Raw genomic sequence first — 72089 nt, forward strand, 5'->3', positions numbered from 1 at the left:
TTCCATCCCCAGTACCACCAAAAAAAAAAAAAAAAGCCACATAAATTTAATTTTATACTATCATTACAACATTTTGGTAGGTACATTTTAATGTCACATTTCTAAGAAATTCTTCACTTAAATTGACACTCAAGTCGAGATTACCAAATTGAAATTGAAATTTTCTGCTTCGTATTTGCTATTAATTTTTACATAGGCCATTTTGAAAAGTTGATCTTTTCCCCTTTTCTCCAGGCATTATGAAAAACTTCCATTTCAGAGCTATTGCTGTAGTTATAGGTCTTTACTTTACTGGAACAACGACAAGCCCATCAAGGAACCGCAGTATGGTACTCAACTCTGAGTACCAATGGAATGAATTTCTTCCGACAAATGGCTCTAGTGGAAAGCATGAGATACCTGTGGACTCTCTGCAGACAGCTGCCACCGTGGACGTAAGCTTTAGTGTCTATGGATTTCTCTTGCAGTCTCACACGGACAAAGAATGGAGAATAAGACACCTGGACCTCAGTAATGGTCTCCTATGGAAAATGACCTTAAGCCCTCTCACCTGTCCCCAGGCTTTGGCAATCCTAAATCTGAGCAACTACGCCATCCGCTCCATCTCGTTGGATCTGCCGAGTCCTCCCTTCGCGCGGGTGAAACACCACAGGCACAGTTTCAGAAGTGGACTTTCATTTGTAAAGGTGTTAATTCTCCAAAGAAATACACTCAGTGACACTCCCAAAGGTGAGTATGATTTTAAAAGGGGGACTAACCAGAGAAACAGTATGTGGAGAATTAATGTTTTCTGTCAATAAGGATCTGTATGTTTTCAGTTTCAAGGGAACAGGTGAAAGTAAAGCAATTTGATCAGAGCAAGTACAATAAAAGGAGCTCCTTAGTAACGGCATTGGAAGTTATGTGGAATTTAGTCGATGCAACTTAATCTCCGATTAGTATAACATATTAATGTTTTATTAAGATTTGTCAAGAGACACTAGAGAGTGTTAGCATCCTAAATAGTAATGTATGATTTTAAGCTACCTATTTGTTTTTATCAGGTATTTGTTAATATGGAAAGGCATTGAGAAAGAACTAGTTCAGAGTTTTAAATATGTTAACACAATTCAAATTAAATACCTTGCCTTATTTATATACTTTTCTCCTTAAGATACATTTTGCATCATCTACTCTAGTTGTTCTACAAATGTAAACCAGAAATATGCCAGTATTTCATATTATTATGTGAGCTTTCTGCTTATCAAATCAAAATCAGAATTTCTTATTCTAGTTTCTAATATGATACTTCACGTATCTCCCTATTATAATGAATTTGCAGATGACATTCAGTAGTCTATATATTAGAATTCCTTCACCAAGTGTATTTTAAAATATATTAGTTGATCAGACAAAACATTTTTGCCCTTTTTATATTCTCTAGGGGTAGACAGTTTTCTTCATTTGTTCCTAGTCTTGTTCACCATTTGATAAGCACCTGCTTTGTATATGATACTTATGCTTTTTTAAAAAAAGAATATTGTCTATTTTCTCTATTCCAAATCATATTCAGCCTTTCTCATTTTTCAGCTCTTACATTTCACATTTTTACTATTTTTTCTCTTTCCAGCTTCTGGCCTTGTTTCAAGTATCATTTTGGCAGTGATAGATTTGCAAGTAAAGGCAGGATTATTTCAGTCGCCTTGTACACAGAATTGTGTGAGAAGGGTGACAGTCTTCTCTCTTTGACCTTCTCCATAAAAACAGTGTCATATTTTCAGGCAAATGTAAACTAATTGTATTTTGGTTTTTTATTACAAAAGGAATACCTGTTATTTATAGACTACTTAGAAATTGAAAAAATTAAGAGAAAATTTAAAGTCATTTATGTAATATGTAGTCTTCAAGATTATTTTTATGTCTATATATACATTTTTCCTCCCCCGAACTGAATAATACTAGCTGTAACATCTCATAACTTGTATATCTATATCACAGAATATTTAGACATAGTTACATAACTAAGAAATCTTATAAATATTTTAATAGTTGAACCATTTTCATGTTTAACTGGTTTAATGAAATGACATGAAGGTTATTTCTATTTTGGTGTTTTCGAATATGACAGAACATGTATGGTAGATGTCAATCGCTCTCTACAAATTCCAGTGTCCTAGAGACACAATCTTCCACTGCCTGTAACAATATAGTTTCTGGCTCTGAGCCCCCATGATGGCAGTTGTTGGGGCGCAGAAGCATCCACCTGCGGCTGGCTTTCCTCTGCCCTTTCCCTGGTTTCTACCACAGCTGTAGAGTCTTATGCCTTTACAAGACACCAGGGTGTGAGCAGAGAGAGAGAGAGAGAGAGACCGTGTGTGTGTGTGTGTGTGTGTGTGTGTGTGTGTGTGTGTGTGTCCTTTACTCCCTGCTACCAAGAAAAATATTTCTTTTCAGTCCATTCAGTTTGGAGAAAATTTTTCCCTTGTGTTTCCTCAAAGCCCTCTATGTCTAGAAAGTCTTTTTTTCTAAAAGTTTAACACTTGTACATTCCTCTGCCTTCTGCCTTTCCTGGGACAATGAGTACAGAGACTACTCTGTCTGAATGGAGAGAAAGGAAAGAGGAAACCATAGGGAGTTAAAACATTAGTATGTCAAGGGACTCTTCCTTACAGAGTAAGCAGAGAAGGGCTACGCCTCTCCCATAGGGGAAAGGCAGGCGCCAGGTTAGTCAGTGTCGGGGCGAATATGACTCCCACTGCAGCGCCAGACGTCCCTAGTAATGCAGTTACGGATCATCCTCCTCCTTTTAGTTAAACTTCTGCTTCTCAAAATATCAGGGGTAAAAATGTTGAGCTTGCAAAGAAAAAAAAAAGAATTAAAGTGAACAAATCCTGTATCTGAAATTTGATTAGAATTCTGACAAAAGAAACCATAGAGAGGTGAAAAAAGTAGGTACTGGAAGTCCAATGTAAGCCATAAATCCAGTTGGGTCTAATCCAGAGCCCTTTTACCCAAGGCATATGGAGACTTGAATTATTTTCTTGTAATTATGATAAACTTTTACTTTTTTCTCGGTTGAATCCCCTGTAATTTCCACTTTATGGTTCTGTGAATAAGGCCAAGTAACTGACTTTGAAATTCAAGTTTGGAAAGAAATAGCTGGTGAGAGAGATGCTGCCTGGGGCACCACTCAATTTCTGGTCTTTCCTTTGCTCTTTTTCATTTATTTTACGGTAAGTCTGATTTGGGGAGTTGGTGTTTTCTTTTGTTTTGATTTGGTACTGGAGACTGAGCTGAGGGTAATTCTACCTTCAAACTACATCCCCGGCTCTCACTAAGTCTCACAATGTTGCTGAGAGTTTCACCTAATTTGCAAAGGCTGGCCTCAAAACTGCAATCATCCTGTCTCAGCCTCCCAAGTACTAGGATAACAGATGTGTGCCACCACACCTGGCTGTTTTCTGTTTTTTATGATGCTGGGGGTCAAACTCCAAACCTTGTACACACTAGACAAGTGCTCTACCACCAAGCTATATCCCCAGCTCTCTGTTTAAAGGTAACATCTAAATAACATGAATACTCCTCAATTTATGATGTGGCTACATCTCCATAAATTCATTGTTTATTCCCATTGTTTACAAATGCCATAAATTGTTGAGCGTGGTGGCTCATGCTTGTAATCCCACTATTCAGGAGGCTGAAACCACAGGATTGAGGTTCACGAACAGCCTCAGCTACTTAGTGAGGCCCTCCGCAACTTAGTGAGATCCTGTTTCAAAATAAAGAATGAAAAATAGGGCAGGGGTGTAGCTCAGAAATTGAATGTCCCCGCAAAAATAAATATAGAAAAAAAAAAGACCAAAAAAATAAGAGCTGGGGATGTAACTCAGAGGTAAAATGCCCCTGGGTTCCACCTCCAGTACCTAAAAAAAATGCCATAAATAAAAATGCATTTAAACCTGGGTACAGTGACACACACCTGCAATACCAGTACTTGGGAGACTGACACAGAAGGATCCTGAGTTCAAGATCAGTGCATTGTAACTTAGTGAGACCCTGTTTCAAAATTAAATAATTTTAGAGGGCTGTGGATGTAGTTCAGTGGTAGAATGCTCCAAGGTTCAATCTCTAGTAACACACACACACACACACACACACACACTCAATATACTTAATCTACCAAACATCATAGACTAGCCTTCCTTAGATATACTCAGAAGACATTAGCCTAAAGTTGGGAAAAAGCATGTAACAAAAAGTCAGTTTTATAATAAAATGTTGAATATCTTATGTAATTTATTGAATACTATACAAAAAGGTAAAAAGAATGGCATGCTTTTGTACCATTGTAAAGTCAAGAAATCATAAGTTGGGGACCATTTCTGTAATATTCATTAATATTATTATTTATTTGCAGAATAGTGAAAATAGTGAATATTAAATGAAAAATATATCTCAAGAACCTAATTTACTTCAATATCTAACATAAAAAATGATAGCAATTAAATGGTGTGAAAAGTATTTTCTAAACTTATGTAAAGTGCTTTGCAAATATTAGCTTTTTATTACCCTCTTGGCATAGATTGAGAATAACTGTATGCTTAGAAACAATTAGTTTTTCTCTAAGTCTCAAGTTATCTTTTAGAATGTAAAATAACTATTTCTATGGATGAGATTTGTAGCCCACTATAACTCATAAGGAGAGAACCATCTGTGTCTATTTATAATATATGTGCTTGTACTCCTTTATAATAATAATAAACTAGAGATGGCCCAGAAGACAGTAAGCAACCATATTTTTATAACCATGTCTCATGTGTTTTTCAATGGTGACTATTTATAGAACACTCAAAAAAAAACCCTCATTTTTGCAAGGATAAAACATCACTAACCACTGTCAGGTAATCTCCTGTGTTCAGAGTCCATCTGTGAGGTCACCACTCAGCTTTGTGTTAGGAAAACACCCTGGTGAGGTACTGGCCAATGCAACTTATAAAACAGAAGCCAGCCATGAATTTAACCTTAGTGATGGTCCCACCTTCCTCCTGGAATTTTGGAGGGCAACATTAATAACTTATAAAACAGAAACCAGCCATGAATTTAACCTTAGTGATGGTCCCACCTTCCTCCTGGAATTTTTGAGGATAACATTAATAACTGAAAAATCAGTGTGTTTTTCAGCTTTCTGCTACTGTAACAATATACCGAGATAATATAATTTAAAAGATGAAGGGTTTATTTTGGCATATAGTTTGGGTAGTCAGTCCGTGTCAGGTGATCTTGCTTTGGGGCCTGTGTTGACGCAGAGTATGTGGCAGAGGAAGCTACCTAGCTGCTCACATCATGGCAGCCAGGAAATGAAAGGAGAGAGAGCAAGAGACCAGCATCACATAATCCCCTTTGAAAGCAAGTGCCCAGTGACCTTTTAAAGGTACCCACCACTTCTCAATAACACTAAGATGGGGACTAAGCTTGTGTGTGTGTGTGTGTGTGTGTGTGTGTGTGTGTGTACTTTTATTGGTGCATTATAGCCTCACATCATAATGCAATTCATAGTAGTAGTGACAGAGGCACTCAGCAGAGACTAACCTTTTTATCACATGGTTTGGGCAACACTTACCAAATTCACTCAATATATTTTTAATTTTAAGAATGTGGAAGCTGGGCATGGTGGCGTATGTTGTAATACCAGCACTTGGGAGACTGAGACAGGAGGATCATATATTCGCAGCCAGCCTCAGCTACTTAGTGAGGCCCTCTGCAACTTAGTGAGACCCTGTTTCAAAATAAAGAATAAAAAATGGGGCTGGGGGGGTGTAGCTCAGAAGGAGGATGCCTCTGGATTCAATCCCCAGTTCTACAAAAAAATAAAAATAAAAAAGAGTGTGGGATCAGTCTCTAATTAAACTGTCCTACGTCCATCAAAAGTATTTTCAGAGTATCTATAGAGTACCAGAAAATATATTAGAATCAACATCTTACTGAGATTTTAGTTAGGTTATTAACTAGATGTGGCGTCCTCAAATTAACCTCCAAAGTCCCAGATAAATTTGTTAGAAGTTAGATTAAATAGCCAGGCACGGTGGGAAACTGAAACAGAAGGATCACAGGTTCAAGGCCAGCCTTAGCAATTTAGTGAGACCCTCAGAAACCTATCAAGATCCTGTTTCAAATTTTAAGAAAAGTTACAAAAGGGCTTGGATTATAGCCTAAAGATAGAGTGCTTTTGGATTCAATTCCTAGTACAGAAAGAAAAGAAAGAAAGGAAGGAACGAGGGAAGGAAGAAATTGTATTTCAGTGGCCAGGTGTAGTCAGCTATTAGCTAATAGCTGACATTTGAAGCTAGTGGAGTTTCTTTTAAAATGAAAAGGGAACCTGTATATTGAAAGAAAAAGTTTATTGTATTCTTTTATTCATAGAGAATTAAATATTTCATTCTGATTATTATTGGATTATAGAGATGCAAATAACCAAAACCAGTTCTCAAAACCAGTTCAGGTCCTAAGGAAACAGAGTATAAAATTAAGATAAGAGGCAAGGCTTTGACTCACCAGTGTAATTTGACTGCAAGAAGGGCTGACCTTATGAATAAAATATCTTATCAAGGCCATTCTTGACTCTATTCCAATTCTGAATACTCTGAACTAGAAGTAATAATCCAAAGTATCCTTGTTTTATGTTATTAGGTTATTACACTTGGGTAAGCATGTAAGAAGTTCATAGTCCAAAGGGAGTATTTACTAAGGTGTAACGTATGGGAATCCTCTCTGCCCTTTCTTTTTTTAATTAACCCTGAGATAATTTCTTGGAAAGACTATGGCCACTGAAATACAAAAGATAGTCAAATTCCTGTCTTCCGTGGCCCATATAATCATCAGAAAACATTCAATAAATCATTCTATTTCCACAAGTTACTTCAATATTTTCCTCCAAACATTCAACTCCCCTCTCTTGAAACATGGAATCTATCCTGATATCCAAGCTCCAGCCATTAATGCACTTCACACTGGAATATCATCATTGACTCACCAATTTTTTTTTTTTTTTTGGTACTGGGGATGGAACCCAGGGGCATTCTATCTCTGAGCTACACCCCAGCCCTATTTTTATTTTTTATTTTGAAACAGGGTCTCACTGAGTTGCAAAGGGCCTTAGTAAGTGGGAGCTGAGACTGTCCTTGAACTGCGATCCTCCTGTCTCAGCCTCCCAAATGCTGGGATTACAAGCATACACCACAACACCCGGCTTGACGAGTAAGTTTTGCAAAACAAAATTTCACACACACACACACAAAAAAAAAAAAAAACACCACTTTTCCCCATTCAGAAATGCAGCCAAGAATCGTGGAAGAGTTTACCCAAATTTCCCTATTCCATCCTCTCTGAGAGTCCATGAACAATCAAGATCATTTGCAAGAACCACACAATTTCATTCTCTAAAATAAGAAGAAAATTTTTCAAGGAGGAGAGATCATTGAACTTCATGGTTTTAGTTCCCATTTCCAAAAGAAGCTTACCTTATTCTTGGGTAATCTCAGCTTGATAATATGAGAGGAGATGAATAAAATGATTTCATTATCATTCTCTGTCCAGAACCACCATTCTCCTTCCATGTTTGGGCATGTTCTGGTCTCATTCTTCTCATTTACTCTTACTCTTCTTAGATTATTGCTGTATTTTCTTATTTATTGATTTTAAACATGTTGCTTAGCCTAAAAAGGCCTCCTGGTCCTTATCTTTAATCAAAGATAGTTGTATACACAAGGTTGATGTGAGAGTTAATGTATATAAAGACCGTGGTGCTGCACACTTGTAATCCCAACATTCAGGAGGCTGAGACCGGAGGATCACCATTCGCAGACAGCCTCAGCTACTTAGGCCCTCGGCAACTACTGAAGACCCTGTTTCAAAAATAAAGAATAAAAAATAGGGCAGGGGATGTAGCTTGGAGGTTGAACGACCCTGGGTTCCATCCCCAAACCTGCAATAAACAAATAAATAAATAAATAAATAAATAAAACATTTCTCATATTGCTGGTACATACCAGATTCTCAAAAGCTATATGCCCCTCTTTAGTGCTGCTTGACTACCCTGTACCTCTAATTCTATTTCCCATCTCAAGCTTTGCTATAACAGTTACTTCCTTGGTTTCAGGCATAATAAATAATTAAAGGTGATTCTAATTCTCTGTAAATGTTCAGAGTTTATATGAAGTCCACAGTACATGTCAACAGCCTTGCTGCTCCTGCTCACACTTGTGCAGGTATCTAATGTTACAGCCCTTGCTTTTCACATTTCTGAGCAGTCTCCGATCTGCCCTCCGACTCTGAGCCACAGTGACCTGTGAAACTAGTGCCACTATCAAGATAATGACTTAGCCATCACCTCAAAACTTTCCTCCTGCTCTCTTGAAATCTATCTTTTGACTTCTGGGAAGATGGCGACCGAGAAAAGCGGGGCTTAAGAGCCCTGCTAACAACAAATCTCCATTACCACAAAATCAGCGCCTTTCATAGCCAGAAAACACCATCACCAGAGAAATAAAAAAATCACCAAGCTCCAGAGAGAAAGCGGACTGAGAACAGAGCCACAGAGGAGATACACTGGCCTTGCGCCCGAGGACGCAGCAGCAGCGCCATACTGCCGGCGGCACCAGCGAATTCACGGGACAGCTACAGCAAGCCGAGGTGAACCACTGCGGAACAGCCAGGCGGGATTGCTTGGCGCAGAGGGCATCTAAAGCTCCCAGTGGCCGAGCTCAGCACACGCTGCAGTGATTCAGAGTGGAAATCAAAACCAAGGAGAAAAACGCCAGCCCCATAGCCGAGGGAGTAGCAGCGGCGCCATATTGCCACCGGCGGAAGCAGCAGCGAATTCAGCGAGGCCAGTACAGCTACATCTGCGTACTCAAGAACAGTGAGTCAAACTGCGGGCCACAGAGGAGAAATCCCAGTACTGTACTCCCTGGGACTTGACCCAGTGGGGGAGGGGCGGTGGCAGAGATATCACACCATAGGAGAATGTGCAACCGGGCACCCTCCACAGTCTAAAGCAGCCTCTATTGACTCTCTGGGTCGGAGACTCTGTGATAAAACCCAGTAAAGGAGTAGTGGGGTCTGAGATACTACTGACTCGAGATCCAGAACACCTTAAGTGAAGTCATAGTGACCCAAGGGAAGAACCCAGAGAAGGCACAAACATCCAAAATCATGGGAAAGAGGAATAATACTGGAGCAATGAATGCCCACAATTGCACAACATCAGAACCTGAAAAAACAGAAAATCAGAGATTTCTAGAAGATCAAATCAGGAAAATAACTGTAGAAATAATAGAGGTGCTTCGAAAAGAACTGAGAGAGAGCCAAAAAGAGATAAAGGATGCGATTAATGAAGTAAAGGCCTCAATTCAAAGCACAAACAACCGATTAGACCACATGGAGAACAGAATCTCGCTCTTAGAAGATGATCATTCCAAAAATGAACGCATAGTTTCTAATCTAGAAAAAAATATCCGACAGCAGGAATCTGATATTGAAGAAATATGGGCCCATTTTAAGAGAGCTAACCTAAGAATAATTGGAATAGAGGAGGGAAAAGAAAGTGAAACCAAAGGGATCAACAATCTCTTCAAGGAAGTAATAGCAGAAAATTTTCCAGACATAGAGCAAGAGGTCGATACACAGGTCCAGGAAACTTATAGAACTCCCTTTAGACAGGATTGGAGAAGAGGATCCCCACGCCACATAATTGTCAAAATGACCAATGTGGAAGCCAAGCAGAGAATCTTAAAGGCAACAAAAACAAAGGGCCAAGTGACATTCAGAGGCAAACCAATTAGAATCACTCCAGACTTCCCAAACCAAGTCATGAGAGCCAGAAGGGCTTGGAGTAACATATTCCAAACTCTGAAAGAAAACAACTTCCAGCCAAAAATTTCCTACCCAGCAAAACTTTCTATCAAATGAGATGGGGAAATAAGAAGCTTCCACGACAAACAGAAACTGAAGGAATTTATGTCTTCAAAACCAGCACTAGAGAAAATACTCAAAGAGATTAACTACAAAGAGGAAATAGGTAACACACACCAGAACTAGTGAAACAAGATTTTCCATCCAACAGACAACTAAGATTGGTTATCTGTGGAGATTCATTATTTATGTTAGTCTTTTACCTATCTCTAAAGGGTATTGTTTGCCTTTATTGTTGTTAATTTTTAGGATTTCTAGTTGGAATATTAATATACCTTCAGATATAGCATTTGGAAATATTTTATCCCATTCTATTAGTAACTGTTAACTCTGTTTACATTGTTTTTGGATATACAATATTTTTTTTATTTTTTAGGGAGTTTGTAGACTCTTCTGTTGCCTGTGCCATTGAAATCATATCCAACAAATCACTGCCAATTTCAATGCTGTGAGGTTTTATGACCCAGATTTTCTTCTAAAAGTTTATAGTCTTAAGATTTATATTTAGGTCTTTTATCTATTTTGAGTTAATATTTGTATATGGGATTAGGTAAGGGTCCAATTTTATTCTTTTTCATGTAATTATTATTTTTCAACAATATTTAGTTAAAAGATTATTATTTCCACCACCAAATGTTCGTGGAAACCTTGTCAAAAATAACTTGACAGTATAGGGAAGAATTTAGCTCTAGGCTTTTATTTAACCCCAATGGTTTATATATCTGCCTTTAGAATAGTACTACACTGTTTCAATTATTGTAGCTTTATATGGTTTGAAATCAGAAAATATATATCTTCTAGCTTTGTTCTTTTTCAAGATCGTTTTGGGTACCTAGAGTCCATATTCCATATTAGGATAGATTTTTTTTCTGAAAAATAAATATATAAATATATGATAGTTTCACCTAAAAAAATAGAAAAACAATATTCTCTGGTAAGAAAGAAAGTAAAAAGAAATATTGAAACGTTATCTTTAAGTCATCAAAAGCTTGGTATCAGACAAATGAAACTGTTATGTGAGATTATCATTTTTAATTTTGGATAAATTGCTATAATACTAGATGTCAACCACTAAGCCAAGCATGGGAGGGAGGGATAGGGAGAGAATGGGGTGGGGATCGGGTGGGGGCTGACTGGGCAATGTGTGCATGTATGTCTACAAAAGGTTGTATCCCACTATGATGTATGAATACAGTGCACCAATTAAAAAAAAAAAAAGAAATCTATCTTTTCCACTATTCCCTTTACCCAACCCAGTTAACCACTGAGCTCTTTTCTGTTACTGTAGTTTTATTTGTATGTTCTATAACTTTTATATAACTGGAATCATACAATACAGATGGTCTCTGGCCGTGGTTCAACTTACTGATTTCTGGGCTTTATGATGGTGTGAAAGAAAATGCACTTTCTTTCACACCATCATAAAACTGTACTTTGAAATTTGGTCTTTTCCTGGACTAGCAATATGCGGTATGATAATCCATTGTCATGCTGGGCAGTGACAGGAAGTCACAGCTTCCAGGCACCGTGTGATCGTGAGCTGAGACAACTGACGCTGCAGTGTGCCATAAGCTAAGCTTTCGGGTTTGGTTAAGTGTATTAAATGCATTTTTTACTTACAATAGTCTAAACTGATGATGGGTTTTTGGGAATGTAACATCGTCATAACTTGAGGATTATCTGTACATACTTTTGGTTTGGGTTTCTTTCCACATAATTGTCTTGAGATTTAATCATGTTGTTATATATGTTACTACTTCATTACTTTTTATTGCTGAGTAGAATTCTATCATGTGGATATTCATTTACCTGTTGACAGTCTGTCTTTTTTTTTCTCTTACAAATAAAGCTGCTAGATAAAAGGGTGGAGAAAGATAAACCATTAGCAAAACACTAATCAAAATAAAGGTGGGGGTAGTTGTTTAATTTCAGACAGAGGAGGCTTCAGAACAAGAAAAATTACCGGGGACAAAGAATAGCACTGTGTAATGATAAGAAGATCAAATCTTGGAGAAGACATAATAATCCTCAACATGAATATACTTAGCAACAGAGCATAGAAATACATAAGGAAAAAAACTGACAGTTCAACACCCCTGTCAATGATAGTTTACACAGACAATAATAAAGATCTAGTAGACTTGAACAGCACTATCAAGCAGCTTGATCTAATATATATATATATATATATATATATATATAAAAATACAATCTAATAACCTCAGAATACACATTTTTCACAAGTTCAGATAGAACATTCACCAAGACAGAATACATTCAGGACCATAAAACGCATCTTAACAAACTTGGAAGAATAGAAGTCATACAAAGTATGTAATTTGATTACAGTGGAATTAAATTATAAATTAAGAGCCAATTGTGGAGGCACCTGCTTGTAATCCCAGTATTTGGGAGGCTGAGACAGGAGGATCGCAGGTTCATGGCCAACCTCAGCTATCTAGTAAGGCACTTAACAATTACTGAGACCTTATTCAAAATAAAGAATAAAAAAAGAATAAGGGCTGGTGGCATAGCACAGAGATAGAATGTTCCTGAGTTCCATCCCCAGGACCACACACACACAAAAAAAATTTATAAATCAATAACAGAAAGATAACTGGAAAGGCTTAAATATGCCTGGAAAATAAATATGTTTGTCAGCTTCTTGTTGCTGTGACAAGTACCTGAGATAAATCAACTTAAAAGGTAAAAGGTTTATTTTGCCTCACGGTTTCAGAGGTTCAGCGGTTTCAGTTCATGGCCAGTTGACTCAATTCCATTTAGGCCCGTGGCGAGGTGAAATGTCATGGCAGGGAACACATGCTGAAGCTAAGCTGCTCACTCCATGGCAGCCAGGAAGCAAAGAAAAAAGAGGAAAGGTCCTGGGATCCTCACATCTCCTTCAAATGTATACCAACAGCAATCAAACTACCTCACATGTCCTATGGGCTCCACCACCTTGCAGTAGCAGCACAGGCTGGGAGATAAGCCTTCAACACATGGGCCTTTGGGGACATTCAAGATGCTAACTATAGCACTGAACAACACATTTTAAATAGCACATAGGTGAAAGAAGAAATCTCAAGAGGGATTTAAAAATATTTTGAGCTAGATGAAAATTAAAATGGAACTTATTAGAATTTGGAGGATACAGAAAAATCAGTTCATAGAAGGAACTTTATAGAAGCAAAGGCATATATTAGAAAAGAAGAATGCTCTAAAGATATAACCTAAGCTTTCTCCTTAGAAAACAGAGGAAGAACACAGTTCAGTCTGGAAGAAAGCAAAAGGAAAGAAATAATGAAAATGAAAACAGACTCTGTTGAAAGTAAAAGCAGTTAAAAAAAAAGGGGGAAAATGAGCAAATCCTAGAATCTGGTTATTTGAAAAGATAAGTAAAATTAAAATGCTCTGGCCAAAATATCCCTTTCACAAAGAAAAAGAAAGAAGACAAACACCAGATTATCAGAAATGAAAGAGTCGCTATCACTACTATTTCCATTAGCATTTTAAAAATAGGAAAGCCTTTGTGGCAACATAGGCTTTTATTTATCTTAAGTAAATAACCTAAAAGAATGACCAGGTCATGTGTTGGGCTTATGTTTAACTTCTAAGAAATTTTCATTTAGGGATTACACCTGTAATCCCAGTACTTGAGAGGCTGAGACAGGAAGAGCACAGGTTTAAGGCCAGCCTCAGCAAGTTAGTGTGACCCTGCTTAAAAATAAAATAGGACTAGGGTGTAGCTCAAAAGTAGAATGCCCTTTGGTTCAATTTTGAGTACCAAAAATAAATAAATAAATAAATGAATAAATAAATAAATAAATAAAAGTTGTCAAACTGTTTTACCACGTGCCCATTTTAAATTTCTACTAGTATTGTGTGAGAATTTCAATTGTTCTACGTGCTCACCATTCTAGGGATGGTAGGTCTTTTTAAATATATCCATACTAATTGGTATACAATGGAATATCACTGTCTTATGTGGATTTCTCTAAATGACTGATATAGAAAATCTTCTATCTTTGATGACGTTTGTAAATCTTTGACTCATTTAAAATTAATTGTTGAGTTTTGAGAAATCTTTACACATTTGGAATACAAGCCCTTTAACTGAATGTGGTGTGCAGATATATTCTCTTAGTACATACCTTGAGTATTCATTACCTTAACATAACAATGTTGTTTTGAGGGAGTGGGGGTGGTACTGATTGAACACAGCAGCATTCCACCTCTAAGTTGCACACAAGCCCTATTTATTTTTTGTTTTGATACGGGGTCTTGTTAAGTTGCTGAGGCTGGTTTTGGATCTGCCATCCTCCTGTGCCAACCTTTCCAGTACTGGGATTACAGCTGTGTATTACCATACCCAACTTGAGCATCTTTTAATATAATTATTTGCTATCCATATAATGTCTTGCTGAAATGTCTTCAAATCTGTTTATTTTTAAATTTTCATTGTTTTCTTGTTTTTTTAAAGTTAGAAATATATATATCTTGGGTATAAGATTCATTGTGTGTTGTGTCTTTCCCTTCTCTTATTAGTGTCTTTTGAAGAATAGAAATCCATTTTCAGTGTTGATGAAGTCAAATTTATACATTTTTTTCTTTATTGATTAGTTGGATGTTATATCTAAAACCTTTATGTTTAACCCAAGGTCTCAGAAACTTTTTTTTCTACAAGTGTCTTAGTTTTAGGCATTGCATTGAGGTCTTCCATTTTGAGCTAATTTTTGCATAGGATGTCAGGTATGGATCCAAGATTTTACTTTATTTTATGTATGAGTAACAAATTGTTCTAGCACCATTTATTTAAAAGATGATATTTTCTGTCCTTTCATATGGTTAACCTGTTTGTGATTTTACATTTAAAGTGGATTTCTTATAGGTGTTATATAGTTAGCTCATGCTTGCTTCTTTTTTTTAGTGGTGGTATAGGGATTGAACCCAAGAGCATTCTATCCCCATGATACACCCCCAACACTTACCATTTTTGTTTTTAAACAGGCTTTTGATAGATTGCTGAGAGTCTCCCTAAGTCACTGAGATTGGCCTTGAACCTGAGATCAACCTGTCTCGGCCTCCCATATACTGGGATTATAGGCATGCACCACCATGCCTGGCTAGTTCTTGCTTTTTTATCCAAACTGAGAGTCCTTGACTTCTGATTTGAGGTTTTTAGACTATTATTTAAATCTACCATCTAATATTTTTTCTTACCAATTCTTTTTTGCTCTCTGTTTCCCTCATTTTTCTGTCATTTTCGTATTAGTTGTATATTTTTATAAGTTAATGCATTTTATGTCCACTCGGACCCCAGCCATCTTCTTTATTGTTTATTGTTTGGGGAATTCCAGTTTATATCTTAATATCACAGTCTATTTTTTATGTAGCATTATATACTACTTGCCTAGAATATAAAAACTTTATAACTTCCCCGTTCTATTTTTTTCCTCTCCGGACTTTGTACCAATGTTGTCATATATTTCATTCCATATATACTACAAATTTCACAATACATTTTTATTATTTTGCTTCAAAGAGTTAATTATGTTTAAATAAATTTTTTAAATAAAAATATTTATATTAACTCACATAGTTACTATTTCTGGTGGTCCTTCTTCCTTTTTGTAGATTCAGACTTCGATGTGGTATCATTTTTTGAGTTTAAACCATACTCTCAAAACATACAATCCCAAAAGTCAAATCTTGAATCTCAAAATCCTAAGATAAAAATCTCTAAAGTCTAAAATCTCAAAAGATCGGCCATCCCCAAAAAAAAATTCTGAAAAATTTTTTAATTATTTAAAATACCTTTATTTGCATAAAAAGGCATTTATTTGAGGAACATAAAAATATGGCACCTCATCACACAATAAAAGAGACAATAACAACATGCATATCTCTGCAAGTATGGATATTCAGATATACTAATGCCAGTCACATGGGAATAGCAGTTATGATCAGACAAACCATGGTCATGGGAAAATAGGTCAAAAAGGGAAATGTATAAACACATGTCATATTTCTTTTGTAATTGTGCACCCAGATTTATATTTATTTATTTATTTATTTATTTATTTATTTATTTATTTATTTAGGTGGTGGTACTGGGGTTCCTGGAAACCCTTCTACCTCCAGGCTACACTCCCAGACCTATTTTTTTCCTTTTTTTTAAATAATTTTTTATTATTGCACTGTATTCATACATCATAATGGTATAAAGAAAATACTTTTGTAGACATGCATGCACATATCACCCAGTTAGTCCCTACCCGATCCCACCCCGTTCCCTCCCCATCCCTTCTTCCCATGCTTGGCTTAGTGGTTGACATCTAATATTATAGCAATTTATCTAAAATTAACAATGATAATCTCACATAACAGTTTCATTTTTCTGATACCAAGCTTTTGATGACTTAAAGATAACATTTCAATATTTCTTTTTGCTTTCTTTCTTACCAGAGAATATTTTTTCTTTTCTTTTTTTTAGGTGAAACTATCATACATTTATTTATTTATTTTTCAGAAGAAAATCTATCCTAATATGGAATATGGACTCTCGATACCCAAAACGATCTCAAAAAAGAACAATGCTAAAAGATGTATATTTTCTGATTTCAAACCATATAAAGCTACAATAATTGAAACTGTGTAGTACTGTTATAAAGGCAGATATATAAACCATTCGAGTTAGATAAAAGCCTAGAGATAAATTATTCCATATATTGTCAAGTTATTTTTGACAAGGTTTCCACAAACATTTGGTGGTAGAAATAATAATCTTTTAACTAAATATTGTTGAAAAATAATAATTACATGAAAAAGAATAAAATTGGACCCTTACCTAACACCATATACAAAAATTAACTCAAAATAGATAAAAGACCTAAATATAAATCTTAAGACTATAAACTTTTAGAAGAAAATCTGGGTCATAAAACCTCACAGCATTGAAATTGGCAGTGATTTCTTGGATATGATTTCAATGGCACAGGCAACAGAAGGGTAAACAAACTCCCCCAAAATTAAAAGAATATTGCATATCCAAAGACAATGTAAACAGAGTTAAAAGTTACTGATAGAATGGGATAGAATATTTCTAAATGCTATATCTGAAGGTATATTAATATTCCAACTAGAAATCCTAAAAATTAGCAACAATAAAAGCAAACATTACAATTTAGAGATAGGTAAAAGACTAACACAAATAATGAATCTCCACAGATAACCAATCTTAGTTGTCTGTTGGATGGAAAATCTTGTTTCTCTGATTCTGGTGTGTGTTACCTATTTCTTCTTTGTAATTAATCTCTTTGAGTATTTTCTGTAGCGCTGGTTTTGAAGACATAAATTCCTTCAGTTTCTGTTTGTCATGGAAGCTTCTTATTTCCCCATCTAATTTGATAGAAAGTTTTGCTGGGTAGGAAATTTTTGGCTGGAAGTTGTTTTCTTTCAGAGTTTGGAATATGTTACTCCAAGCCCTTCTGGCTCTCATGACTTGGTTTGGGAAGTCTGGAGTGATTCTAATTGGTTTGCCTCTGAATGTCACTTGGCCCTTTGTTTTTGTTGCCTTTAAGATTCTCTGCTTGGCTTCCACAAAGGTCATTTTGACAATTATGTGGCGTGGTGATCCTCTTCTCTGATCCTGTCTAAAGGGAGTTCTATAAGTTTCCTAGACCTGTGTATCGACCTCTTGCTCTATGTTTGGAAAATTTTCTGCTATTACTTCCTTGAAGAGATTGTTGATCCCTTTGTTTTCACCTTCTTTTCCCTCCTCTATTCCAATTATTCTTAGGTTAGCTCTCTTTAAATGGGCCCATATTTCTTCAATGTCAGATTCCTGCTGTCGGATTTTTTTTTCTAAATTAGAAACTATGTGTTCATTTTTGGAGTGATCATCTTCTAGGAGTGAGATTCTATTCTCCATGTGGTCTAATCGGTTGTTTGTACTTTGAATTGAGGCCTTTACTTCATGAATTGCATCCTTTATCTCTTTTTGGCTCTCTCTGAATTCTTTTCGAGACACCTCTATTATTTCTACAGTTATTTTCCTGATTTAATCTTCTAGAAATCTCTGAATTTCTGTTTTATCGGGTTCTGATGTTGTGGGGTTGTGGGCATTCATTGTGCCATTGTTATTCCTCTTTCCCATGATTTCGGAAGTTTGTGCCTTCTCTGGGTTCTTCCCTTGGATCACTACGACTTCACTTAAGGTGCTCTGGATTTCGAGTCTGTGGTATCTCAGTCCCCACTACTCCTTTACTGGGTTGTATCGCAGAGTCTCAGACCCAGGTAGTCAATCGAGGCTGCTTTAGACCATGGGGGGTGCCAGATTGGGCGTTCTCCTATGGTGTGATATCTCTGCCACCGCCACTCCCCCACTGGGTCAAGTCTCTGGGAGTACAGTACTGGGATTTCTCCTCTAGGGCCACAATTTGACTCGCTGTTGTTGAGTGCACTGATGGAGCTGTAGTGGATTCGGTGAATTTGCTGCTGCTGCCCTCGGCTCTGAGGCTGGCGTATTTCTTCTCTGGTTTTGAGCTTCGCTCTGAGTCCCTGCTGGGTGTGCTGAGCCCAGCCCCTGGGAGCTTTAGACGCTCTCTTCGCCGAAAAATCTGCCAAATTCCACCCAGCTGATCCGCAGTGACTCACCTCGGCTCGCTGTCCGCCACTCCTCTCTGGAGCCTGGTGGGCTGTTGAGTGCGTTGGTCTGGTGCCATCCGGTAAATTTGCCACTGCTGCCGGCAGTAAGGTGCTGCTGTTGTGTCCTCGGGCGTGAGGCTGGCGTATCTCCTCTGTGGCTCTGTGCTCCATTCTGAGTCCCCATCCTCTCTGGGGCCTGGTGCTGCAAAGGAAGATGGTGCGCCGCTCCACTCCACGCCATGGATCCAGCCGCAGCACTGCGGTCTGGTTTCTTTCTGGTGTTTCGTTCTTCCAGCCCTCTTTTTCTCTGTCCCTTGTAATTACATTTTTTTGTTTCTCTGCTGATGGTGTTTTCTGGCTATGAAAGGCGCTGATTTTATGGTAATAGAGATTGGTTGTTAGTGGGGCTCATAAGCCCCGCTTTTCTCTGTCGCCATCTTCCCAGACCTATTTTATACATTTTTTTGTTTGGAAACAGGGTCTCTTAAGCCAGCATCATGGCGTGCGTAATCCTCCTGTCTCCGCCTCCCAAACACGGGGATTACAGGCATGTGCCACCATGCCTGGCTGCACCCGCTTTATAACTGCAGTCATCTGAAATATCTTGCCAGTGTAAGTCTTTTGACAAGATGGTCAAAAGTCAGGATGGGTCATCCTGGACGGCCAGTTTGTGCAGTCTGGTGTGCATGCAGGCCGTTGATCATGGAGCTCTGATGTTCAGGGCAGCAGAATAAAATACCATCCCAGTTCCCAGAGAGCAACCAGTTCACCTTCTGCACCTGTGTTCTGTAGGGCCAGTCGGATGGCATATGCCTGCATGGAGGTCAAATCATCCCCACCTGGTCCACTCAGACTCGCACATTAATCTTCTCTAGAAACACCCTCACAGACACTCCAAAAAGCCCCGCTGGGTTTCTAGTTGGTCATCCACCCAACTGATGCAGCTGCACAGCAGAAAACATCCTAACTCTCCCCCCCAGAATGGCCACCCTCTTCTCTAGCCTTTTTTCTTTTCCCCATGGAAATGATGGTTTTCAGCATTTTAGTTTTCAGACTGATCTGTTCTTATTATGTTCCAGATTTCAACATTTGGGACTTTAATCTTTTAGGATCATGAATTTCAGGAGTTTTAGACTTCTAGGATTTTGAGCTTTTGGAATTTCAACATTTGGGGCTATAGTGTTTGGGACTGTGTCTCTTGGGATTATGATTGACACTGTTTCTCTTTTTCTTTTTTTGTTAAAGAATAACTTTACTGCCTCTACTGTTGAATTATTTCAAATCTTGTATATCTGAAAATTCATTTGTCTTCATTTTTAAAATATATTTTTACTCACTAAAGAATTCTAGGCTGAAAAATAAAACTTTTTATATTAAAATATTACTCTACTATCTCCCATTTGCTTTGTTTCTAATAAAAACCTGTTCTCATCCTTATTTTTGTCCTTTTTTATAGTACTCTGAATATGCATTCAAATTAAATTTTCATAGCCAACTGTATTATTGTTTTCCCTTATAATTTTTTCCTTTGCTTTCGTTCTCAAAAGCAGCTTCCCCCAAGTTGAACTCCATCAAGCTCTTATTTATATGCACCTCACACTCCAGCAAAATTGTCAGAGAAGTTTTTCAGGAAGATTGTGCTTTTAATCCAACTAGTATTTATTTTGTTATGTGGGTATCAGAATACTGTCTGCAGCCAATCTCTGGGACAGAGCGCTTCACACACACCCCCAAACAGAGCTAGCTAGATATCATGTCCCGGGTTTTCCACAGGCCAGAATTGGTAAACCATATTTGCTGCTACCTATTAACAGCATCTTTCTTCACCTTCATGCCAATCTCAGCCCATCCACAAGTGTCAGCACTTACAAAGCAGTCCCACATAATTCACACACTGTCACCTGACACTGATATCAATGACTTGGGTCCTACAAATAAGAAAAATATTGTGGCAGTCCAGAGCACTTCTGACTCTATTCTACTACAATTGGTTGCTAGTCCTCAAGAGATAGTACCTGTCATCTTGAAGGTTACACGGTGGATTCAAGTCTGTTCCACATGTCTGTCTTTTGGGCCATCCAAGCCATAGTCTTTTGATGGTACTGGCAGAAGCCAAGAAAGAAAGCTTCATCACATATGTTTGAAATATTTGCTCATGTTATATCTGCTAACATTCCATTGGCCAGATCAAGTCACATGGACAAACTCAACTCAGAGGGGTAGTGAAGTGTATTCTATCCACAGGAGAGTATTAGCTGAACCATAATCAAAACTATTAGACTTGACTTCCACTGCACTCAAAATGCTTGAAAATCATAGTAATACAAGACAGATCTCAATTCCAGCTCTGAGAAATAAATTTTAAGGAAGGTTAACTGAGGCATGGAGACGTTAAGTGGTGTTTCTTATATCAAAGTCACAGACCAGATGGACTAAAATTCAGTCTCTTAAACCCCCCTCCAGGTCACTTTTGATTCCAGTTGGCCAATCAGGACAACTAAACAACCCCCAGCACCTTTGACAATTTTATTATGTATTCCATGGCCCAGAGCTTTCTTTTGCCTACAGAGTTCTGTTTTCTGCCTTCTTTTCCCCTTCTAAAATCCAAGCTCTCTTTCAGAGCCTTGCTCATGCCTCCTCCTTTTCTTTTCTTCCTTTTTTTTAACCTAAAAAAATGGTCATGGTTACAAAGTGATGGTCAAGAGATCTGGGTTTTGATCCCAACTCCACTTACATTGTCCACTTACATTGGACAAATTCTTATCTTGGCTGAACCTAGGTGATTTCATTCATAAAATAGTGATCAGCCCCAGGACTTTGTGAAAATTAAAAGATGTGTATAAAATGTTTAGAGATACAGGTGTGCAATTAAACAGTTTAAAAATAATTTCTCCCCTCCACTTCAAAGTCAGGAGCTCTCCCTTATGGTACTTATTCAATTCAGTTAAGCACTGAGATATTTTAGGAACTATGAATTCATATCCCTAAATAGTCCAAGCAGATATCATGAAAATGTTAAGAAATCAATACTATCTTTTATATTGGTATCTTATGTTGCATTTTTTCTTATAGGCCCATATGTTTGCATATTAAAGCATGTAGGAATATTCTTCTCTGCACAAAGAAACATTTTCTCCAAAGGTTCTATTTGTAATATTTAACAAATGGCCATCAGCCTGGGCTTCCCAGTTGGATGCCTCTATGATGTGGTGCTTAAGTGGGTTCCTGTTGGACTGGAAGGGCTGCAGTGCCCGGGGCCATGGAGCAGCACACAGGGACTCCACCAATGGCTATTTATGAACCAATATGAGAATACTTCTTATTAGCGTGCATCAACTGTTTGGTTCTTTCCCATTGTTTTTTAAACATATAGTCTCCTTGGCCTGTCCTTCATGTTTCTATTACTTATATAAATATGAGTACAGAGAAATCATAGTCTTCTCTAAGCTCACATCCCCATCTAAAGCAGGCAGCCCTCATTCAGCTACAGACAAATGTTGTCTTATACCAGTTTGACTTCCAGATTTTCAAGAGAAGCCATAAATGCAAATTTCTGTATTGAATCTTTAATGTTGGCTTAATGATTTGTAAATCTCTGCACAGGCCAAATAGTATGGTCTCTATTTTGTTGAATATATACTATAAACCAAACATTGCAAGACTTCAAAGATACAAATTATGCCCTAAAGGCCTCGACCCTCTCAAGGAAAAGTAGACAATATAATTTTATAGTTGGATGGTATGCATGATGAGCTACTTTGCATATCTAATAACTTTTTCTTGTTTGTATATCTTATCATTCAACCAGACTAAGCTTCTTAAGGATAAGAATTCTATGCTATTCTTGTCCTCAGCACCGAGGGCCTGGATCATAATGCTTTGATTGATTTATGCCATAATGGTTGTACAACTAAAATGAACAGATGAAAACCTATAGGGTACAGCCATTTCAATTAAGTCATCACCTCTCTGCATTATCAGTCTTACAATAAGTACCTTGCAGGCAGTAGGCAGGGAATAAGCCCCTCTGGAATTGAACCAACTCAGTCCATTATGCTGTAGTTGGTTAAAGACAGCCTGCATGCCAGAAGAGCAGAAGAAATGTAAACATGCAGGCGCTTTCTTGCAAGACCCATCTGGGAAATCAAATTTGGGAGACTGCTGTGACTGGCACCTCGTTCTCAACCTTTATTTTCAGTGCCAAATGGACCTTATGGTGACTCCCTGGAATCAAGTGAAATACAAAGACAGAAACCAAAATTAAATTTGATTATGGTGCTAGAAAACAAAATCTAATACCTCTGAAAAAAAAATTTGTTACCATGGAAAAATACAAGAATACCTAAAAAAATAGCTATGATATCAACAGTTAGGTAGTTACAAAAATAATATGGCTATAAAATAGAATAAGAAAATCTTAAAACTGGAATAATGCATCCATGTAATAAAGCATCAAAATGACTTTCTCTGTTGCTATCGCAAGATTATTCCATTTTACCCACAGTTCAATTTAATAAATAGGTATTTATTCATCACCTCCTTTAATCAAATTTGGATTTTTATTGATGCTTTAAAAAAAAAGAAGCATATGTTCATGGAAAGAAAGCGTTTAAAAGTACATAAAATAAAAAGAAAGTTTCCTTCAATAACTTCTCCCCTCCCTCAGCCATCTTTCTCTAAAGTGGTGACTAATAGTTTCATTTGTCTGGTACCAGGCCTTGTATGTGTCTCCTTCTCAAAAACATTGGGTTTATTCTCTATACTGTTCTGCCACTTACCTTTTTTCTTCCTGCTTCATCAGTTCACACGTTGATCTATCCCATTCTCTTAGGTATTATTCATACTATTAATATAGCATACTTGAACACTTTCTCAATTGGGAACCATTAATGTTGTCTCGAATTTTTTGTCCCTACAAATACCACCAATTTAGGTTTTAATATTTTGCATTTCTTTCATTTTACTCAAGGTTCATTGTTTTACTTTTTAATTTTTCATTTCATTTTAACAGGACTGTGGAAACTGAAATCATTGCAGAGTTTGGATCTGTCGTTCAATGAGATATTGCAAATTGGGCTATCAGATTTTCGCAACTGCCTGCAACTAAAGAACCTCTATTTAAAGAGCAATAGGATATCCAAAATCCACCCAGAAGCCTTCAAGGACCTAAAAAATCTACAGGTTCTAAAATCATTTTTATCATATCTTGTATATAGAGACATATAGGAAATTACATTAAAAGATTGTTTTCATCGAAGAGTTTCTTCATTATCCAGTTTTACTGGCTATTAATCAAAACATGTAAGTCTATTTTTAGATCCCCTGAAAGAGCTGAAGCCTCTTTCTTGTCTCAAAAGTCAAAGACCACAATCATTGACATGAATTCTACCGAAAAATAATACTCAGCAGTAAGAACTGGCACATTATTTTTCTAAAACCAATTAAACCCAGCTCCAAGTTCCTACTTACCATTTGGCAAGAAGTCAAATCTGTTGTGAGGCTCCCTCCCTGAGCTAAGATCAGCCAAAGTCCCAGGAGTCTATGCAAATCAGAACACTTGGGAGCTCCCTCTGAACCAGCCTGGCCAGCACATAGTTGTCAGCAACTCAGGATTATTCAGTGCACTGAAAGCCAGTGACCCTGAGGCTTCTGTGCCAGAATTGGGCATGGGATAAAAAAAAATGAGGATAGGAGTGCATACTTGTTTAGCACTTACCACATGCCACATACTGTTCCAAACATATGGGGGGACATGTGTCACATTTGTGCACTAATCTCTCTGAAGTCCTGTCAGCAGTAGGAGTAAGGAACCCCAAGCCCTGCTCTAGGTTTGGCAGCCTCAGCCCCTTCTCTCCCAAGCACTTTCCTCCATGCCTTTCTGCTTCCAGGAGAAGGTGTGACATCTCCCCTCAGTGATCCTTTAGGAACACCAGAGGGGCCTCCAGTGTGGCACCCAGAAATGATTTGGAAGAATCTTCAGTAATGACCTCCACTGCCCACCCCTATTCTTTACATAGGCCAGTATCATCCACTAAAGGCATAATGTAAGCCAAACATGCACTTTTAAATGTCCTGGTAGTTAGATTTTAAAAGTAAAAATAACCAAGTAAAATTCACTTCACTGATACATGTTATTTAACCCAATATATGATCACTTCTACATGTAATCAATGTGAAATTATTAAGGAGATACTTTAGATTCCTTTTTTGTATTAAGTCTTTAACCTCAGCTGTGAACTTTACATCCTGATGCGGACCACCCACACTTTAATCTCATGATAGCCACATGAGGCTAATGGTTGTCATATTAGGCAACATTGACATAGACGACTGAAGTTTTCCCAACATGATGTGAAGTGTTGTTGAAGTGTAGCTGCAAAATAACTGTCAAGCTCCCGCCTTCCTATCAGAATGGCCCCCAGCCTTCCTCCATGGAAGGGAGAGGAGGGAGGCAGCTTAACAGGGGGAGACTCTGGAGTCGGCGGCACAGGGTTTGGCCTAGGCTCTACCACTTCCCAGCCACACCATCTTGGCAAATTATCAGATTTCTCTGTCTCCATGTTCTCTACTGTGAAATGGAGATGACTTAGCTCCTCTTTCTCAGACTTTAATGAGAACTAAATGTTCGAATGCATATAAAGTGCTTAGAACAGCATTTGGGATTCAGTGAACTCTTTATAAAATAAACTTTATGTAGAAATTTTTAAGTGGCTTCAGTGCCCTACTCTTTATTTTTATTTTATTTTATTGCGGTACTGAGGATTGAACCCAGGGGCATTCTACCTCCAAGCTATACCCCCAGCCCTATTTTTTATTCTTTATTTTGAAACAGTATCACACTAAGCTGTGGAGGGCCTTACTAAGTAGCTGAGGCTGGACACTAACCTGGGATCCTCCTGTCTCAACCTCCCTGGTACTGAGATTACAAGTATGTGCTACCACGCTCGGCTTTGCCCTACTCTGTGTGTGTGTGTGTGTGTGTGTGTGTGTGTGTGTGTGTGTTACTGGGGATGGAACCCTTCTACCTCCGGGCTACACTCCCAGACCTATTTTATATTTTTATTTGAAAACAGGGTTTCTTAAGCCAGCGAGGCTGGCTTTGGCTTCGAACCTGTGCGATTCTCCTGTCTCCGCCTCCCAAGCACGGGGATTACAAGCATGTGCCGCCATGCCCAGCTGCCCTACTCTTTTTCTTTTTTCATTTATTTATTTATTTATTTATTTATTTATTTGTGTGTGTGTGTGTGTGTGTGTGTGTGTGTGTGTGTCTGGGGATGGAACCCAGGGGCATTCAACCTGCCCTATTTTTTATTCTTTGTTTGGAAACCAGGTCTCACTGAGTTGCAGAGGGCCTCACTAAGTAGCTGAGGCTGTCCGCGAATGGTGATCCTCAGGTCTCAGCCTCCCAAATGCTGGGATTACAAGCGCACACCACCATGCCCGGCTCTCTTCCTAATATATAAAGATGATTATGCTCCTCACTGGTTAAAACCTCTCTGAGATTTCACATCCAGGGCCTGGCCCCTGCCTGCTCCTCCAGCCTCATTTGAGCCACTGTCCTCTTGCACACCACTCCCCTCCTGCTTCACCGCAGGCCTGCCGCACTGTGCATCCTTTGCCTGAAAGGGCTCACTCATAGTGATCTTCCAGCTTTCGTTGAATGTGACTTCTTCAAGGAGGCCTCCAGATTGTGTCAGTCCCCCTTTTTACACACTTCATAACAAACACTTTTTTTTCTCATTGCACTTATTCCAACAAAAACCATTTGTACTGAGTATGGTTAGTTGATAATTCCTATGTCCCCGACCCCATTAACATATGGCAAACTCTTTGAGGACGCACATCTTGTTTATTTTGTTTTCCAATGCTTAGCATAAGACATTTACAAATACTTGCTGAATAAATAAAGGAATGAATAGATAGATGGTAACTGTGGATAAGTGTATTAATTATCTTTGGCTGATTAACAAATCACTACATACTTAGAAGCTTAAAACCACATGCTTCTGTTATCTGCCCATTTCTGTGGGTCTGAGACCCAGGCATGGCTTATCTGGAGCCCATGCATCAGGGTCTCTCAAGAGGACTCTCACCCAAAACTCCAGGGGGGAAAGAACTCGCTCCCCGGATCCCATAGTTGTTTGAGGGACTCGGGACCTCACTGGGCTCTTGGACTCAGGATCTCACTGGCCTGTTGGACTCAGGGTTCAGCCATTTGCCACCTGTTGGCCAAAGCCTACCCTTGCCCTCAGCTCCCTGCCCTGCTCAATGCTCTCTCCACATGGTGCTTCACAGCATGACAGCTTGCCCCAGACCCAGTAACATGGAAAGCCTGCTAGCAAGAAAAGCATTGCCATTTTATGTAATGTAACCACTGAAGTGACATCCATTTGCATTTGCTACAGGTTATTGGCTCTACACAAACACAGGTCCTACCCATATTCCAGGGAGGAGATTACTCAAGGGCCTGGATACCAGGAAACAGAGTCATTAGGAACCATCTTAGAGTCTGTCTTCCTTGAAACTAATTATTAGAGAAGAAAGTCCACTGCATTTGGCAGTACTCCCCAACTCAACACAAACAATTTGTCAAATATCCTGGGAATCTCATTTGCACATTATATATTTATTATAAGCATATTTGTATATGTAATTTTCCTTATGCCTGTCTTACTTCCTATGCATTTTTATTGTACTTTATGAGTCTTTTGCACCTCACAGGTACTAGATGCCAAAGACAAATTAAAAATCAACTCGGAGAATGTTTTAAATACAGATGAAATTCTCAATCCACTGTAACTGCCAAAATTCATACAATTCCTTCTTCTCTATTACCCATTCTACATACTTGGCAATAACTCTAAAAACTGATTTTGAAACATGATGAACATACTGGCACCAGAAAGCTGAATATCACAATGGATGTTGTTTTTTTCCAGGAGATGAATTTAATACTTGCACTATTCTATGTGTTTTCCCATGCAGGAATCTTTTCAGAAGCTAGATTGATTTTTCAAAGTAAAAATTCATCACCATATGTAAATGTAATGAAATAAGTTTCCTTGACATTTCAAATTAGCATTTCTTTTCTTAATCTTGTCTCATTCTTCTTAGATGCAATGATTTGTGAAGCAATATTATCTGCTTCTCCCAGTCTTTCCATAACGTTCACCCCATTCAAATGCTGGTGGAAGGGTGTTTCTTTAGGCAAATTGGACTATTCTGTTTTCATCTTCTCTCAGAAATTATTCTTCCTGAATTATTTTATTCATTTTCTTTCTTTTCTCCAGTTCTGCTTTCAGTCCCATGATTTGTAATATAAGGTGAAAGGATAGAAAAAGCACATACTGAAAAGAAAATAGTTATCTGAAAACTGACAAAGTATCTCAGTCTGTCGATGAGGAGGGGAATAGATATAAGAAAGCTGTTGATCTGAGACAAGCCCCGGCCAAAGCCAAGTGGGTCTTTTTTTCCTCTTCTTCCTCAGTCTCCTACTTCCTATTTTTGGCAACTTTCCTTTAAAAGTCAAGACTGTTTGGCTACTCAACACAGAAAATGTTTACAAAGAATTTTGACTCTACACATAATGTTCTTGTTTGCAGCACTGTTTGATTGTTTGAATAAACTCTTCCTAGGAATTTACATAATCTCAGATGTAAATGCTGATTTCCCCCTGATGTTTATAAAAACAATTGGCCTTGATAATATTCAACCTTTCTAGTTCCCATCTGTGGTCCTCTTTTTCTAAAAAGCTTTACATTTTCTCTTTCATGGTTTTCTCTTTTCCTATAACCATTTGCCCCTCCCCAAACTTCATGCCTCCACCTGGGTCTCTTGCTCCAGGGCCCTCCACACAGCACCTCCTTCTCTCCATGTGGTGGTTCCCAGAGGGTGTGTTCTACAATGAAAGCACACAGCTGTGACGCCAGACCACATAGCACCTCTGCCACTTCATTTATTCTTTCTTTTTAAGAACCCCTGCTGTGTGTCAGGCTCCTGTGCTAAGGTCTATGCAGGATGTACTGTGTAGCTTGGCCCAATTTCTTCCTTTTTTAAAAAAGGGGAAAATGAGTAGATTGTTGGAAGGATTAGAGATAATCCTGGATATAATGCATCCAGCAGAGTGCCTGGCACAAAGCAATGCTCTGCAAACGGTAGCTGGACCTCTACCTAACTGTGCTTGCTCTCCTATAATGTAACACTGCCATATCTGGCTTCAATAGACCCTGCTCTGTGTCTAGAGCCACTGAATCCTTTTTGTTCCCCAGTTTCCCTGATATTTCTTATTAAACTAGACAAATTAGTCATCCCGCAGCTACTGACTATCCATGGAGGTTTAAAAACGACAACAACAACGAACACTACTATCATGGAGATAATATTTGATGCAAAATATCTCTGTCTTTTGAATTTCTGGTCAACCGCTGTTCTGTGTGTTTTCTGTACTTATCATCTAGCATCTTCTACTTTCAAAATCACAGTGTTTCTAGAAATTCTAAACAATATCCAGTCCTAGACCTTGACAGCATGAGAGTTGAAATTTTACTTACAGTATAAATTACACCTCATAGCCGGGCATGGTGGCTCATGTTTGTAATCCCCGCACTTGGGAGGCGGAGACAGGAGGATCGCACAGGTCCAAAGCCAGCCTCGCTGGCTTAAGAGACCCTGTTTCCAAATAAAAAATATACATAAAATAGATCTGGGAGTGTATCCTGGAGGTAGAAGGGTTTCCAGGAACCCCAGTACCACCAAAAATAAAAATAAATAAAAATAAATTACACCTCATAGGAAAGAAAAAAGAGAAAATGGGCGTCTACCATGAATACCATGCTTAGAGCTTTCAACACATTTAATCCTTACAACAACTCTGAGAGGCAGACTCACAGAAAGTAAACAATATATCAAGACTGAGAGCTTTTGGGGGCAGAGTAGAGATTTAAACCCAGTAGTCTCACTTTCAAACAAGTATTAAATTCATATGGCTTCCATAAAGATGTAAACAATATTATTTGTTAACTTATTTATCTCTAAATGTCTTTTTTCACAGGCTGTTCTAAATTGGTTTCTTCCCAAGCAGGTTGTAGACCTCAGCAGCAATGCACTGTCCACCATCTTACCAATGATGACCATTGCTCTACACTTTCCTCATCTGGAGACTGACCTTGCTGATAACCAATGGCAGTGCGATGGGAGCATGGCCGTCTTCCAACCTTTTATATCTGAATCCTGGAGGAAAAAGTGGAATGTAATTTGCAACAAGTCTGTGGGTAAGTCAGTAGGACCTCTTTTCTCTGAAATAGTTCTATTTGAACTGAAAAATGCATATAAAATTTTAGTCTCGCTTAAACAGTGACAGGTCCCTGAAAGCAAGAGTGCTGATCACCAGCATTAGTCAGCCTTGGACTGTCACTGAATACTCATTAGTGCCTTGCTGTTTTCGTCTATTCATGAATGATTTTTTCTATGTCAAAGAAACCTAGTTCAAATCACTCAGAATCAATTGGCTATAGTAAAAAAAAAAAAAAACACACACACACACACACTAAAAGGGAATTTTACCCTGAAGCTATAAAATGTCAAAATTTTATCCAAGTTTTCAATAATCCATTAAAGAAAGCACTTTTGACATTTGAAGCATGATTTTAAATGCCTGTTATCACTCTGAAAGTGTGATCCTGTACACATACAAAACAAACACACATATTGCAAAAGTATGTTTGGTTCTTACCCATCTCCCAAAGTGCTAAAATATGTTACTGGGGCAAGTAACAATATGTTACCTGAGCAAGTTTATTCCCACTATCAACTATTTTGGGGAGAAAACTAGAAAATAAGATTTTTCAAAAAATGAACTCTCTAAAGCACATGATGTACTTAAACAAACATATCAAAGTCAATCACTAAGCCAAGCATGGGAAGGAGGGAGTGAGAGGGAATGGGGTGGGAATTGGGTAAGGGCTAATTGGGTAATGTGTACATGTATGTCTCCACCATCTTTTATCCCATTAAGATATATGACTACAATGCACCAATAACAAAATTTTTTTAATGAACTCTAGACTCTGTTCTATTCAGGATTGCCATTAAAATAGAATCATGGCCATGCCTGCCAAGTTTAGAAGGAATCCACAAAGAATAGAGGGAGGTCTGAATGTTGTCCACCATATAAGTCTCACTCCTTTCTACAAACCACACTGAGTGTGGAGGACAGAAGACCAGGAGCTGGAGGAGAAAAGCACAGGTTTTTTTTTTTTTTCTAGTACTAGCACTAGGGAATGGTGAGAAAACAATACTGCCAACTTGGGAAGAGCCGAGACAGGTTTTTCTGGGGAACTGGCAAATTGATAGTTGAGGAAGGAAAGGTAACATAGCTGTCCCTCCAGGCAGGCAGGAAGCCTAAGAAACATAGAACCTCCTGGCCTTAGTAACAGATCTACATCTGACAGTCATGTGGCATCGGACAAGAATGAATGACTAAATAAAACCCATTTATCACCCTATGATATACGCTTAAAAACAGAAATAGAGAGGGGGCCTCACAGCTTGTGGAAAACCTGACGTCTTATTCCAACATTCACTCAGTGTGTGCTTTCTATCTCCCACTTACAGGGGACAAAAAGGCGTATTTGGAGATCCCTAAAAGCAGAATTTCTAGGGAGATTGACCTTCCTCACCTGAATCTGAATCAGAGGAACAGCAAAGTAGAAAGGGCCGGGGAAGAGATGCACACACGCCTCTCCCCTCTGGGGAAGGTGGCACCCATGGGCTCTGATCACAGAGAGATGCAGGAACAGCTGCCACCAAGGGTCAGAAACTCCCGGGATGTGCGAGCCGCCTACAGGAGGGAGGACGACTCTGAGGACCTGGCACTGGCCGTCTGCCTGTCGGTGTTCATCACCTTCCTCGTGGCTTTCTGCCTGGGGGCTCTCACAAGGCCTTATATGGATAGACTGTGGCAACAAAGAGGACAGAACAAAAGCTCTGGTTCAAATGTCTATTCCAACGAGGGCTTCTATGACGAAGTCGAAGGTGCGGGGAGAATACACGACCCCAGGACAGAGGTGCGTCAGCCTTTCCATCATCCGAACCTCTATGAGAACCAGGCCCCTTCCTTGGTGACAGAGCCAAGTTCACGTGCTGCTGTCATACCTGATAGATCTCTGGGAAGCAACAGAAGGGAGCCTGGCAGTGGGCAGAGCTCAGAACAAGGCAGGGACAATAGTGGGGCCAGAAGGAGAAATGAGAACGCACTTGTAAGTGGTGCTGTGGCCCATTTTGCTCCCTGCAGACCTCCAGATACTGGTTACAATGAAGTGATTTCAGCAGCACAGGACCACATCTATAGCAATTGTATTCTCAAGGAATTAAATTACGAAACAGTGGCTCAGGAATATTCTCCCAGAAAACGTTCAATGGGTATCTCTGCTGCAGTTGACACATTTCCAGCCATCTCTGGCTCAACCTATAGTCATGTGAATGAATTAGACCCATCATTATCACAAATGATGGCTTCTGAATCTAAAATGCTCACATATTCAAATGCACAGAGGATTACAGAGAGTAAGAAAATAGGGAGTCCTGAACAGTCACCTTTGGAAACTATGGGTTCGCAGGTGAAGTTTTCTAAGGCAATGCAAGTGGGCAATTTCACCAGCTTGCTGGGCACACAGCGGCCTCGGCTCCAGGAGGCCAACACCGAGGAAGAGCTTTCAGCCATCTACAGCGAGGTCCCCTGCAGTGGCCCTGAAGATGCAGACCTGCCAGCCTTTCTGCCAAAATGGAGCAGCAGCCTCCATGTCATGCCTACTAATGAGCCAGTGCAGAAAGATGCTGCTTCTGACACTCAGCCTGACGTGGACAGCGACTGCAATTCTGATGAGGGGTCCCTGTTCACCTTCAGCTCAGAAGGCTCAGAGGATGGAAGAAGTGTGAGTGAAGGGGAGGCGCATGGTGAGAATGGCAAGAACCCAGGGCTACACGAGGACAATGCGACATCAGTGCAGAGTCTTGAGGACCATGTCACCTTCCAAAAGACTCTGGAAAGATATGAAACTCAGGACAATCATTTTGGAAAACCTCTCATTCCTGGGCCAGACTCTGATTTGTACAAGACTCATCTGGAAAGTGCCTCTAACACCAATAAATCTGAGAACCCATTAACCCAGCCCAGATCACCAGGCAGTAGTCTTTCAAGTGAAGAGATGCCAGGCATGCTCCTTCATGATTATGGCACAGATCCTCAGTCCCAGGCAGTAGAGTGGCAGTACTCACTTAAAGACCTAGAATTTTTTAAGGTGAACAGTGTACCACAAACACCACATTCTGCTGAAGTTCCCTTAGATACAGAGGAGAATGCCTGGCATTAAAGAGACTTACAAATTTGTAAAGATCAATCTCTCATCAGGAAATAGCTTGAAAAGATACTGCTTTATGGTCATTGCAGAGTAAAACTCAAGACCTCAGTCCAAAATTCTTAATAGGATGATCAGAATTCCAGCCAGAGGGACACTGGTACAAGTGCAAGGTTCATACTTCCACTCAAAGACTACAACTTCAGAAAGGTCATGAGTGAAATGCAATTGTTACAGTCCTGTGGTGATGAACAGGCTCTTTCATGTGAAAGGAGAGGAGGGAATATGTTGAAGACAGTTCTAAGAATTAAGCACAATCATTACAAAAGTTTCCAAATAAACCCAGCGCACTAAGAACACAAGAGCACTTCAGTGATTGATAGAGACCAGAGTAGATATTCAAGGGAGAGTACACTGCAAGTAGAGAAAGACGATTCTACTGTTCATGCTCAGAATGCAGACCCAGAGCAATCTTAGACGAGTTGGCTGTCTGCTTGAGGAACAGCTTCAACTATGATAAAGATAAGGAAGTTCAACTTGGTCATCAAAGTGGATTCAAGTGACTTTTTTTAGTTTTTACTGAAGCACTTACATGAAAAGCTGAACAGATTTTAATGAATTCTCCACAAAGACTAGTATAAATTTTTTGGAGGTCGATCATGAAATTGCAAAATTGGAAGGGTTCAGAGCAATTCTAAATATTTTGTTATATTGAAAGAGGGACCATTTTCTAGAACAAAACTTAAAATAAATTTTCAAGAGAAGTGACACTTTCTATAAAAGAAAGAAGTTCCCTGGCATTATCCTTGAAGAGCCTTCCTTGGAGTGACTGTCCAGTCTGGTCTCTCATAAACCATTCTTCTATTTATCCTCCAACTTTTCTGACATTTTCTCATTTTTCCTTCCTGGCTCTTCTTTGCCAGCCCCCTTAAAGGCAGTATTCAGCACAAGTTTTCTTCAATCTTTCCTTAGGATCCCTTCACCAGCACTGAAGAATGGTGAGGAAGTAATACTGAAAACTCAAATAGGCAAAGAAAAGTTTTGCAGGGGCTGATGGAATGTTCTGGCAAATGTGGACCCCCCCCCCCAATTCTTTAACAACCAGCTTGATACAGATGATGCCAGACATTCATGACAAGGCCCAACCTCACTCCAAGCTCCCCACCACATCCTGAACCCCAGTTATCCAAACCACATAGCTTATGCTACCACCTGCTATCCATCATCTTTCTTCATAAACATCTCCAATATTTCTTGGCATCTACCCAATAAACCCAGTTACAACCTCCACCTCCATTCTGCTTGCTTCTCTTTCATCTCCTTCATCTAAGTAGCCTCTAAGCTCAGTGCAGTGTTTGTTCCTGGATGTCGAGAATATAGAAAGAAGGTTAAGCATGGCAATCTGGACGGGGGATAGGCAACTTATTTTAAGCCAGGGTTTTCAAGGAAGATGGAAGGTGATGGAGTTTAACAGAAGGGCCTTAAGAGTTCCCCAGCCTACATCATGGCATTGCTACAAATCCTATGATATCTAGCTCCTAAGTAGCTGTTATTTTGACACTCAATCCACAAATAAGGCTCTCCCCTTGTGTATCACCTAGATTATTGTGATCTTTAGTACTTCTCTTTGCCCTGTTTGCCCCAAATAATCTTATATCCAATTCATCACTCCACTGCTCAGAAACCTTTGATGAAGGTCATTGTCTATATAAACACCAAATCCCATAATCTAGACACACCCTACCTTTCCAATTCCACCCATGCCTTTATCGCCTCATCGTCCACTCTATTTTGGTTCATGTCACTTACATTGACTGTTGATTTATTACAGCAGACTTCTGAGGCCTTTAATGGGCCCCGATTAACTCATTTCCCCTTGCTCACAACCACTATTTTAATCTGCCACTGTCCTTGAACTTTTACTGAGAACATGTGGGCTGTCAGGAAGAAATTCCCTCATTCTCTTTCCCCATAGCTGTAAACATGTTTATGTCCATATCTACACTCATTTTTTTCTCTAATCTAAGAAGAAATCAGTATTCTGTGCTGATAAGCCCTCCAGTCTGCTCTTGCTGCAGTCCCAGGTATAGATCCACTTACTTATGTTCTCCATTCCTATACTTCTTAGCTTTCCATATCTAATGGATGCTTCTGATAGTCTATAAGCATAGTTTTTAACAGTAAAATTAAAGAAAACACCACCCAACAGCTCCCTCAAAATGCCATCTTCCTCCCTCTCTCATGGCTAGGCTACTCAAAGCAGTGGTCGAAGAACTCTCTGCTGACTTCTCAGCCTGCTGTGTTCAACTTCAGCTCATCCATCTTTTGTTTTTGCCTTCCTTACTGGTGCTGGGGATCCAACCAAGGTATTGTGCATGAAAGGCAGGCACTTTACCACCGAAATACATCCCAGCCCCTCATCCTTCTTTTAACCTATATCATTAAAGGTCACAATTAAACTTCCAATTGCCTCATTCAATGGACTCTTGGATCTTCAACAAAGAAAGCCTCTGCAGCACTTAACACTCCCACCTTAAACTCTTCGGATGAATTAGCTTCTCATTGCTGTGACGAAATACCTGAGATAAGTCAACTTAAAGGAGGAAAGGTTTATTTTGGCTTATAAGTTTTTGTTTGTTTGTTTGTTTTGTTTGTTGTTTTTTGGTGGTACTGGGGTGGAACCCAGAGGCTTTCTACCTCCAGGCTATACTCCCAGACCTATTTTTTTATACTTTATTTGGAAACAGGGTCTCACTAAGTTGCTGAGAGCCTCACTAAGTAGCTGAGGCTGGCTTCGAACCTGTGCGATCTTTCTGTCTCAGCCTCCCAAGCGTGGGGATTACAAGTGTACGCCACCACGCCCACTGGCTTATAGTTTTCAGTCCATGGTTGGTCCAGTCACTTTGAGGGTTAGGGCAAGATAGAACATCGTAGTGATGGGGGTAGAGGAGGAGGCTCCTCACCTTATGGCATCCAGGAAGCAAAGAAAACATTTACTTTCATAACAAAGCCCTTCCCTTGATTCATAAGTGGATTAAGACACTCATGAGGTCAGAGTTCTCATGAGTCAATCATCTACCAAATGCCCCATGACTGAACATTGGAAAACAATCCTTCAACACATGGGCTCAGGAGATATGTAAGATCCAACCCACAATACTTTTTCTGTGCTTTTGTGATATGACTCTGTAAAGGTGACCACCCCAGAAGCACAATGGCAAATACCAGGGAAAGGATCATTTGCAGAGATCTAGGCAGATTAAAGAAAACTAGTAAGGAGAGGTGAAGAACCAAAGTGCAAGAAGCAGGACAAAATCTGTACCACCCCCAGGCTTCAGAGACAAAGGACATTGTAGCTGCCCAGTTGTCCAACAGGAGCTGTGGTCTAATATAGCTACAAATGATCCAGAGTCTAGCAGGATCAAGCCAGGGGAAAAACTACCCCAGCTTCTCTCGATTCTTCCCCTCCAATCTCCTGACAGTGTCCCCCACCCCAGTGCCTGACCTCTGGAAGCCAGAAGGCAAAATAGCTGGTCAATATGATCTACAGTGGTCAGTGTTCCCAGCCTCAGAGCAGGATAAAGAGGGGTAAAAAGTGAATTTGTGAGAATACACACATGTACTTATTCCTAATTCTTCTTTTGTCATTCTTTCTCATGCTTTTTTTCTAGCTCTACGTCCCCCCCACCTCTCTCCCTCTCATGGTGTTGGTGTTGGTGGTGTAGGAACTGAACCCAGGGGAATTCTTCCTCTGACATCCCCAGCCCTATTTCATTTTTTATTTTTTTTTATTTTGAAACAGGGTCTCCCTAGGTTACCACATACTGTCCTCAAACCTGAAATGCTCTTGTCTCAGCCTCCCAAGTGTTATAGGCATGTGTCACCATACCCAGCTTTATGTTCACCTCTTAAGTATACATAATTTTTAGGGCTTGTACTTTGACCCTCCTATCTTCTCACTCACCTATCTTCCTTGTGAGAGTTATTCAACCCTATAGATTCAATCACCACCTAATTGTTTGTGTTTCCTGTTTTTGTAGCTTTAGTTTTGAAATATCTCCAGAAACTTAAAGCCACATCCCTATTAGATAATTGTCAGAGACATTTCAAGACAAGTGTATCCAAAATTATCTTCCCCCAATCCTCTCTACCCACCAAATCTGGTCCTCTGTGTTTCCATCTCACTATTCACTCAATTGCTCCATCCAGAAGTATAGGAGTCAAACTTTTGATATTTCTCTCATTTCCTGCATCCAATTCATTGGTCATTAGTTACAACCTATTCTAGCCCCTTAATATCTGTCAAATCGAATCCATCCTTTCTGTCCACACTGCCATTTACTCTGAGACTCCCACAAGAGCTATAAGAGCACACCGATTGCTTTCCATACTTTCTGTATTAGACAGGGTTCTCTGGAGAAACACAACTAGTAAGATACATAAATAAAAAAAATATTAGGAGGAATTAGCCCACACAATTATAGAGGCTGAGAAATCCCTTGATCTTCTGATTCCAAGACAAAAGTCTAGAAAAGTCCGTGGAGTGGTTCCAGTCCAAATCAGAAGACCTGGGAGCCAGGTGATGGTATAAGTCACAGTCTAAGTCTAGGGACTTAAAAACCAGGAGCACTGATGTCCAAGGGCACAGGAAGATGGAAGTTCCAGGTCAAGAAGAGAGAGGAAAATCTCTATTTCCTCTACCTTTTTCCAGGTCTTCAATGGATTGGATGATGCCCACCTCCATCGACAAGGGTAATCTTTACTAGGCCTGATGGTTCAAATGCTAATAGTTTCCAGATACACTCTCACAGACAAACCCAGAACTAATGTTTACAGCTATCTGGGTACCTCTCAGCCCAGGCAAAATGACATAAAAACTAACCAGCACCCTCCCCATCTCACATGCCTTCTACTACAGCCAGGGATGGTCGCTAAAATGCAGATATGATCATGTGGCTTCCTGATTAGAGTCTGTCATAGGCTATAGGTATTTCTGTTTCTCTAAAGTTCTACATAAATCTATCTCCAGCCTTTCACCCATGTCGCAGCTACGCCAAATGCTCTTTCCAACCCCAACCCTTCTTTAGCTGATCCTACTTATTGTACTTTCTGAGGAAAATCTTCTTGGATCCTCGACTAAATTAGGTGTTCCTAGTATAGATCTTCTCATCACACAATTTAATATCAGCTTTTTTCATTGCTATGACCAAAATACCTGACAAAAACAAGTTAGAAGATGAAAGGTTGATTTGGCTCATGGTTTCAGAGATTCAGTCCATAGTCAATTGGTTTCAAGGCAGAAATGTCATAGCAACAGGGTATGGCAGAGGACAGCTACTTAACTCATGGTCACTGAAAGCAGAGAGAGAAGAAGGGACATGTATAGTCCCTGAGGCTACACTTCCAGTAACCTACCTCCTTTAACCATGTGCCTACAGTTACCACTTTGTACATTCAAATTATAAGTCCTTCAGTGAATTCTCCACTGATGAGGTGATAGCCCTGGTCCAGTTATTTCACCTCTGACCATTTCTGCAGCCAGCACATGAACTTTTCTGGGGGACATTCCACAGCTGAACCATAAAGCATAGCATTCCCCTTCACATAGGATTGCCTATCACAAATAAAATTAAATAATTATCCATGATATCATTGGTTTAACTTCTGTGTATTAGCTTTTTGTTGCTGTGACAAATAACTGAGAAAGTCAACTTAGAAGTGGATTTATTTTGGCTCACAGTTTCAGAGGGTTCAGTCCACAGTCAGCTGGTTCCAAGGCAGAACGTAATGGTGGAATGTCATGGCAGAGAAAAACTGCTCAGCCTGTGACAGCCAGGAAGAAGAGCAAGAGGGGAAGGGGAGGAAGAGGAGGGGTCAGGAATAAGAAATACCCTGCCAAAGCACATCCCCAGTGACCTACGTCCCCATGGTTTCCTCCACTTCTGGTAGTCCATTCAACTGCCAATGCTTTAATCCACTGATAATGTCAGTGTTCCTATGACCCAGTTACTTCCCTGAATCCCCACCTCTGAACATTGCTGCACTGGGGACCAAGTGTCCAACGCATGGGGCATAGAAGGACACCTCATATCCAAACCATAACAGTCTGTCTGCCCTTTTACACTGAAAGCTCGAGAACAATAGCAAAAATATGTGTCTTTCTTTCTGAGGCCTGGCATTTAGTAGGTTCTCAACATATGTATTTATTGAACAAATAAGGAAAGAGCAAACTCCTTCACACACAACAAGGACACCCATAGTCTGCCCCTGCTTACCATTGGCTCACACTTCTTTGTGCCCTGCCTCATTCTTGACATTCAAATTTGAAGCCTGCCCTACCGGACTGCTAATAGTTACAGACACACCAGCTTACATCCTTCCTCTGAAGCCCGCCATACCAAACTGCTCACAGAACACACCAGTTTGTGTCCTTCCTCTGTGTCTTTGTCCTATGCTGCCTGATTTGGGTTGTGCGTCTGGCATCTCCACCGAGCCCTGGAAAGTATCTACTCTCCATTCAAGGCTCTGTTTAAGGATCACCTCCACCTGAAGCCTTCTCACCTCCTTCCACTCAAGTAGAATTGGCCACTTCTTTCCTCTCCAATGAACCCTCTGTGTACTGGCAAGAGAAACAAGGCTTCACATGGCTTGACTGAGTCTACAAGACTCCTCTGTTGGCAAGCTTTCAACTGATGGGTGACATTCAGTTCCAGCGTGGAGTCCATGAAGATAAAAGTCAACACAGAGCTGGCATTATTTCATAAAGAAAAAGTACTATTTCAGAATCACAGAGCACAGAGAAAAAATATATTTATATATTCAGCTTTGACTATTTTTATTTGTTCACTTGTTTGCTTTTGTTCAGACTTCCAAAAAAAGCTTCCCATATTGTGATATAAACATTACAAGTATTGCAGCTCTAGTTCTTAGCAAACCTCTTGGTTTTTTGTTTTTGTTTTTGTTTTTGTTTGCAAAAAACACATTTCAACCCCCCCCCCTTTAACTCTCTGCTGTCAGCTTAGCTAAAGTTGCTTGGTGTGAGTGAGATTCCAGGCCTGCTCCTTCCAAGCTTTCAAGACATTGCACCTCTGGGATCTGGTCCTGTCAGATGGTAGATAGAGAAGCAGGTGAGTTGTATTGGGAGGGACCTGAAACACCAAAGAAAAATAGTGAAGAAGGCCCTTTTGAACAGAAATTGCTGCAGTTAGTGAAGTGCAGGGATAGCAGAAGCCTGAGACCTCCTTCTGGTGGAAAAGTCTCCAAAAGAATGAAGACATCACAAACACACTAATATGTGGTTCAGAAAAAACAATGGACCACCTCAAATAAATGTGCACGAGGAAGGAGGCATCCAGAAGTGAAATAAGGCTTCCCACGTGGAGAGCCCCACGCTATTTTCACTCCAGAAAGTGGCCCATTCCAGACTTGTTTCTCTGGAACTTAAACCCCCTTTCTTTTATCATGGCCTTCTTTTACAATCTGCCCCCACACCCCTAAATAAACTTCTTATATTCCTCCATTTGTGTTTTTTGTTTCAATTTTTCCTCTCAGGGAACCAAAAACCCAAGTGAAATTATTACCTAGTAAGACTCCCAAATTGCTATAAACTGTAGCTACCCAAGTTCTATAGAATCCTTTTTCTCCAGTTTTCCCCTCTGATAACTTATCTTAATGTGTCTCTAGTTCTGTTATTACATAAACGACCTTAAAACTTGTCTTACTTTCTGTTCAGATAAACTTTTTGCATTTCTGTAGGAGAGTAACTCAAACAAATTTTCATTAGCCTAGTGATTCCACATTAGCACATTTTACTTTAAGAAAAAATATTTCTATAATCTCAGGTATAATTTGCTGTGTGTGTGTGTGTGTGTGTGTGTGTGTGTGTGTGTGCATCTGTGTATGTATGTGTGTGTGTGGCTTTTCACGACTCAACATAAGTTTAATTAACCATAATTTTTTGTTTTATTTTTGGATGCTTCAATTATCACTACCAGACCAATAGGATTCTCCCTTTAAGTTGGTTTCTGTGTCTTTTTCCAGAATTTCTAAAGCATCATTGCTTTTTGGCAGTAAGTGTTGCAAGGCAGTCCAGAATATTACTCCAAGGGTGGAAACTATCTTGTATCCAAGAAGCCCTTCTTTCTTTTAGTGAAAATTAATAGTTCAGATTTTTCTGCTAGAACGTTATCTTGATCACCATTCTCCCTGATGTAATACAAAAGTCAGACCACACAGCTTAGAAAAAGGAAAATTTATTTGCTTACAGTTTTTGAAGATTTAGGATTCAGTCCATGTGAGTCCAGGGTCTGTGGATCTCAGAGCATGGCAACAGAAAACAGAGAGAAGGAAAGAGCAAGACTTTGCTCTCACATCATGGCCACAGCACGAGGCAGCAAGCAAGGGTGTTCAAAGACAAAAACAGTCCTGAAGGCCACACCCACAGGGACAACCTTCTCTAAACACACCCCACCAGCCCTGGTTACCACCCAGTAAATCCATCACATGAATATCCACTGGTGAGGTTACAACCCTTGTTAATGACATGAACTCTGAACATTAATACATGAGCTCTTCAGATGACTTTTTTTTTTTTTTTAGTGGTAATGGGGATGGAACTCTTCTACCTCCAGGCTACACTCCCAGACCTATTTTATATTTTATTTGGAAACAGGGTCTCTTAAGCCAGCAAGGCTGGCTTCGAACCTGCATGATTCTCCTGTCTCTGCCTCCCAAGCGCGGGGATTACAAGCGTGCGCCACCACACCCGGCTTCAGGGGACATTCTATATCTAACCCTAACATGTAAAATTTGCATTACTGAAAAGCCTCATGTTCTACAACTCACACTCAAAAGCCAAAGGAACTCATTGGGCAAATAAAGTTGGGAGACCACTGCAAAGGTAGGCAATCTTGTAACCAGGGCACTAAGAAAAAGTCATTGATATCTTAGAAGATAGGCTGCAATTATAGAGATTAAAACTTCACATGAACCAGTTAGGTATGGTGGCAGATACCTGTAATACCAGCTACTAAAGAAGGTGAGGTAGGAGGATCAAAAGTTGAAGGCCAGCCTGGGCTATTTTGTTGCAGACTAATCTCAGTCGGGTCGTTATTGTCCGCTCCCGGTAAAATCCTCAGAAAGATGGGGCAAAAGGCAGGTGGAGTTCTGCAGAATCTTATCTGCAGCGATTCTTTCCCTTTAGGGACTAAATTTTCTTTAGGTCCCTAAATGACGACGCTTTTGGAAAGAATCTGACATGGACAAAGGCTTCTTGAGCCAATGACACTTTATTACAAAGACCCCAAGAAATTTATACCCTTCCCCAGTAAAGTTAAGAGAAAAGGGGGGATGGGTATCTCTCAGCTGGCTGTTGGCCTTCGAAAGACCAACTTTTGTTTCTCTCCAAGGTCTTGCAGATAAGCAGTTCCAGGTGGCAGTCTCCCAGAACAAACAGGCATAGTCAAGGCTTGGGAGCTTCTCAGGGAATCTTCTTTAACTTTTCCTGGAACTTTCCATCTTTTGGGCTCAGTTCATATAGCAAGTGTGGGGAGATGTGGTGATTCAGGTGGATGTGATAGAGTTTCTTCAGGTGTTGGCATCTTATCTTCTAAATCTGAAAGCTTAAGCATACTCACAACACACTTTGGCAGACAAAATATCACAAACAACACCACAAGTTTCTTAGTTTTAATTGTCAGATGTATTTCCTTAACTGCTAAGCACTCTTCTTTAGACAACAAGCCTATTAAAAGCCTACTCATCTTTAATAATCCACTTCCCTGTCACAAACTCTCTGCAGCCTGCTTCTAACTTTCTAATTCCTTCCTTTCCCAGTTGGGACTTTCTTATGATAAGCTCTTCTTCATGCAAAAATGCTTTTCTTACTCTTACGGTATTTCCTTTCCTTCATACATATATATTTAGAATGTCTGTCCTTTATTTAGTCATATTCATTTCTAACTATGCGGTCAGTCAACAGTCTTTTTCTTTGGGTCTATTGTATTTGGGCAGCTAAGTTGTTTATCAACTAAATTGCTTTAAGGTCACACACAAGGTTTTTCTCTGTCTCTAGGCAGGATTTCAAGGGTAAACGATTACTTTGAACTGAGCTACTTTGCCGGAGTTAATGGATAGTGATGAAGGTCGGAGGCCATTTGTGATTGCTGCAGCTGGGGTGCTTATCATAGTACCTGAATTCTGGCCAGTCTTTTCATTACTATTGAGCAGAGCCAAGGACGTTTAGACAAATTATTAGAAAGTTTTATTTCCACAGACTCAATTTCATTCATAGTTCTAATTTCACATCACTGGAGCAATTCGTATAGGGAGTTAAAAGAATACTAGAAGAATAATAGTTATGCAAGAATATCTAGAAGTGGAAAGATGCTTTTGACCAGCGAGCACACCTTCTCTCAGGGCTTATTTCTCACTTTGAGATTTTGCCTATTAACTGCGAAAATGCAGATGCCGAGAGAGCGTGGCTTTTGCTGGTATCTGCACTATTTAGTGAGACTAAATAAAAAAAATAAAAATAGGCTGGTAATGGAGCTTAGGAGCTCACTTGCCTGGCATGGCGAAAGCCCTGGGTTTAATTCCTAGTACCAGAAAAAAAAAATTCTCATAAACCACCAAGTAAAAGTTCTGGCCACAGTATTCTTAGGGAGCTGTGGGGTCTGAGACAGTAGACACTAGAGGAGCTTGGAGCTGAGGCTCCCCAGGCACAGGCCCGAAAAGTGAAAGAGGTTAGGACAGACCTCTATCAGGAGCCTTGTGTGGGTGTTTGTTTTTAATTTTATTAAACTATGACTAATGGAATCTTGCCCCAAAGAGTAGCTGCTGAGTTGTGAGATTTTTTTCTTTCTTTCTCAAGGTCATTACTTTGTTCCTGCTTTCCTAGATTCTCTTACCTCAGAGAAATCTGATAGGATCCAACTGTACTTCTAAGTTAGATTGATATTATTTTTATACTCACTATGGCCAAATTAATATCATAGAAGCATGCTTTATGGAAACATCAACTTCTTCCCTCTTTGTGCATGTGAGGCACCCTAGGAGGTAGAGATTGTTTTTCCACTTTAAAATTGAGCTGGCCTGTGCCTGCTTTGGCCAATATAGAACAGTAGATGCTCACGCTGTATGAAGTCAGCCATCTTGTAAGAAGTCCAGTTACACTAAAACCATAATACTCTAAGAAAGAAAAGCCATCCATGTGGAGAAGCCACATGGAGGGAGAGTTGCCCAACCGGCTCCCAATTATTGCAGACATCCTATCCTGGATGCCACACATCTGAATAAAAATGATGATTTCAGGCATAGCCCCTGCCTGGTTACAACCCTATAAGATCTGAAACAAGAGCAATTCAATCAAACCCAACCTCAATATCTGTGGAAATAATTATAGTCTAAAGTCTTTAAGTTTAAGTATGATTTGTTAACACACAGTTAACCAGAAAATAGAGATGTATACTGTATTAAAGTATAAATTAGGCATTATTATGGATACATAGAGAATGCCCCTGAAGGAATCATGTATTAATGCTCAAAGTTGATGTAATTTAGTCATGAGGGTTGCAATCTCATCAGTGGATAAATCCATTGAATTAGATCTAGTGGGTGGTAACCTAGGCAGGTGGGGTGTGCCTAGAGAAGGTGGGTCCCTGAGGGTATGGCCCTAGGACCTGTACTTGTGTCTTTGAATTCCCTTGTTTGCATGCTCTCTCTTGCTCAAAGCCTCTAGGATGTGAGCCTCTCTGCTCACTTCCTCTCTCTGCTCACTGCTACCATGCTCTTAGCTCTGAAGACCTGGCCTAACATGGACTAAACTCCATGATCTTCACAAAGCTGTGAGTAAACAAACCTTCCTTCCTCTAAGTTTTGTGGTCAGTTGTCTTGGATTATATCAGTGAGAATGTTGGTCAAGAAAGACATGGAAATGCGTAATAGATTATTTGTCTTGAGTGTCTAGTGGGGGTAATTGCTGCTGGACTACTTAAGGGGTCCAGCTGGAAAAGATCTCCTTTGTACTCATAAGTCCATATTAATAGTTATTAAGGTTAGTTTTAGATTTTCTCTATAATCAATCTACTAAAAAATTTAATTCCTATTTTAAATTTTAATTTGAATTCCCTTTCTTTCATAATTTTCCAAGCCATAGAATTACTTATAATTTGAGGATGATATCTTCAACAAATGATATTGGGAAAACTGGATAGACACATGTAGAAAAATGACATTGGGCCCTTATCTCACCCCATATACAAAAATCAACCTAGAATTAAAGGCTTCAATGTAAGACTTGAAGTGATAAAACTTCTAAAAGAAAACAGAAAAAAAATCATGATACTGGTCTGTGCAATGATTTCCTGGATATGTTCCCAAAGTACAGGCAACAAAAGCAAAAATAGAAAAATGGGACAACTTTAAACTTCTACATAGGATAGGAAATAGCTATCAGAATACAGAGAGAACCCAAGAATTGGAAGAAAATATTTACAAACTATAATCTTTTAAGGGAATAGTAAAATAATACAAAGAACTCAATAGAATAAAAAATTCAGTTTGAAAACGGACAAAGGAAGGCAATATACAATAGGCCCACAGCAACCTCATATTAGACAGGGAAAAACTTGAGAATTCCCCCTAAAAACAGGAACAAGACAAGAATGTCCATTATCACCACTTATTTTCAATATAATACTTAAGACTCTAGTCAAAGCAATAAGGTGAGAGAAGGAAATGAAAGAAGTAAAAATAGAAAAAGAAGAATTGAAACTATCCCTATTTGCAGATGACATGATACTAAGAAGACTCAACAAACTCAACCAAAATGCTTTTAGAACTGATCAACCAATTCAGCAAAATATCAATTTTTAAAAATCAGAAGCTTTCCTGTATGCCAACCATAAAACTAAAGAAAAAGAAATCCAGAAAACACTTCCACTTATGATATCCCACAAAAATTAAATACTTAGAAATAAATGTAACCAAGGAGGTAAAAAAACCTCTACAAAATAATGATAAAATATTGAAAAAAGAAATCGAAGAAGATGAAAAGATCTTGCGTGTTTTTGGATAGGCAGAATAAATATCATCAGAATGGCCATTCTTCCCAAAGTGATCTACAGATTCAATGAATACCCATTAAATTACCAAAGTCATTCTTCACAGACATAGAAAAATTAGTCCTTAAATTCATTTGGAATAACAAATAATGAGAGAGAGAGAGAGAGAGAGAGAGAGAGAGAGAGAGATAGCCAAAGTAGTTCTCAGCAACAAGAACCATGCAGGAGGCATCACAGTACCTGACTTCAAACTATACTACAAAGCCATAGTAATAAAAATAGCATGTTATTGGCACAAAGCAGTCACATAGACCAACGGAGCAGAATATAAGACTCAGAAACAAATTAATTTACTTAAAGCCAATTGATTTTTAACAAAAGAGTAAAAAAAATACTGAAAAAAGCCTCTTACAAAACTGGTTAACCATATGCAGAAAAAGGGAAATAAACCCCACTTTCTCACCCTGCACACAAATCAATTCAAGATAAATCAAAGACTTGGAAATTAGACCAGAGATCTTGCATTTTCTTGAAAAGTGTATATGTACAACACTTCAAAACATAGGCACAGGTAAAAACTTTATCAACAAGACTCCAAAGGCACAAGAAATATGTGGGATTGCATTAACCAGAAGAACTTCTGTGCAGCAAAAAATAAAAAAATAAAATAAAAACTATCAAGAACCTCAACAGAGAGTCAACAGAATGGGAGAAAATTTTTGCCAACTACTCCTCTAATAGAGGACTAATATCCAGAATATATAGAGAACTCAAGAAACTCACCACTAAGAAAACAAATAATCCAATCAAAAATGGGCAAGTGAACTAAATAAATATTTCACAAAAGAGGAAATTCACATGGCCAATAAATGTATGAAAAAATGTTTAACATCATTAGCAATGAGAGAGATGCAAATAAAAACTACCCTGAGATTTCACCTAACTTTGATTAGAATAGCAATCTTAAAAACACAAACAACAACAAATGCTGGCAAGTGCGTAGGGAAGTGGGAACTCTCGTACACTGTTGGTCGGATTGCAAATTAGTGCTACCACTTTGGAAAAGAGTATGTAGGATCCTCAGAAGAATGTGAATGAACCTACCATATGATCCAGCGATACCACTTCTGGGTATCTATTCAAAAGAATGGAAACCAAACTATCAAACTAATGCATGCATACCTATGTTCATAGACCCACAATTCACAATTGCCAAACTATGGAACCAGCCAAAATGTCCATTAGCAGACGAATGGATTACAAAACTATGGGATATATACTCAATGGAATTTTACTCAGCCATAAAGAGGAACAAAATTATGTCATTTGCAGGGAAATGGATGAAAATGGAGAACATTATGCTAAGTGAGATTATTCAGTCACAAATAGTAAAAAATTGGATGCTCTCCCTAATAAGCAGAAGCTAGGGAGAAAATGGCTCATAGGAAGAACTCCAGACAAAGAAGGAAAAACCATAGCTGAGCAAATAAGGAGGCCTAACTGGGGATGATGGGGAAGGGGGGAAGGGGGGAATTCCCTACAGGATGTACATTTATAAACATATCAAAGTCAATCAGTAGGCCAAACATGAGAAGGAGGGAAGGGGGAGGAAATGGGGTGGGAATTGGGGAAGGGCAAAACGAGTGATGTGTGCATGTATGCCTCTACAATCTTGTACCCCATTAAAATGTATGAGTATAAAACACCAATAAAAATTAAAAAGAAAAAGAAAAAAGGCAAAAGAAAGAAAAGTGTTAGGTAGGCACAGTAAAGAGGCAAGAGAGACCAGGGAGTGTGGTGCCAGTTTTATTGTGGTCCTCTTGGGGTTAGGGGCTGGACTGCTCCTGGAGACCTACAAGCCGCTCCGAGGCTGGAGAGGAAATGCCTCTTTTCTTAAGGTTTATATTTTGGGGGTGGGACTCTGTGAGGAAATGCCGCCCCTTTCACGATATCGCCTAACAGAGTCTCCTCCTCCTTCTCTAGGGTTTCGCCCCTGCAGGAAGTGGGGACCAAACTTGTCATCCCAGCCTTTTGGTGATAATGGGCAGAGATTCGAATCTTAAACTACTTCCTGCTGTCAAGGGGCACCATAAGGGGGCCCCTTGGCCAGGAGAGGTCGGGTCTTCCAGAAGTGGGCAGGTGGAAGTATGGCTGCAGCATGAGTCGAAGGTTACCCTGGACAGCTTGGTGATGTGTGCTCGAAGAGACTTTAGCAGATGAGGAGTTATAGCAGTATAGCATCCGAAGAGGGAGAGCACTGTAGTATGTAAACAAGTTGACCTGATAAAATAAAAAACATCAAAGAGAATTATGCCAAGAAAAATGAAGCTTAGTAGGCCCCAACACTATGCAAAAGAATTTGTCATGGAACTGTTGTAATGGAGCCCTTTTTAGCCGGGTAAGATGATGCCAGTTGGAGTCCCCCAGCAGTTTGGCTGCAGTAGGTGTCATGAGGATCACTGTGAAGGGCTAAAGGGCCCAGTCCACCATGGTTGGAGATGTTTTGGTTGAAGTGACTTGAGAAGGACTTGATCCCCTGACTTAAGAGCCTTGACTGCAGGGTGTGGAGCTGCTTCTTCAGTTCCAGGTTGGAAGATACTGATAAGCATGTTCCCTAAGAAGGTGCCTGAGAAAAGACAAGTAAGGAAGATAGGAAGACAAAGGAGGGGGGTCCGAAGGGAGAGCATGATTAAGCAGGAAAAGGTGACCGTACAGCAATTCAAAGAGGCTCATAAAGGTGGGGCTTCGAGGGGTGGCCCTTACACGGGCCAGAGCTAGTGGCAGGAGTTCAGGCCATGATACTCTCAGCTCTTGGATCTGGTCACTTGAGGTGGGCAGCTGCAAGTCTCGTAAGTCCTTGACCCAGTCAATAGTTAGTCCTCAGGTGTTTGGGGTAATATGTAGGCCTAGATACCGCACCTCAGTCACTGATAACTGGGCTTTATGTAAGGCCACCCTGTAACCCCTGCTTCCAAGGAAATTAAGGGGAAGGGCAGTGTGACATTTGGACACTTCTAGGGAGGGACTACAAAGTAAAAGGTCATCCACATATTGTAACAGAGAACTAGACTCCAAGGGGCACTGGAGGAGGTCCTGTGCTAGAGCCTGTCCAAAGAGGTGTGGGCTATCTCAAAAACCCTGGGCGTGGGAGACAGTCCAGGTTAGTTGTTGAGCAACCTGGGTATTGGGGTCCTCCCAAGTGAAGGCAAAAAAGGGGGGTATGACTCAGGATGCAGAGAAATTGTATAAAACACATCCTTTAAGTTGAGGACTGAAAAGTGGGTGGTATTGGGGGGAATTTGAGATAAGAGGGTATAGGGATTAGGGACAACTGGGTAGATTGGGACCACCACATCATTAATTAAACAGAGATCCTGGACTAGACAATAAGTCCCATTAGGCTTTTTAAGTGGGAGAATGAGGGTATTATAAGGGGACTTAGTAGAGATAAGCAGTCCCTGGGCCAGGAGATGATAAATAATGGGTTTAAGCCCACGTCAGTGAAGGTGGGATATGGGAAACTGGGAGCAGGCAGGAAAAATAGTGGGGTCACATAGAATAATCTGGACTGAGGTGTGGTGGGTTGCCACATCTGGGGTGCTGGTATCCCATACTATAGTGTCAACCAAATCTATTGGAAGGGGAGGTTTGGCTTTTTGGTCATCAACTGTAGCTGCAGCCATTAAAAGTATATTAGAGGAAACAGAAGCCGTGGGGAAATTAAATAAAAGTTTGGCCTCAATTTTGGTTAAAAAGTCTCTAACTAAAAGAGGGGTAGAACATGAAGTGATAATCAGGAATGGATGGTTAACCATAAAGGTCTCTAAATGGCATAAGAGGGGGCCTGTAGTATGTGGGCAAGAGGGCATGCTGTCAACCCCCTGAACAGAGATTTGGGAAAGGAAACTGGGTCCTAAGAAGGAAGGGAGGACAGAGTAGGCAGCTCCAGTTTCAATCAATCAGAGTTACCCTGGGATCAGCTAGAGTAATAATGGTGACCGAGGCTGAGGAATGTCAATCTTCAGCCAGGCCAAGTAGGGCCAACGGCGGGGCCTGGTCTGGAAGGGTGGTTCACGTGTTGAGGCACCTGAGACTCACCTCTTCTCCAAGGACACTCACTTTTCCAGTGTTCTTCTTGGCCACATGCCAGGCATGGCCTGGTTGGTGGACGTAGCTGGGGACAACCGTGTGCCCAGTGACCAGTGCCTCCACACTAGAAACAGGCTCCTGGAGATGGCTGCCATCCTCCCCTAGGTGCGCTTGTCACCCCGAGGGCTGGCCGTCCTCAGCTGGCTGCAGGGCTGCTGCCGGGGCTTGAGCCTCTAAATCTGCTATCTGGTGAAATCGGAGTGTCCGCTCCACTTCCGCCTGTTCCTTTCTGGAGTTAAAAACTTTAAGTGCCATGTTTACCAAATCTCAGATAGGGGTTTGAGGACCATCCTTAGCCTTTTTAAATTTTATCTGAATATCAGGTGATAATTGCCCAATGGGTTGCCAATACTACTGAGCCTGCCTCAGAAGACAGATCTAAGTGGATATGGTGGGTAAAAGCCTCTTGTAACCAATTAAGAAAAAGCGCTGGGTTTTCATTTGGACCCTGAGTGATTTCCTTAAGCTTATCATGATTAATTGCTTTGTGGGAGGCATCTCACATGCCATCAATAAGGCATAGTATCATGTGATTCCTCCCTTTTATTCCCTCACCCCTGTCATTATAATCCCAGTGGGGATTCTCAGAAGGAACTGCAGCTGTTCCAGTAGGGAGCTGTGGATTGGTTAGGTAAGCCTCATCGCCCATTCCCTGGCAGTCTTAAGAATATGATCTCATTTGTCTGGAGTTAAAGAAGAGGTTAAAATGATATAAAGATCCCGCCAAGTTAATCATATGTTTGTACAATATGTTGGAATTCCTTAATAAAACCAGAGGGATTGGCGAAAAAAGAACCCAGTCTCTTCTCAAGTTGAGCAAGGTCAGGAAGGGAAAAAGGAACATGGACATGGACCACGACTTCTGCACCAGCCACCTCGCGAAGCAGGGCCAAGAGAGAAAGGGGGTCTCTGGAACGGGTGTGATGACCTACAGGGGAAGGTGAGAGGGAGTAAGGGTTGGTCCCTTAAGGGAGGAAGGCGGGGGAGAAAGGAGTGGATTAGAGTGGGAGGCTGTCCCGGAATAAGATGACGGTTGCGGTGGTAAGGAGAGGTCTTGTGTGTCGGGGTCATCAGGAAATGGGGCCTACAACTCAACCGTGTCAGACTCCGGCATCCACATGTTGCCACAAAATGGTGACCGTGAGTCAGCAGAATTGCAGGCCTGTAACCCAGAAAGACCACCTGGTGGCACCTGTGAGTTGCCACGTGGTGGCCAAGATGGCAGCTGCAGCTGGCGGGAATCCCCAGCGAGCATGACTCAAGCAGTAGAGCTGGGAGGGGTGGAAAGGGAAAGCTGGGAATGGATACATAGAAAAGCCAGTATGTATAGAACCTCTGACCATTTACCTGCCCGTTTGCAAAAGTTACTGAGATCAGTAAACATTTTAAGATCTAACGTACCCATCTCAGGCCACCAAGAACCATTGCCCAACTCATAAGTGGGCCAGACCTTTGTGCAGAAAAATATGAGCTGCTCAGGGCACAGTTACCCGGATAAACCTACAGTCTGGAGGTTAACCAGAACACGGCCTATTGAGGATTGGGAGTCTATTTTTGATGGCTGACTTCCCCCCATGACTGGTCAGCGGGTGAGGATGAAACAGGAATTTGGCGTCCCAAGATTCTCCCTAACGTCCAGAAACAACGTGGTTGTGTTAGAGAAGGACGTCTCTGTTCCCTTTACACAACAGTAGGGCAGCCTGGCTACCCCCAGAGAACTTGGGATTCAAATATTTGGGTTTATTTAACACCTGTGAGCCCAAGTCCGGAAGAGGCTAAAAGCCGGAACCCGCTTGTCCAAGGAAGGGGAAGCTTACCACAATGTAGTGTTATTAGCCAGTGCTGACTGGAACCAGAGCACTGAGGGGCTGCAAAGCCGGGGGCACGCTGTGGAGCTGTTGGGTGGAATTTGGCCTAGATGAGGTTTAAGATGGTCGCCAGGGCTTGGCTGGGTGGTAAGATGGCCGCCGCATTTCAGGGAGAGTGTGCGGCTGGGGAAGATGGCCGCTGTCTCTCAGGGCAAACGTGAAGTGGGGGAAGCTGGATCCTGGCTCTCAGGACTAGCGTGCAGCTGGGGAAGATGGCTGCCTACTCTCACAGAGAGCGTGCAGTCAGGGAAGATGGCCGCCGGCTCTCAGGGAGAGCGTGAGGCTGGAAAAGGGTGGCTTACGGTATCCTGTCTGGGCGGGCAGGGGGTGGCAGTGGCATTCCTGGAGCGGCGGCAGTCCCGGAGTGGTGGTGGTCCCAGGTTGGCAGAGGTCCCAGGGCTATAGTGGCTTTGGAGCGGCAGGCAGGGCGAGCACAGTCCATCTGATCCACACGCCCAGGCAGATTCGGGAAGGCAGAGGTTTCCGCCAAGGCCACCCCAAGCAGTGGCAGGGAATTAAAAAAATTTTTTTTTAATTAAATTAAAATTTAAAAAAATCATCCCGGGTTTCGGCACCAGATCTTAGGTAGGTACAGTAAAGAGGCAAGAGAGACCATGGAGCGCGGTGCCAGTTTTATTGTGGTCTTCTCGGGGATAGGGGCTGGACTGTTCCTGGAGACCTGCGAGCCCCTCCGAGGCTGGAGAGGAAATGCCTCTCTTTTTAAGGTTTACGTCTTGGGGGTGGGACTATGTTTGGGAACGCCACCCTTTTCGTGATATCACCTGCCTCACTATATCCACGATATTGCCTAGCAGAGTCTCCTCCTTCTTCTCTAGGGTTCCACCCCTGAAGGAAGTGGGGACCTGACTTGTCAAAAAGATGGGCAAAGTTTCTGAATAGACACTTCTCAAATTAAGAGATATTAATGGCCAACAAATAAATGGCCACCGGCTCTCACGGAGAGCGTGCAGTCAGGAAAGATGGCCGCCGGCTCTCTCCCAGATCGCCGGTGGCCATCTAACCCAGCCACACGCTCTGCCCGAGAGCCATTAATATCTCTTAATGGATAAAATGCTCAACATCTCCAATCATCAGGGAAATAAAATGAAAATCACAATGAGTTATCATATTTGAAAACATTACTGGATGCTACTCAAATTTCTTTGTTTAGATTTTTGGGTGTTGACATATAAGCAATACTTCCTATTATATTTAGGTGTTGAAATTGCTAGAAGCCTTCTTATTTTTTTATTATAGCCAAGCTGCTGTTTCAAATACTATAAATTAGAATAAACTTTTAAATGTGTTGGTAGGATCAAAAACAGCTTTTAGTAAGGAAGAGAGAAAATACAATGTATGCAAATTTATATCTGTACTAATTCACAATCACCACTTATTACCTATTTATCTATTACTATTTTTTACTCTAGTGGTTGTTTTGTGATTTTTGAAACTTTTCTAAAATCTGTTCCATGATTACTGACATTCAAGCAAACAAAAACATTTACCCTTTTTAAGAGTAAAAGGAAGTGTTTATAATAGAATAATTTGTGAACAAGAGATCTCTGATAGCTTTATGAAAAACGATTGAAAAACGCAGACAAAAGGATTTGTCACTAGAGGCAGAGTTGTCACGCTTCCTTTTGCCTGAGTTCTGGTCTCAGTCCTATTATTTAACAATTATTCAGCCCATTGTGGTGGCCCACACCTGTAATAGCAGAACTTGTGTCATGGGACAAGGGTCAATTCCTCAGCTTAAGATTGGCAGGGTTCTTAGCTTACATGGCAGAAGAGAATTTCAGCATGAGCCCGTCAGAGACAGAGATGGGTTAACTTAGGAAAATAAGAACTACACGTTCAAAAGGGAAAGCAGGCTGTTTCCAGAGTAAGAAAGGCATGCTTTGAGAGCGTATGGATGATCTTTTAAAGTAAACTGTGTAAGTGGAAAATTTGAGAGGTGGGGTTTCAGCCTAATGGGTTTGATCCTTTTGGTCATGGAGCACAGAGCAGGTGGCAGGGGTCTGGTTCTTCTCAGAATCTTCAGGGTGACATTACCTAGTCGATGAATAACACTTGGACTGTATCCATATCTTTGGGCTTTGAATAATACCTTTCTCTAGACTTCTTTGATCAGTATAAAAATACATTCTATAGGGTAACAAATGTATATGCACAAATTTCTTGGACATATAATGGTCTAATATTTATTGGACAGATCTTCAGAGTAAAGATGAGCACTATGGAGTTTTTAGGTTTAAAGCTACAGTCTCCCTTTTCTTCCCTATTTGTCTCCTTTCTACCTGTTACTTTTGTTTCTCCTATTTCACTTGGGAGGCTGAGACAGGAGGATCACAGGTTTAAGGCCGGCCTCAGCAACTTAGTGAGACCCTCAGCAACTTAGCAAGACCCTGTTTCAAAATAGAAAATAAAGTAGGGCTGGGGTATAGCTCAGAAGCAGAACGCTCCTGGGTTCAGTCCCTAGTATAAACATCAAAAAAAAAAAAAAAACAATTATGCACTTGGTTGTAGAAGGTTCTCTTTTCAATGAAGACATATTATTTACATATATCCCATTAAGGTGCTCCAAAGTTTCTTTTTTATTAAAACAGTTCTCTTTGATAGTTCTTGCTAATAGAGACTCTGTTTTTTTAATTTCTTATTTTTCTTCCTAGAAAAGAAGATTCCAGTACTAAGGGACAGGTAACCTATTTGACTTCCTTGCCATGTGACTTCGCCGCCCGTCCTGTAGTTTCTGCCCCCCCCCACCCCCCCATGTAGCTCCAGGGCATTCCACACCTGCCTTGACCTCGACTCTGGTCATTAGGCGAGCTGTTTGCAGGCCACCCCTGTTCAGCTGCCATGGGATTTGTTGACTGTGGGAGAGTGTGAGACTGGAGAGAGCAGGGTTGCTGTGGACACCATGGCTGTAATGTAGGCATCGGCTAATGAAGGTGTGAGCCAGCCCGGTGGCAGAGGGAGGGGCATGGGAACGAGAAGACCCACTGGGAGACATGATAAAGGCAGGATCCTCAGTGATGGCCAGTCCAGTGCCCGTCGCATAGTGACTGATGAATAAACACCTGCCAGATACATGGATGAAAGAAGGGAGGGAAGAAGACAGGGAGAGAACGGAGAATATCCTGATACACAGAGATGCAGTAGGTCTTTATAAATCTAGTCTAACCCTCACTTATCGCCACCTCCTTCCGTGCCAATGGCTTGCTAAAGAAATGGTAAATGGCCATGGTGGGAAATCTGCATTCTGGATTTGGCTAATTGCTTCCTCCTGGAATTTCACTACCTTATTCCTTGAAATTCCTGTGGTTCTGTAACCAGCAGTCCTGTTTTTCCATTATCTGCCTGTGCATACCCCCCTCCAGGTCAGAAGCTGCTTGCTCCCCATTGTTCAGAATCAGCCTTCTTCATCCTCTCTGGGTTCTCCAGACACATACCTTGCACCTCTGTTTACCTTTATCTCATTCTCTCGCATTCTCCATCATCTCTCTGACTGAACCGTGTCTGAGTAGAAGTCTCTGGATGTCCCTCTTAGGGAGCTGGCCCTGTCTCTATAACTGCTGTTAAAAGACTTTGACTTGCTTTCTTCAGTCATCCGACTGTTCACCATACGTCACCAGACAAAAAACTGGCTGATAAAATTTGCTCTTTAAAAGACAGCTTATTAGCCGGGCGTGGTGGCGCACACTTGTAATCCCCGCGCTTGGGAGGCGGAGACAGGAGGATCTCTGGCAAGTTCGAAGCCAGCCGCGCTGGCGTAAGAGACCCTGTTTCAAAAATATAAAAAAAATAGGTCTGGGAGTGGAGCCCAGAGGTAGAAGGGCTTCCAGGAACCCCAGTACCACCAAAAAAAAAAAAAAAAAAAAGACAGCTTAAATGTAGGCCCCAATGTTATGTTTGAAACTTAACACAGTATCACATATGAACAGAATTTAAGGGCAAGTGGAATTGGCTTTGGGCTATTTTCGGATTGGCCCTATATGGTGAGCTAGTGTGCCCAGGCCCTACAAGCTATTCTCTCTCACTGTGGGTCAGAAGGACACTGCTGACGCCATAGATAAGTTGCTTTGACCTTTTCTGCGGGGCAGGCCAAGGTAACAGGAAGTGACCATCCTGCCGCCACTAGGGGCCCCCGACCATCAGAACACCCACCCTCTTCTCGCCCCTGGGACTACTCCATGCTCTAAGCAGTGTTGGAGATGACCCTGAAACTCACAGGGGTTCACCCACACCCTGTGGGGCTGAAGGCAGATCCACCCTTTAGAGAAAAAGTCCCTTGTTTTCAATTTCATCCCTGAAACTAGAAAGTCAGTCCTTAATGTAAGCCATGTCCCAGGGTATCTGAACTGTAAGCTCACTGAAAGCCAGGATCAGGCATTTCTCCTGACCCCCATATCCCAGCATCATGTATGAACAGAATTTAAGAAGAGTAGCCATAAGAAGAGGCAGACTCCTATAATCCCAGCCATATGGGAGGCTGAGGCAGGAGGATCATAAATTCAAGGACAGCCTCAGCAACTCAGGGATAGCTTGTCTCAAAATAAAATAAGAAGGGCTGGGGATGTAGTTCTGGTATAGAGTACCCCTGGGTTCATTCTTTAGTAGCTCCAATAAATAAATAAATAAACTTATTCCCCAAATAATCCTGAGTTGGTGAATGCTCTCATCAAACTACAATAAAACAGAGTTAAATACTTGGTTTTAGCAAAAAGTGGTTACACTGCAGCTAATAAACACGGAGAATCAGCAGATACCTAAGATCCTCTGGGTAGAGCATTATAACTCTTTGAGTACAGGTGAACTGGAAGGAGGGACCCCTGGGCTGCTGAACTGTTGCCTAGGACCTACTGAAGAGACCTTTCAGGAGCCGAGGACACTGATGCACAGGCAGTAATATGTATGCCCCACGCTTCCCCCACACTGGCTCTTGTTTGCAAGCAGAGCCAGAGGACTGCCGTCAAGGATGGTGGGTTTATCCTTGGATCCACAGTTGCTGCCGTCTGCCTCGTGGCGGGCTTGCTCACTTAATAGGGAAGAAGCCCTGGCACCCAGGAGAGTCAGAAAGCTTTTCCAAGGTGTCACAGCATCTTCCAGACACGCCTTCTCCAAAGAGCCAGCCGCCTGTGGCAGCAGATGCCATGCCTGGCGCCCTTCTGTTCCCTCCACGGTGAGCACGGGCAGCATCTTGCAGTTGGACTGAGCTCTGCTTCTCAGTTCTGGCAGGATCCTTCAGCTTCCTGCCGTCTGAGACGGGCTGCGGAGCCAGCCTGGAATGCCAGGGCTCCCATGTTCTTGCCTTTCTTTCTCCATCACTCTCTCTCTGGATTCAGGGAGCCCCATGGTTCACCTGCAACCACTTCGTGCACCTTTCATGCACCGTCTGAGTTTACCTGTAGCATGCCTCGTACCAGGCAGCGGGAGACCTCTGCAAGCACAAAAGCATCAACAACAAAAGCATCCTCGATTGCCTTTTTCTTTTAGTAAGCAACTAGAGTGAGTTTTTTTTTTTCTGAAATTCTTTCTGTTAAAGGTACAGCCTAAGCCCGCTGGTGGCAGCCCCTCTGACTCTAAGACCAGCCTCCCTGCCTCCCACTCAGCACTTCCTGGTGGGCCACCCCACAGCCTCCTTACCCTCACAAGGAAAGACTGGGCAAAGGTAAAGGTCTGAGAAAGAAAGATGCTCCATCAAATGTCCCCCTGTTTGCTGAAGGAGCTCAACCAGCATTACTAGCTGCCACTATGTTTTGAATTAAGGCTGCCGAATTCAGCAAATAAAAATACAGAGTGCTCGGCAAGCTTGCATTTCAGATAAATGGCAAATTTTAAGCATTTCAAGAGAAACAAACACTTTCTTAGTATTTAACTATGTCACATGCAATATTTAGGACCTATATATAGAAAAATATTATTCGTAGTTTATCTGAAATACAAATTCAAGTGACCTGTATTTTGTCCAGCAATCCCATTTTGGTACTCAAATAAAACAAGCTGAAACAGTCTGCCATGCAGTGTACAGAAAGGTCCTGCAGTTTCATCAAGGGAGGAGGAAAGGGGAATGATGCTGAGCAATATTTGCTGTGGCAAATAAATGACGAGTTATCTGCTATGTTCTGCCTGGCATTAAGCACCGGCCGCCCATGCCTACACGGCGCCCCTGTCACAGCCTCAGCAATGATTTACAAAATGGTGAAAATGGAATTTCACTCACTCCCAGATCCAGGGGAGAGAGATTCCAGAACATCCAGTTCTCCCTGCAGTTACCAAGGAAAAACCAAATAGAATACAACAAAACAAAATTCTTGAACAAGCGATTCCTTACACAGAAGCAAAGAGTCACTTGTAGGGAGAGTGGATGAGGTAAACGCTCACACAGTTCTGAAAAGCAGGGCCTTCCATTCTCTTAAGTTCTACCACTGGTGGCCACAGAGCTCTCACTCAACCTCCGCCTCCCCATGCACCTCATGGCTTCAGTGTAACAGCTTTGACTCCCTGACTCTGCAGCCTGGAAGGAACTTCCTTCAGTTAACTACATGGGGTTTTTAAAAGTACCGAGATCAGTGCTTTGGCTTGCTGAATGGTGCACATACATGATCTTGTATTCACCATTAAATTCAACCAAACACCTCCCGTGTGCAAGATTCTGTGGCAGCCAGGAGGTAAGGTTAGGGGGGGTCGGGCAAGGGGCTGGACCAACACAGTCCTGCCCTCAAAGAGCTTAGAATCCGGCGTGGGAGACTCACCAAGACTTCTTCCAACCGAAGTATGCACATGTGTTGTCCAGGGAGAGTGACTCCATGTTTGGGAGGGAAGGGGTGGAGGAGAAGGAGTAGAAATGAGAAAAAAGGGAGGCAGGAAGTATGCAACCTAGGCTTTTGTCCATATTTTAATGTAATTCATGGATATATGCAGAAGGAGTGCCAAACTATTGTTTAGACCACGTATCTAAATACTAGCTGTTAAATTGCATTCAGAATATAATGGGCTACTGCCCTACATGGATCAGTAGAAGAAAAATCAACTTGCAAATTCAAGTCTGTGAGTCTACTTACATTTAGTTATAAAGCCCCAATCACTAACGGTAATCTAAATCTATAGATGAAAACATGTAGAAAGTTTCATCTTTGAATATGTAATGCTATAAACCGTGCTATGTGAGCACAGTTCCGCACAAGGGAGAAAATACACATGTATGTTTATTTGTATATCGATGAGATGACCATTAAGCAAAACATAAAGTAGTAGTTGCTCTAAAATAATTATGAATCCTTACCTAGAAAGGAATACACAGGTTTGATTTCTGGCTATTCTCCATTAAAACACATCTGAGATGACCCCACTGTCTACCAGGTAGCCAGATCAGGTATCTGCTCACAGAAAACCTTCCAGCTCAGTTCCTTCCTAGGCCCACAACATACGTGGGGCCACCACTTCGCCGCTCACACTAGTCTTCTTCTTTTTTTTTTTTTTTTCAGTACTGGGGATAGACCCAGGGGCATTCTACCTCCTACATCTCCAGCCCTATTTTTTATTCTTTATTTTGAAACAGGGTCTCACTAAGTTGCAGAGGGCCTCACTAAGTAGCTGAGGCTGTCCGTGAACCATGATCCTCTGGTCTCAGCCTCCCGAATCCTGGGATTACAGGCATGCGCCACCACACCCGGCTCCCTGCTAGTCCTCTTGTTGCACCCGCTCCTGCTACATGGGCTTCTCTCTGCTCCTGGAACATGCCAGTTGATGTCACAGGGCCTTTACATTTGCTGTTTCCATTCAATGGACTGTGCTGTGGTGGTTCCTGCTAAAGTTTCCTGTTATAATAAAGATCTCAGCTCAGACCTTACTCCTGCACATAGGCCTTGCCATCTTCCCTTGTCTACAGTAGCACACCCTACTCAAACCACTCTCTAGCCTGTCTGGAGAAAGCTGGCTAACGTTTATCACCTTCGTGCTTTCCAAAATGACCTACAAAACCATTGTTTATTGAAGTATTTCCTTGTGCATTGTAGGTCAAAAATCTTATGGCTTAGTCACAACAGCATACCTTGGGCTGGGGATTGTGCCCGGCACAGTAGGTATTCAATAAGCATTGATTGACTGAACAAATAAAAATTGACTTCCAAAAAATAAACAAATAGAAACAATGATTTTAATTATTCATATTAGAAAGGATACATCTATTTATGATGGGAACCAAGTCCTCGACTGATCAATTTCAGAAATGACTGAAAAATGGCATTCAATCTTCTCTTGTAATGATTTATGTGATTTTTGAGAAGCATTCCTGTGTTCTAGAACATTGAAAAAAATAAAAGGCTGTATTCCTAACTCCACTTCAAACATTTCATGAAACTTCAACAGAAAGGGGTTAGAAAACACCACCTCTCTGACCATTCACATCATTGTAAGATGACTGCTTGATTCAACTTCTATACACTCTGCAGAAAGGAATATACCTGTAATTGTAAAAAAAAAAAAAAAAAAAAAAAAAAAAAAAAAAAAAAAACAACAAAAAAAAACTTTTTGTATTGGGAATTGAACCCAAGGATTCTCTACCACTGACTACTATCTGAAGCTCCCCTGTCCGTACCTCTTTTTTTTTTTTTTTTTTTTTTTTTTTTTTTTTTTTGAGACAGGATCTTGCCAAGTTGCTCTGCTGGCCTTGAACTTGTGATCCTTCTGTCTCAGCCTCTTGGGGAGCTGGGATTACAAGTATGCACCACTGCATCTAGCTGTAGTTGTAATTTTTTTTTTCTTTCTGCACTAGGGTTGGAACCCAGGGGCATTCTACCTCCAACCTACATCCCCAGCCCTATTTTTTTTTATTATTTATTTTGAAACAAAGTCTCACTGAGTTGCAAAGAGCCTCACTAAGTAGCCGAGGCTGGCTGTGAACCACGATCCTCCTGTCTCAGTCTCCCAAATGCTGAGATTACAAGCGTGCGCCACCATGTCTGGCTGTAGTTGTAATTTAAAAGAGTTGGGCAAGGATTCCTGAGACTTCCAGATGGCCCTGGGAGCAATGCTCGCCCTTCACTTCAGCCTGGTCTCTAGAGTCTGTACACCTTCCCTGGCCTTTTCCAGAACTTCAGCCAAAGTCCTGTACTCACCTGGACTTTTCTCCTACCCATCCACTCACCCCGCACCTTGAACACCATCGGGATTTCTGCCCGGTCCTCTGTGGTCTCTTCAGTGAGCCTGTCTGGAGTCTAGCGCCCCCTTGAGGACAAGGACAGGTTTCTAGCGTTCTCTCAGCGCATGTCTCCATCTACAAAACTGGAAGTCAGTAGTCAGCGCAGTCAGTGTGCCAGAGGCCTTCCTGCGGCTCACGTGTGACTCTTTTTTGGTTACCTTGGAAAATCTTTAGGAAGGTATGTATTCAACCTTAGTATGAATAAAAGAAAATTTGTAAACTTTAAAAGTGAGGACAGTTAACAGTTTCATGCTCCTCCTGCAACTCTGCTAGAATTCACATCAAATTACAAATGGGATTCTCTGCAACCAGGAAGTCAGGAAGTGGCTGGCCATCTCTGAAAGTCGTATCCACCTGGCTTTGCACACGTTCAGGCTCAACTGAGCCACAGACTCCAGCTGCCCCGAGGAAGCATAGTGGCAACAAGCCAGTCCCTGCCTGGGTTCCTCGCTAAGCCCCACCAGCTGCTCACATGGAGCCCATGGGAACGGTTTGCATGGCGCCCAAGGATCCCAGAATGAAAGAGTGTCCTCTCCTACAGCAAGTCTGCCCTCTGCCTAGGGGAAGGTGTCACCCATCCCTCAGGCTGCTCCCTGCAAACACGACTCTGAGAAGTGGCTGGGGACAGGGACCAGAGCATTGCATTCTGGGCACATCCAGTAAGAGCTTGCGGCGCCCCATGTGATATGGTGGTCCTTTCTCCCCACAAGGTCTAAAGCTGGTCTCTGAGGACCAGGCTCAGAGGCTTCTTCCACTCACTGGAGAGGATCACTGTCTTGCCCATTGTGCCTGGCCAGGCTGCACATTGTGCCAGTCTTGCTGCTGAGATGAGGACGAGAGAGAGAGAGAGAGAGAGAGAGAGAGAGAGACAGACAGACAGACAGACAGACAGACAGACAGACAGGCACAGGAGCGAAGGAGTGACATGGCCTTCCTCCACACGGAGGTGGAGGTGAGTGTGGGACAGAGAAGGCCAGGACAACGCTGAGGTCTCAGCGAGGGCTCTAGGAGGGCAACCACCCTGGATGCTCCCCTGACAGCAGCCGGAGACTCAGCGGCACACAGCGTGAGTGGAGGGCCAAAGGGAGATGTCTGTCCTCTGCTGCTCCTGGGTGCTGTGGCTCAGACGCAGATAGCCTGCACTGACCCAGAAGTGGGCTGGACTGGGCTTAATATATTTTCTTCTCCAGTTCCCTTTTCTCACAGGCATCTGTTCCAGCTACCAGGGACCCTTTTTATCTCAGCCCCAAGCTAGCAGCATATGCCCATAAGCCTTATCCATATAATATAGATACGAATCCCACTACCCCATAGGCTTTTACTCATCTGTACAACATGGGAATTAAGTGGGATGACATATGTCTGATGCCCAGAAAGCATCTGGCAGAGGGTGCTTGATGTCTTCACTGTTGTCATCTACCTCTTGACAAGACCAGTGCTTCTTCTGTGGTCTGAATGTGTGCATCCCCCTAAAATTCATATGCGAATGCTAAATCCTCGGTGTTGCCGAGGGAGGGTTTGGGGGCCCATTCACCCCTTCAGCTCTGTGAAGAAGCACAGTTAGAAATCAGCCCTCACTTCACCTGGACTCTGCTGCAGCCCTGGTCTTGGGCTGTCCAGCTTGTTATATATATATATATACATACATATATATATATATATATATATATATATATATACTGGATAATATATATATATTATCCAGTCCAAGGTACTTTGTTACAGCAGCCCAAAGAGACTAAGACAACCTCCAAGCCGTTCCCACTTTAACCCAGCACTCAATCACTTAACAAAAATTATATTTGGCCCTGCCAGGCTCCAGGCAAGCTCACATCAACTTTCCCACATCTTCTACTGCTGTGCTAATTTTTCTACTCCCAACTATACTGCAGCCTGCCTGTCTGTCTGCCTTCTTTCTTTCCTTACTTCCATTCTTGTTTTTTTGCACTGGGGATTGAGCCTAGTAGCATTCTACCACCAATCTATGTCCCAACCCTTTGTTGATGTTTGTTTCAATACAGGATCTCACTAGGTTGCCGAGTGTTTTGCTAAATTGCTGAAGCTGGTCTTGAGCTTGTGATCCTCCTGTCTCAGCGTCCCACGTACTGGGATTGCAGGTTTATGAACAGGTTTAGAATAGGCCTACTACAGCCCTATTCTACATTACTGATTCTGTGTTGGAGGAGGGGGGAGAAATACAAAGTAAATACAGAAGCCAGGAACGATTTTTCCTGTACATTCCTGGTTCCTCCGCTAATTCTTTGTTGTCCTGGAAATGTGACATTCCCTATATGCCTCTATTTATCCATCAGCAAGATGTGAGCGGCCGCACCTGTGTGCCGGAGCGCAGGTGTGTGTACGCACCTGCCCCCACGTGGGGAGGATTCTCAGGTTTAAACTGTGTTACAGAAGGTGTGTGCTTGTCCCTCCACCACTCGATTCTTGCGGCTGCTCTCCAGACTCTTTGCTGCCTTGCTACTTCCTATTTGGCTTTCAACTTTTCTAGTCCGTCGCTACCACCACCTCCAGAGGAGAGAGGCAGGAGCTGATGACGCCGCGGCGGTACCCACTACCCACGTGAGGCTAAGACGCCGCTGAGCTGAATGCGCACAGATGCTAACTCCTCTGACCTAACCAGCTGTGTACTGGCTAGCTGGCTTCAGAAAACCCTCTTTGCGCCAGGCGTGGTGGCGCACGCTTGTAATCCCCGCGCTTGGGAGGCAGAGACAGGAGGATCGCGCTGGTTGGGAGCCAGCCTCGCTGGCTTAAGAAACCCTGTTTCCAAATAAAAAATATAAAATAGGTCTGGGAGTGTAGCCCGGAGATAGAAGGGCTTCCAGGAACCCCAGTACCACCAAAAAAAGAAAAAGAAAAGAAAAGAAAAGAAAAAGAAAAAAAGAAAGAAAGAAAGAAAGAAAGAAAGAAAAGAAAAGCCGCTTTGTGATTTGATTCAAGCTCTAAAAGAGTGGTAGGAGAAGGAAGAAACTATCAACTGTTCTTCCTTTTATAATCTATAAGGTTAATGATTCATGCCAGCTTTGTGCATGCTCCCTTGAAGAGAGGGAAGGAGGAGGTGTTTTTCCATTTATGCTTTCCAACTTCTCTGCACACACACACGTCCTTCCCATGTTTATTCACTCTTCTCCGGCTTTCCAGCTGGGCCAGCTGCTCCATTCTCCTCCCCACCCTCTCCACCTGATGGGGGCACTTTGCCATCCCTAGCTAACTTGCCCAGGTGCTTACAAGTCTCCTGTCCCCCTGCCTCAGTGCAACAGGATTTAGAAAAAATCATAAGGAGCTTAATCAAGCACCTAAAAGAAGGCCGGGCATGGTAGCACATGCCTGTAATCCCAGTACTTGGGAGGCTGAGACAGGAAGAACACAGATTTAAGGCCAGCCTCAGCAACTTACAGAGGCCCTCAGCAACTCAGTGAGATCCTGTTTCAAAAATTAAAAAAAAATAAAAGGTATGATTGAACTCAGGGGCATTCTACCTTTGAGCTACACCCTCAGACCTATTTTTTAATCTTTTTTTTTTGTGTGTGTGGTACTGGGGATAGAACTCAAGGGATTTCTACCTCCGAGCTGCCCCCCAAGCCCTATTTTTTATTCTTTATTTTGAAACAGGGTCTCACTGAGTTGCAGAGGGCCTCACTAAGTAGCTGAGGCTATCCTAGAACCACGATCCTCCAGCCTTAGCCTCCCCAATGCTGGGATTACAAGCGTATGCCACCACGCCCGGATTTAATCTTTTTTTTTGCAGGTCTGGGGATGGAACCCAGGGACATTCGACCTCCTAGCTACAGCCACTGCTCTATTTTTTATTCTTTATTTTGAAACTGGGTCTCACTGAATTACAGAGGGCCTAAGTAGTTGAGGCTGCCCGCAAACCGCAATCTTCCTGTCTCAGCCGCCCTAATGCTGGGATTACAAGCTTGGGCCACCATGCCAGGCTTTACAAATGTCTTTAAAAAAAATGATTTAACTTTAGATACTCTCTAGACAAAAATACTTCTTTTATTCATAATGGGAGAGTAAAAATATAAGCTGTCTCTAATATGCTCAAGCTAGGGAGTATTCGGGATACCAGAGGGACTCCAGATGATGGAGGGGAAACCTCCGCAAAGCCAGGAAGGAAGGGTAGAAGAGGAAGGTGGCTGAAGTTCATTAATGGAAAAGCCGCATGCGACTATGGGATGTGAATATAACATTGTTAACCTGAGCACTCGGTATCGGGAGGGAGGGAAATAGGGAAGGAAGAGGGCACCAAGTACTGGGTGAATATATGCCACCGTTATCCGCATTTTGGTGGATAACACATTTTTTTATAGACACCAATAAAAAATAAAATTAAAAAAGTAAAAGGTAGAGAACCTGGTACTGCAGGGGGAGCTCTAGATCCCTGCCCCAGAGTTCAGCAAGCAACAAGTCGACTGATTAGTGCCTTGTGTTTTAGTTGAGTATCGCCACATCCTAAAGGGAATAAATAACATTACACGTTCCAGAGTTCCAGTTCCTCTCTGGAAGTGGAGGCTGGGTAGCTGGGCACGCCTCCACCGCTGAGGGGCAGAGTCAGGCTCCTCACTCGCGGCCTGGACTCCCGTAAGCGCCCTGATGGTCCAGGCTGCTCTGCTTCTAGCCTAGAACACGGACATGAAGCTCCTTGGCTCAGTGGTTCCCAGTTTTTGAGGGCAGCGCTCATTGCCGATGAAGGTCTTACCAGCCTGCGTGATGCAAGAAATACATGGCTTTTTTGTTTTTAGAAGAGACTTGTGGCTGGGCATGGTGGCACATGCCTGTAATCCTAGTACTTTGGAGGTTGACACGGGAGGATCGCAGGTTCGTGGCCAACCTCAGCAACACGAGGTTCTCTGAAACTTAGTGAGATCCTGTTTCAAAATTAAAAAATAAAGTAGGACAGCTCAGAGGTAGAATGTCCCTGGGTTTCATCCCCAGTGCCACAAAAAAAAAAAAAGGAAGAAGAAAAGACTGATGCATTTGTTTTATTTTTATGATGCAATAACTGCAACAAAAATTGTAATCTCAACCATTTTAAGTGTTACTGTTAGCTATATTCACATCATTGTGCAACAGATCTCTAGAACTCTATCATCTTGCAAAATTGAAACTCGTATCCATTATACATAATTCCTCATTCTTCCTTCCCCAGCGCCTGGCGGCCATCTTCTATTTTCTAAGAATCTGACTCCTCCGGGTGCCTCCTGTGAGTGGCTCGCACAGTCTGGGTCACTCTGTGACTGGCTTACTTCACTTAGTATAATGTTCTCAGGTTCATCTGTGTTGAACATACGTCAGAATTCTCTTCCTTTTTAATGTTGAATACGATTTCACTGACCGTAAATACCACATTTGGCTTATCCATCTGTCTGTGTACACTGAATAATTTTTATCTTTTGGCTACTGTGAATAATGCTACTATGACTTTCGTGAAAAAATATCTGTCCCTGCTTTCAATTTGAATATAACCAGAAAGAGAATACCTGAATCATGTGGTAATTTTATTTTTAATGAGTGTGTCTGTGTGTATATGTGCGTGCATGTGCGTGCGTGCGTGCGTGTGTGTGTGTGTGTGTGTGTGTGTGTCTCTGTGTGTGTCTATCTGTCTGTGTGTGTTACTGGTGATTGAACCCAGGGGCATTTTACCTTTAAACCATACTCTCAGCCTTATTTTGTTTTTTATTTTGAAACAGGGTCTCACTAGGTCGCTGAGGGCCTCACCAAATTGCTGAGGCTGGCCTTGAACCTGGGATCCTTCTTTCTCAGTCTCTCAAGTATTGGATTACAGGCATGTGCCACTACACCAGGCTCTCTATTTTTAATTTTTGAAGAATCTCCATACTATTTTCCCATAGTAGCCGCGTAATTTCCATTCTCATTAGGCATGTCCAAGAGTTTCGGTATCTCTACATCCTCAACAACACTTGTTATTTTGTTGTTGTTGTTTTAATGGTAGTCATCCTAAAGGATGTAATTATATAGGATGTTTTTGAAAGATAAAGCCAGGACCCGGGCGTGGTGGCGCACACTTGTAATCTCTGCACTTGGGAGGCTGAGACAGGAGGATCGCACAGGTTGGAAGCCAGCCTCAGCTACTTAGTGAGGCTCTCAGCAACTCAGTGAGACCCTGTTTCCAAATAATATAAAACAGGTCTGGGAGTATAGCCCAAAGGTAGAAAGCCCCTGGGTTCCATCCCCAGTGCCCCAAAAAAAGAAAAGAAAGAAAGAAAGAAAGAAAGAAAGAAAGAAAGAAAGAAAGAGAAAAAGAGAAAAAAAAAGAAAAAGCCAGGTGTGGTGACACACACCTGTAGTCTTAGTACTTGGGAGACAGACAGATTGCAGGTTTGAGGCCAGCTTCAGCCCCTTAGCAAGACCATTTCAAAATAAAATATAAAAAGAGCTGCAGTATCACTTGGCAGTAGAACGCCCCTGGGTTCAATATCCAGTATAAGAAAAAAAGATAAATTCCATTGTTCTTTATTTTAAGCTTGTTTCTTTTCTTTTATTAAGCTAAAAGTCAACTTCCTGTCATCAAATGATGGCAGTTGTAGGTGTTCTTGTTTTAAAAATACCCTTCCTTGAAAAACGAAAAGTTGACATTATTATGTTAGTCACTGAAAGTAAAAGGAAAATTTCAGGTCATGAAATTCCAATCTCAAAACCTACTGAGGAAGAAAGAGCAAGGAATGCATTATGTCTTCATGGGATCAAAAGAGAATATTTTAAAAACAAAAAGAGAGAAAATGAATCAACTCCATCAGAGATCAAACGGAGGCAGAATAATAGGCCGCTCGCTCAGAGCCAATTCTAGCTGCTCTGATCTAACCGAGTGACAGGACCCGAATCCGTGATCATGGGCAGCACATGTCGCCCGCCCCCACACCCTCCCAGGGAGTCCTTGAACTGAGATTAGACATAACAGAAACAGAAAGACCTGTTCAGCTGGCCAGGCTTTATATTCTTCTTTAGATTTTTCCCATTTAAATAACTTAGAGAAGAGCCAGCTGTGGTGGCACACGCTTGTAATCCCTGCGCTTAGGAGGCTGAGACAGGAGTATCGCACAGGTTCGAAGCCAGCCTCAGCTACTTAGGCCCTTTGCAACTCGGTGAGACCCTGTTTTAAAATAAAGACTAGCCAGCCGGCCATGGTTGTGCACGCTTGTAATCCCAGCACTTGGGAGGCTGAGACAGGAGGATCGCATAGGTTCAAAGCCAGCCCCAGCTACTTAGTGAGGCTCTCAGCAACTTAGTGAGACCCTGTTTCCAAATAAAATATAAAATAGGTCTGGGAGTATAGCCCGGAGGTAGAAAAGCCCCTGGGTTCCACCCCCAGTACCACCAATAAATAAATAAATAAATAAATAAATAAATAAATAAATAACTTAGAGAAAAACGAGTTCCTTGTGCAGCTAATAACTACATTGGGATTTTGTTCCCGTTCATAGGAGCTAAGGGAAAATCTCATGACAGGTGCTTCCAAAAATGCTGTGGTAACCAGCGCCACCTCACACACAGCAAAAGGTCTAGAAAAAAATAACCTTGTGCACTCTGTTTCGCTTCCCAAGATTTCAGGTTATTATTTCAGACACTATCCTATGAAAGACTTAATAGTATTCATGCTTCTGTACTTTGTTGATAATTCTTAGCACCGGGGACGGGGGGGGGGGGGAAGCTGTGATTGATTTCATATGGCATAATTTACAAGGGATAATATTACAGCACCACTGAGAATATCAAACCCAGGTAAAATGAGTGAGATAAAGACTACATTAGTGGCTGGGCTTTGAACCAATCAGGGTGTGGAGAGACGGACTGGTGCGTCCCTTTAAACACGGTTATGTCAAAGGCTATAAATGTCTCTCAGTGGTTTTGGAGCACATTCTTTTGAATGATTTCTCGGGTAGTACATCCCCGTGTATTCAGGGTGGATGTGATTTCTAAAAATAACTAAAAGCGATTCAGAGCCACATCTGGTGAAGATGATTGGAATCATGCAGGGAGATGCTAGTTTCATAAAAAAAAATCGAGATATGACTACAAAATAATACAAGTGATTTATAAACTTCTAGAAGGCAATTCCAAGAGAAAAATTGTGAAAATATTTAAAGCAATCCAAACTTTATCTGAAAAAGTTTGTTGGTGCCCCAACTTGAGTACTCTAAAGCAAAGTCTAAAAGTTTAAACTCTGGCATAAATATTTGGTGAGAGGAATCTGCAAAAGCATTGCTTTTCAGGAATACCTCATAAATAATTCTCTTGGAATGCCAAAACAGGTGGGCCACCCACAGGCCTATCTGACCCACGCTTTGGTTAAATTTGCAGAGTTTTGTTGTTGGTTTTTTGGCACTGGGGTATTCTTCTTCTGAGCTATACACCCAGCCCTCTTTAAAAAAATTTTTTTTTTAATGGGATTACCTTAACTGTTGAAGGTCTCAGTCACTGAGGCTGGCCTCAACCCGTAATTCTCCTATCTCAGCCTCCCAAGTATAAGCACATGTCACCACCCCCTGAGAGTCTTGCTAAGTTGCTGAGGCTGGTCTTGAATTCAAAATCATTTAATTCTTTTATTGGTGCATTGTAATTATTCATGGTCTGTGATCCTCTTGTCTCAGCCTTCCAGGTACTGGAATTACAAACATGCACCAGCATGCCTGGCTGCAAAGGTTTGTGTGTTTTAATTTATTAATTGTGAAATTTTAAATTTTTTTTTTTTAAATCTCAAGCTGGGTGTAATGGCACATGCTTGTAATTCCAGCATTTGGGAGGCTAAAACAGGAGGATCACGATTCACGGACAGCCTCAGCTACTTAGTGAGGCCCTTTGCAATTCAGTGAGACCCTGTTTCAAAATAAAGAATAAAAAATAGGGGGGGGGTATAGCTCAGAGGTAGAATGCCTCTGGGTTCCAAAAAAAAAAAAAAAAAAAAAAAAAAACCTCAGCCAGGTGTCGTAGCACATATCTGTAATCCCAATACTTGGGAGGCTGAGACAGAAGGATCGCAGGTTCAAAGCCAGCCTCGGTAATTTAGCGAGGCTCAGCAACCTACTGAGACCCTGTTTCCAAATAAGAAATAAAAAATCAGGCTAGGGATGTAGCTTGGTGGTGGAATGCCTCTGGGTTGAATCCCCAGTACCACCAAAAACTAAAAAAATAAAAATTATCTCAATTTCTGATTAAAGATGAACAATCAGCAGAATAGTGCTGTCCTTGCCCGGCATGCACCAGAGCCCAGACCACCCCCATCTGAATCCCAGCTCTGCCTCTTTCTACTTCTTTGAACATGGTCAGGTTGCTTAACCTCTGGGCGCCTCGGGACTAGAAGTCCATTTTCCTCATCTGAAAAATAGGGGTGATAATAGTATCTCCCACACAGGGAGATCCTGAGCTTAAAATAAGATCATCTATTTGCCTAACACATGGTAACTATAAGCCATTATCTGGAGCATCACACTTACCTTTCTGCCAGACTTGGCTGCCCTGTTTCTATCAGGCAAAGGCGTGCTGGTCTGTGGGGTCCCGTCTGGTCCACTTGCCCCGTTTGTACGATCTACCTGGTCCCTGAGGACGTGCGCAGTTTGCAGTGGTGAAGTCAGGTAGCAGTTCACACCAGCCTTCTTCCTGCCTGCCCAGTGCAACTTCCAGGACACCTGTGTCTCTAACCTTGGCCACAGCAAAGGGCTCTTCTGACTCACCAGGTAATTGTGGTACAGTCACAGAGCCACTCACAAGGCACCTAGACTTGTGGAGAAAATGTGTTCTTCCTTTCACCCGTAATGTTCTTTCTGGAGCTCCCACCAGCCCGGAGAGCAGGAACAGCCTAGCCCAGGCAGTAAGATAACATATATACCTCTTTTTGTACTAGGGTTTGAACCCAGGGACATTCTACCTCTAAGCTATACCTTGAGCCCCACTTATATTTTGTTTTGAAACAGGATATCACTAGCTTCCTGAGGGTCTCACTACTTGCTGAGGCTGTCCTCGAACCTGTGATCCTCCTGTCTCAGCCTCCCAAGTACTTGGCTTACAAGCATGTGCCAACACACCTGACTGTTCTTTTGTTTTTGAAACAGTGTCCTGCTAGGTCGCTGAGAGCCTTGCTAAGTTGCTGAGGCTGTTCTAGAATGTGTGATCCTCCTGTTTCAGCTTCCTAAGTACTAGAATTACACACCCAGTAAACAGCTTTTAAAAATACTTTTATTGGTACATTATGTATCATAGTGAGATTCAAAGTGACGAAGTGATGCAAACATACACGCATACATCACTTGGTGTTTTACTTTATTAAAAATTAATTGAGCCGGGGGCGTGGTGGCGCACGCTTGTCATCCCCGCGCTTGGGAGGCGGAGACAGGAGGATCGCACAGGTTCGAAGCCGCCGCACTGGCTTAAGAGACCCTGTTTCCAAATAAAAATAATACAAAATAGGTCTGGGAGTGTAGCCCAGAGGTAGAAGGGTTTCCAGGAACCCCAGTACTACCAAAAAAGAAAAAACTAATAATTGAACTCTCTCAGGACTGGCGTAGGCCAGTCCCATGGGAATGATCTCACCTCTGACTTCACTCAGCTCTACAATTTTTTTTCTCAGATGGCATCAGGGTATGTGAGGGCTGTGCATTTGGGGGTTTTGAGGGGAAGGGTCTTCAGACAGGGCTTTGCAGGAGGTGTCTCTGGACTGCTCAGCAGCCGATCATCTTATTGTCATTCTGTGGCTGAAACCAGCTGTCCCTCGTCCCGGCTTTGTCAAGGTCTAGTGACTTTCCTTGACTGACCTTCTGGGTCACTGGGGACCGTCTGGGTCTAAGTCACACCACCAAGGAGCACAGAGTGGCTGAGGTCATGTACT

At 41.5% G+C, this 72089-nt stretch overlaps 1 protein-coding gene across 1 annotated transcript; it reads left to right on the forward strand.

Annotated features, from left to right (window-relative positions):
* Positions 1 to 239: 239 nt before the first annotated feature.
* On the forward strand, positions 240 to 32963 carry LRRC66 (leucine rich repeat containing 66; the record flags this gene model as incomplete). The annotated part of the gene is made up of 4 exons (XM_080697247.1): positions 240 to 729; positions 23606 to 23775; positions 29675 to 29864; positions 31207 to 32963. 4 exons carry the CDS (start codon positions 240 to 242, stop codon positions 32961 to 32963), a joined length of 2607 nt encoding a protein of 868 aa, XP_080553373.1.
* Between the last annotated feature and the right edge of the window lie 39126 nt (positions 32964 to 72089).

This window comes from Muscardinus avellanarius, assembly GCF_963383645.1.
Source record: "Muscardinus avellanarius genome assembly, chromosome: 6".
NCBI classification, from domain to species: domain Eukaryota; kingdom Metazoa; phylum Chordata; class Mammalia; order Rodentia; family Gliridae; genus Muscardinus; species Muscardinus avellanarius.